This window comes from Schistocerca nitens, chromosome 4, assembly GCF_023898315.1.
Source record: "Schistocerca nitens isolate TAMUIC-IGC-003100 chromosome 4, iqSchNite1.1, whole genome shotgun sequence".
NCBI lineage: Eukaryota > Metazoa > Arthropoda > Insecta > Orthoptera > Acrididae > Schistocerca > Schistocerca nitens.
The window spans coordinates 889419603-889489537 of record NC_064617.1 but is presented as its reverse complement, the minus strand read 5'-3'; the positions used below and the strand labels follow the sequence as shown (position 1 = coordinate 889489537).

The 69935-nt window shown below is 50.5% G+C and overlaps 1 protein-coding gene, 17 non-coding genes and 2 pseudogenes across 18 annotated transcripts; all 20 read left to right on the top strand.

Annotated features, from left to right (window-relative positions):
• The first annotated feature begins 3740 nt into the window (after positions 1-3740).
• On the top strand, positions 3741-3858 carry LOC126254144 (5S ribosomal RNA; annotated as a pseudogene).
• Positions 3859-21915: 18057 nt separating this feature from the next.
• On the top strand, positions 21916-22034 carry LOC126254016 (5S ribosomal RNA). The gene has a single exon (XR_007546030.1). It is a non-coding gene; the product is annotated as a 5S ribosomal RNA (ribosomal RNA).
• A 1270-nt stretch (positions 22035-23304) lies between these two features.
• Positions 23305-23422, top strand: LOC126254085 (5S ribosomal RNA; annotated as a pseudogene).
• A 6993-nt stretch (positions 23423-30415) lies between these two features.
• On the top strand, positions 30416-30534 carry LOC126254004 (5S ribosomal RNA). The gene has a single exon (XR_007546028.1). It is a non-coding gene; the product is annotated as a 5S ribosomal RNA (ribosomal RNA).
• Positions 30535-31805: 1271 nt separating this feature from the next.
• On the top strand, positions 31806-31924 carry LOC126253993 (5S ribosomal RNA). The gene has a single exon (XR_007546027.1). It is a non-coding gene; the product is annotated as a 5S ribosomal RNA (ribosomal RNA).
• A 1270-nt stretch (positions 31925-33194) lies between these two features.
• LOC126253981 (5S ribosomal RNA) lies at positions 33195-33313 on the top strand. The gene has a single exon (XR_007546026.1). It is a non-coding gene; the product is annotated as a 5S ribosomal RNA (ribosomal RNA).
• Positions 33314-34584: 1271 nt separating this feature from the next.
• On the top strand, positions 34585-34703 carry LOC126253969 (5S ribosomal RNA). Its single transcript, XR_007546025.1, has one exon. It is a non-coding gene; the product is annotated as a 5S ribosomal RNA (ribosomal RNA).
• Positions 34704-35975: 1272 nt separating this feature from the next.
• LOC126253958 (5S ribosomal RNA) lies at positions 35976-36094 on the top strand. The gene has a single exon (XR_007546024.1). It is a non-coding gene; the product is annotated as a 5S ribosomal RNA (ribosomal RNA).
• Positions 36095-37365: 1271 nt separating this feature from the next.
• LOC126253947 (5S ribosomal RNA) lies at positions 37366-37484 on the top strand. Its single transcript, XR_007546023.1, has one exon. It is a non-coding gene; the product is annotated as a 5S ribosomal RNA (ribosomal RNA).
• A 1271-nt stretch (positions 37485-38755) lies between these two features.
• Positions 38756-38874, top strand: LOC126253935 (5S ribosomal RNA). Its single transcript, XR_007546022.1, has one exon. It is a non-coding gene; the product is annotated as a 5S ribosomal RNA (ribosomal RNA).
• A 1270-nt stretch (positions 38875-40144) lies between these two features.
• On the top strand, positions 40145-40263 carry LOC126253924 (5S ribosomal RNA). The gene has a single exon (XR_007546021.1). It is a non-coding gene; the product is annotated as a 5S ribosomal RNA (ribosomal RNA).
• Positions 40264-41534: 1271 nt separating this feature from the next.
• LOC126253884 (5S ribosomal RNA) lies at positions 41535-41653 on the top strand. Its single transcript, XR_007546020.1, has one exon. It is a non-coding gene; the product is annotated as a 5S ribosomal RNA (ribosomal RNA).
• Positions 41654-42925: 1272 nt separating this feature from the next.
• LOC126253770 (5S ribosomal RNA) lies at positions 42926-43044 on the top strand. The gene has a single exon (XR_007546019.1). It is a non-coding gene; the product is annotated as a 5S ribosomal RNA (ribosomal RNA).
• A 1271-nt stretch (positions 43045-44315) lies between these two features.
• On the top strand, positions 44316-44434 carry LOC126254655 (5S ribosomal RNA). The gene has a single exon (XR_007546312.1). It is a non-coding gene; the product is annotated as a 5S ribosomal RNA (ribosomal RNA).
• Positions 44435-45705: 1271 nt separating this feature from the next.
• LOC126254239 (5S ribosomal RNA) lies at positions 45706-45824 on the top strand. The gene has a single exon (XR_007546036.1). It is a non-coding gene; the product is annotated as a 5S ribosomal RNA (ribosomal RNA).
• Positions 45825-47095: 1271 nt separating this feature from the next.
• On the top strand, positions 47096-47214 carry LOC126254127 (5S ribosomal RNA). Its single transcript, XR_007546034.1, has one exon. It is a non-coding gene; the product is annotated as a 5S ribosomal RNA (ribosomal RNA).
• A 1270-nt stretch (positions 47215-48484) lies between these two features.
• Positions 48485-48603, top strand: LOC126254010 (5S ribosomal RNA). Its single transcript, XR_007546029.1, has one exon. It is a non-coding gene; the product is annotated as a 5S ribosomal RNA (ribosomal RNA).
• Positions 48604-49875: 1272 nt separating this feature from the next.
• Positions 49876-49992, top strand: LOC126254027 (5S ribosomal RNA). The gene has a single exon (XR_007546031.1). It is a non-coding gene; the product is annotated as a 5S ribosomal RNA (ribosomal RNA).
• Positions 49993-51264: 1272 nt separating this feature from the next.
• LOC126254050 (5S ribosomal RNA) lies at positions 51265-51382 on the top strand. Its single transcript, XR_007546033.1, has one exon. It is a non-coding gene; the product is annotated as a 5S ribosomal RNA (ribosomal RNA).
• A 795-nt stretch (positions 51383-52177) lies between these two features.
• On the top strand, positions 52178-52564 carry LOC126252645 (uncharacterized). The gene has a single exon (XM_049953547.1). The coding sequence runs from the start codon at positions 52178-52180 to the stop codon at positions 52562-52564; it is 387 nt and encodes a 128-aa protein (XP_049809504.1).
• Positions 52565-69935: the final 17371 nt, after the last annotated feature.

Here is a 69935-nt window from a genome sequence, read left to right as displayed (position 1 = left end):
ATTTTTTTGACATTCTATCTTTGCCTTTTTTTCCTGTCATAGAACACTTTTTGTTTTCTGAGATGTAACTCATGGGCTATTTCATTGGATCGAAGTTCGGAATGAAGCCTTACTTTATTTTCAACAGATGTTGTTAAAGTCAGTTCTTTCTTCTTGGCTAGATACTCATCGCAGGAGCCACAAGTATGAGATCGTGGATATGCAAGACTTACATTGAAATCTGAATTGAATATAGTGCGGTATGTTTCATACGACACGTTCTGATCGTGAAACTTCTCCTTGAACATATAGAAAATTTTTTTTAATGTTAAAGACTCTGGTAGGTAAATTTTTTCTGACTTCGTCAAACTGTAGTGGCTGCTGCGACCTTCAATGATTTAATGTGCCGTCTTATAATTGCACGTGTTTCATCTTTCAAAGCCTGTGGGCGGGATCTGTTTTTCCCTCAGCTGTTTCGTAGAGGTTGGTCTCCAGATTTAAGTTTCTTCAGTAAATCATCTACCTTGCCCTTCTTTATTCCATGTAACGACATAAATGCTCGCTTGCACACATGTACTTCTTGGACACTTCCATTAATGGCAATACAAACAGTGAATTTATATGATGCATCACGAAATTTTGCTTCCTGCTCTTCTCTTCTAGGACGCCTGCGCTGTACAGGGACCACTGTGATTAAACCACTTAAACAGAGGTTTATTTCATCATGATTTTGAAAGTGGTTCATGTTATTAATAATATTCCTTTTATTTTCATCACTGACAATATCAAAACAATTGTTTTTGCACTTACATGGTTCTCCTGTTTCATGTGACTGCAATCTTCAACGTTTGGAGGCAAATCTAAAGCGACCATTCTTCTTCCTTTTCTTTGTCAGCTTCTTTGATGACATTCTATAGTTTTCTTCGCAAGTAGATGAGTCACTGTCTTCTTTATTGATTTTACACTGACACAATACAATGCTAGATCTAACTTCCTTCACAATCTCCACAAAGCTAACAACAATGGTCAACTTATACACAACTATGACTGTGGCAACAACGATATCACTAGTGAAAACAATACCTGCGTGAGCTGGGAATCATTAAGTTATAAAATTTTATGGTTGCATTCTCTGGACTTGTCGGGATATTCCCCTGTTTTGCGTGGACATACAATGTTTTGCACCTGCACATGCTTACAAGATATCAGAATATCTCTTGACTCCTCTGGTTTTTGACCAGTTCTGTAAAACCAGCTAAAACTACACGTACTGCTCTATTAAATTATGAAAAAAAAAACAGAAATTTTGGACTTACAAGCGCACAATTTCGGAAGGTTTCTTTTAGTGTTGTTAAAACAATAGTAAACATGAGAGAGAAATTAATCATAGATGATATATGCGAGTGGTAACTTTTCAGGTATGTCATTTATTGTAATAAATGTGAGCTTCCAATTCTTAAGGACAGTCATATCTGTGATAAGGTGTTCCCTGATATTTGTAGTATTGTGCTATAACTTGACAACTTGAGTTATTGCGATACAGAGCAGTGTCTTCTAGTGGTGAGTTGTTGGAACCATTTTCAATAGTCAAACGACTGTACCAAGGAGCGATTAGAGGACCTGCTAGACAGTTGCGTTATGAGGGTTGCATGCGAAACAGGCGAAATGCAATTCGGGTCGTTCGGATACTTTTGAGCACGACTGTACAACTGCAAATTTGTAAACAAAAATTTATCTTTCGTCGCTAGAAGAGATGGATGCTTTGTCGAACAGCCTGTCTCTTCTGTCCTTGTTTTCGCACCTTTCCACGGCACAGCGCTGCTGTAGTAGCTCCGAACGGCCGCACACGGCGTGTCAGACCAGCACCCCCTAAATAAAGCAAGCCTCCTCACGTTGTTCGTGACGTCACAACATGGCGACAGCAGTAGTCTGTGAAGCTTGTTAACATCGCGCTACACGTTATTGTATCGTAATTTAGCTCGTTGGTGAGTGGAGTTACCGTGTGTTAAACATGAATTCTTTTTGTTTCCTTGATACTAGTCTGGTCGATTTAAGTGTTCTGTGAAGTCTCTCTATTGATATAATGCTGTTTCATTGTTGTGTGCCGAAATGTAGAGGCAACTACGATGCCGGCCCTAAGGTTTCTGTATTTAAATTTCTGGTGAATGAAGCAACGATGAAGAAATGGTTATCAAGAATTCACAGGAATAACTTTACTCCTTCTGCAAGTTCAAGGGTAAGTGTTTTGTGTAAGTTTTTAAGAGTGTTTATTTCTAGTGAGGAAGAGTGCTGTTCATTGTGATTCATTTTCTTGAAATGACTGCCTGTCCTGACATTAGCTTTCTGATATTACGTAAATTCTTTATTCTGTTCACATTATTATTTCTAAAAGATACTTGATTTCTTGCCCATCTCTAGTGGAATAGGTGTTTCAATAATGAAGAAGACAGTTAATGAAAACTGTTTGCGCCTAATATTACGTGCAAGCTAACTATACAACTACAATGAAGACAATATAAGTTTATTCATTATTTCTCTTACTTTTGTCAATGCGACCATCAAGAGAATGAAACCATTCTCTCTTCATAACTATTAAGGCTAAGAAAGTGAAATTTTTAATGATAATCGGTTATTTGATGCTATCTATAATTTGAAAATATTTACTGCAATACAGCCAGCCTATGGAAAAAAGCGAATTCTGCAAAAATTTACAAAGTAGGCCTGTCATAACTTTGTGGCAATAATAAACATACTCATCTTGAACAAGTGGGACATTTGATTGGAGACGTGTTTTTGTAGTGGAAGCTGTGAAGAACAATAACTTTAACATCTGTACTACTACTTCTCTTTACTGCCTTAAGATTATTGCAATTTAAAATAAGTTTCTCCCCAGACGTGTTTTGCTTGGATTTAAAAAGCATCGTCTGTGTTCACAGCTGTTTCCTCTTGTTTGCATGTTTTAAAGTCCACTGCTTTTTTTCTACGTTGTTAGCGGAAGATAGACGCGGAAAAAAAGAACCGTGGCTGCACATTTATCTTGAGCGATTTCTCTTTCACGAACTCTCTTTCCCTTATGTGGTGAGTTTTTGCACTTAACTTTCTTAAATTCCGCAGAAAAAACAGTGCATATTAAAACATGTAGACCAGAGGAAGAGGCACCGATGACCACTTCACGCGAAAGTCTCCTGCCGAAAAACGTCTTTTAAACTGCAATAAACTTCCTGCAAATAAAACCAAAACGAGTGTGATGAAAACCTTCTCTTAAATTGCGATAAGCTTAAGACGAGAAGAAAAAAGAATAATTTGTATATAATACCTGCTACGGAAGATTCCTAGGCACATAAACGTACTACTCCATTTCGAAACCATGCAGACGTACTGAGCAATGAGTCACATCGCTAACCGGCCTTGGTGCTCGGACTCGGACTACGTGCGTGACGTCACAGATTGGCGCACAGCCTTTCTTTCCAGGGGGTGCTGGTCGGAAACGCCGGTTAGGCCCGCGCCCGTCTCGCAGATGTTTCTCGTGCTTCTGCGGTCATATGGACCACGACCCGAGCGGCAGTGAAGTGTGTCTCGCCTACGTGGTGGCAAGCCCGACAGTTCGGCAGTCGCCAATGAGACTCCGAGCGCGCGCTTCGCGCTGCCTTTTAGAGGTGGAAGGACGTGCTTTGCGTCAAATGTGCCACTGAAAACGGCTATTGCGTGTGTTGGGAGAAGAGGCGAATGCGTCTTGTGTCGTGCAGCTACATTATAAGGACGCCAGCGGCCATACCATGTTGAATACACCGGTTCTCGTCCGATCACCGAAGTTCAGCGACATCGCGCCCAGTTAGTACTTGGATGGGTGACCACCTGTGAACACGTGTGCCGCTGCCCACTGTGCGTCGTAGGTAGAAGAGGACTTCCCGGCCGGCCAACGGACCGTCCCCGCAATGCGCCCGCCTGCTGAGGTGGACGCCGAGCGAGGTGCAGCACGGCGCCCTGGCGAGTACAAACTTTTGTTCTTGATTCTGTTTTTGTGTTAATTTGGATTTAAAATTTAGCACAGTATCATGCAAGTTCGACCGAAACTTTGAAAGATCATCCGCTTTTGACGTTCATAACTGGATTATATACGATGTTGGTGTGCCTCTGGAAAATATCATTGGTGTTCAGCTAGACTTTGTCACGATACCTAAGACAAACTGCGGGGAACGGAAGTTCCGACATCGGGACGAAACAATTAGTAATATTCTGTTTCAACATTCAGGTTACGGCATCATGTTATTAAAGTGTACAATCTACCCTTTGAGGTGCCGGATGAAGAGATCATCAAGACGATCAGAATGTATGGGAACGTTTTCGGCCTCACCAGGGAAAAATGGGGGAGTGCTTACAGCATTCAGGTGTGCGGACGGTTAAAGAAGACCTCCGTAAGCACATTCCATCGTTTATCACTGTATGTGAACACCGGGGATTCGTCACTTACAGAGGACAACCGCAAACGTACTCAATCTGTCGCGCTGAGGATCACATGAGAAACAACTGTCCGAGGAAACGGCCAACACAACTGCCAAGGGAAAACCCCTACTCAGGGGCAATGATGAATGTGAATGCAGAATTCCCCGCGCTTTCTCTGAGAGAAAAAGACGCGCCACCCCAGGACGAACAGCTCAACGAAAACGCCATGGAAATCCAGCAGATACAGGGTGGCGCACGAAACGTGTTACCATTTTGTTTTTGAATATAAACTTTATTGCCAATACAATCTGAAAGGAACATATACTACAATGAAGAGCCGTCCATGGAGATTTGTTTTAACTCAGCACATGCTCAATATGTCCACCATTTCGTTTCCTAACTTCCTTCAAACGAACACTGAAGTTAGTGATTAACCTACGGCACATGTCTTTCGTAATTTCACTGCAAGCTTGAAGAATAAGTCTTATGAGCTCCATTAAATCACGTGGACGTTTGGGAGAATTTTTTTTCCTTTCGGTACCCCCAAAGAAAAAAGTCACATGGATTGAGGTCTCGACTATTGGGGGGCCAATTTTGTCCGTCATTGAAGCGACCTGGAAACCTGAATGGAATGATCCGCATATCGAAATGCTCGTGTAAAAACTCCAACACAGTATTTGCATTATGTGGCCTTGCTCAATCTTGCATGAACCATTACGTGTTGAAGGGCAAGGCAGTAGCAAGAAGCTGTGGAATGAAGCTATTGCCACAACAAGGCTTTTCGTTCCATGAAAAAGTAACACAATTTCCGATCGTTGCTGTGTCGTCAGTCTTCCGTTGTCAGCCATTGCTGCTTACTAGTCCCCTAGCGGCAGTATCGTGAATTACACGTCATTTCGTAACTCATTTGTTTTTCCAAGCTCTGCTGGTACTGCTGTAGAGATCCCAGCGGGATATCTAATGTACGTCGTAAATTGTGAAAGAAACAATTGGTAACACCGTAGATGTTAAGTCCCATAGTGCTCAGAACCATTTGAAACAATTGATAACACATTTCGTGCGCCACTCTGTAGAACAGGCTCAACTTGGCGGCAGCAGAGACTCCCGCGCCGGCCGCAGCCGCGGTAGCGCCCGAGCCCTCCCCAGCGGAGGACATAACGGCACCCGCGGCGGAAGCGGCCAGCGCTGACAAAAGGCCACTTAGCGAGGACAGCGCCGAGGAAAGTGAAAGCCAGCAGCGGCCGGCCCGCACGCAGCCGAAGCACACGAAAACCGCAGGAACTCAAGGAAAGAAGAAAGGCGAGAGCGAGACGGAAAGCACTGGAAAAATGACACAGGAGGCAACCCGTGAGCAAATAATTAAAGAGAGAACAAACCAATTGAAAAAGATCTTAAAACCAAGCCAAGACAATGAACAGGACACAAAAAACATCCAGAAAAATAAGTGGCGAAAAATCGAAATCGAAAAAGGACACCGAAAAGAACACGAACCAAAACGGCACCGACGAACCAAGCACAATCAAAAAAGGAGAAAGTAGAAATGAAAAGAGGAGAAACGACTCTCGCTCAATAGAAACAGGTGCAAGCGGAAGCAGAGAAAACTGGTCACCCGCACCAACCATGGATGCCGAATCTAGCTCCGAGGACTGACCCTGCAATGCGCACGTACACGATCGCAACATTAAATGTGAAAAAAAATCTCATCTACCGGAAAAACAAAAATGTTAACTGTCTTTATTCGCTACAACACAGTGGATGTAGCGCTAATACAAGAAATTACCAAAACTACAATGGAAGACATTAATGGGTACAATATCATCACAAACGTAAACCCTGAAGCAAAATGCGGAACAGCTATATTCGTAAAAGGAAACATCGAACTTGATGACGTACGCACAACACCAAACGGCCGAGGCATAGCTATCAAAATACAAGGCACGCTGTTCAACAACATATACGCCCCTTCAGGATCGGAAAATAAAACAACTAGAGCGAGATTTTTCAAACAAGACGTTTGTACGCTAATTAACGAAAACTTCGACAACATTGTACTCGGAGGTAACTTCAAATGCGTAGTGGCGAAGGAAGATCAGATACCAACAGCCAATATGTGCGTAGAATTAGAGGAAATAATCAGAAAAACGAAACTCAACGTGTGGAGAATCAAATACCCAGACGCAACTGAATTTACCTTTTTCTACAGGAACGGAAAGAGTAGGCTCGACAGGATATACGGTTCCAAAAACTTAGAAAAAGCTATAGAAACAGTAGAAATTAAGCCCATAGCGTTTTCGGACCATAACTGCCAAATTACAAAAATACTTCTCCCAGAATGGAAGAAAGATCATCGCATAAGCTTCTGGAAAATGTCCACCAACGATTTAAAAGACACAACACTGCGCAAAGAAATCTTCGACATGTGGACAGAATGTTTAAGAAAAAAATCAAACATACAATTACCCATAGAATGGTGGGTAAAACATGCAAAACCGTCGCTACGAAAAAGGTCATAAAGTACAGTGCGGAAAAAGCAATGTGGAAGAAATGGACCGCTGACTTCTACACACAGTGCATGAAAGACATAATAAACACCCAGACGAACGATCACCCTGCCCTCCTCTCAAAATTAAGGCGCATAAAAACAAAACTAGTAAACATGCAGAAAGAACAAACTGAAGCAATAAAAAGAAGCAGCCAGCCCTTATGGACTGTGGTAGAAGAACCGGCCACATTTCACCACATACACAGAATAATCCGAAGGACACAACAAAAGCAGATCAAACACCTGCAGAAAGAAGACGGAACCACCACAGAAACGCCAGCAGAGATCCTAAAGCTTGTACACATGTATTTCAGCCAACTCTTCAAGCGAGAAGAAACGAGCGAAGCAGCAACAGACACTCTACTCCACGTCCTGCCGGACGTCCAGACAGACGCAGAAAAGGCGGAGCTGGTGGCAAACATGGAGCTGGTGGCAAACATGGAAAAAGACGACGTACACAACATTGTCAAATCCAGTGCGATTGGAAAAGCCCGAGGAATTGACGGAATTCCAACCGAATTCTACATCCAATACTGGGACATAATCGGCGACCCGATCGCCGAAGTCGTCAACGATATAATACAGGGAGAGAGACTGCCAGAAGACTTCACAATGGGAAACATAATATTAATCCCGAAAAAAGAAGCGCCCCGGAATGTGGAAGATTGCCGCCCCATCACGCTGCTAAACGCAGAGTATAAAACAGCTGCGAGATGCGTGGCGGACAAACTAAAAACAGTCATGGCAAAAATAATAAGCCCTCACCAGACATGTGCCGTACCGGGGCGGACAACATTCGAGGTCATAGGCGAATACAGAGACTGCATCGGGATTACAGCAGTCGCCACTGAGACGCCGAGCGCGCAGGTTGCTCCGGTCCGAGGGTCTAGCCGCCCCATTGTGTGTCGCAGGTAGACGGGAATACCGGCCGCCGAGCCGCCACCGCACGATATTCAACCGCGCTCGCCGGCTTCCGCGCCGCGCCAGCCGCAGCTGTTTCGCCGTCGGCGATCGTTTATTCGTGTGAAACGGTTTTGTGAGTCTTCAACGGAATAATGAGAACGTCAACCGCTTCAGTACCACGATACAGTGCGCGTTCGATCGTGAATACGAGAGGCCATCCTCCTTCGATATAGAGGAATGGATGTTCAACGATCTAAAAGTACAGAACGACGAAATAGAGAGGCTGCAGCTAGACTTTACGCTGCTAAGCCTCTTTCTGAAACTAAAATCTTAAGTGAGATGCGAGACGCTCGTGAACGTAAGCGGGGGTATTAGAAAATTCAAACACAGGGACGGGCGTGTGAGCGATGTAAAAATCACGTACGCCGGACACGGCGTGAGAAACATCAAAGTCTATAACCTCCCCTTCGAGGTGCCAAACGAGGAAGTTGCACGCTACCTCAAGCTGTACGGTGAAGTTCTTTCTGTAACGAGAGACTTTTGGGGTGCCGGGCACCGGTATAAAGTGGACTCTGGTGTTAGGTCCGTCAGGATGGTCCTAAGAAAACACGTGCCGTCGTTCATAGGGATAGGGGGACACAGAGGTGTGGTCCAATACAGCGGACAACCACCGACGTGCTCCATTTGTAGCTCCACGGAGCACATGAGGAGCAGCTGCCCCAGAAATAAAAGAGTGGCTCAGCTGCTGCGTGAAAACGCGGAAAACGCAGCGGAGCAGGCAGCAAGTTACGCCGGAATTTTGTCGGGCCAACGACGAGCCTGCCGTAGCGGAAGCGGCGCCAGCCGAGGCCGCCCAGCCGGCAACACCGGCCCGGCAGCGGCCGCCGCGGTCAGCGCAGGGGAGAAGCGGCAGTAGACCACAATGGAGGCCGAGCCGACGGCCGCCCCCTCACCCACCGGCCATCGGGTGAAGGTGCCGCGCGCCGCCGCGCACGCCCAGCCGTCAGCTGAGGCTGTCATTCAGAGCAGCCGGCAGGCCGGGCCGAGTGCCGAGTCCACGCCCACCGCGTCGGACATACCGTCCGCAAATGCGGGGAAACAACTCTCCGAACCGGAGGACGTCGTTCTCCGGCCGGACCGGCCACAGCAAGCACAACTCCCGCCTCCACACAGCGCTTAAATGCAGACACGCTCATGCTATAACGTCATCACGTGCAACGTAAATAGGATGAATTCGGTTGACAAGATAGAAGCCCTCACGGAGTTCCTGCAGCACCGAGCTGCTGATGTAGCAATGCTACAAGAAGTAGTAACCACCGACATAGAAGGAATACCGGGATTCGACGTCTTTACGAACATCGACGCAGAAGCGAGAACTGGTACTGCGATAATGGTGAGAAATGAGATCGACGTGGAGAACATCAAGACCCTGACTGACGGCCGCGGAATAGCGATCAAAATAGCAGGGACCTACTTTGTCAACATCTACGCGCCGTCAGGCACAGAAAACAAGAGGGCCAGAAGCCAGTTCTTCAATGAAGATATTTGTGCGCTCCTTCCACGCAACAACAGCAATGTTGTGCTGGGAGGCGATTTCAACTGCGTGTCTGCTCCGGAAGACCGAATCCCGGTACCAAATCTGTGCACAGAGCTGCAGGAACTCGTAAGAAAACTGAATCTACGTGACTCTTGGCGTCTATTAAACCCCAACACAACAGAATTCACGTACTTCCACAACCGCGGAAGAAGCAGGCTTGACAGGATTTTTGTGACCAGAGAGTTGGCCGCCTCTGTATCCTATGTGGAAGTCTGCCCTGTAATCTTCTCCGACCACTGTGCCTTCACTTGCAAGCTCCAGCTGGAAACGAATAAAATACCAGGAGGAAGATCAACGTGGAAACTTAACACACACCATCTAAGTGACGCTAAACTACAGCAGGAGATAGCGCTCACCCTTGAAGAAAGTTTACAGACGCGACAACAATATCCGTCCACCACTCAATGGTGGGTCGCATGTGGGAAACCACAAATAAGGAAGACGTTGATAAGGCACAGTGCGGAGAAGGCTTTCTGGAAGAAGAGCACGGCAGACTTTTACACGCAGTGTCTGAAGGACGCGCTCAACTGTCCTCCAGACGACGACCTGCTTCTCACGCGAGTCAGAGGAATAAAGGCGCGAATACTCAACATCAGGCGTCAACAAATGAAAGGCGTCGTCGTCCGCAGCCAGACACACGGCGCCACTGAAGATGAACCTGCCACACTGCACCACCTGCATAGAGAGAGGGAGAGGGCACAAAACAGAACTATAAAGGAGCTTAGCGACGCAGCTGGCCGCAAGATAACAACTAGGAGGGACATGATGCGTCACGTAGAAGAGCACTTCTCTGAACTCTTCAAGGGCGAGGTACCAGATGACGCAGAAACAGCAAAAATACTACAAGAAACGCGCAGACGGCTGAACGACACCGATCGCGCTTTGCTGACGGAGGCCGTGTCAGAGGATGAAGTCAGAGCCGTCCTCAAAACCTGCGCCAACGGCAAAGCTCCAGGAGCGGACGGATTACCGTCAGAATTCTACGCCACCTGCTGGGACAAAGTAGGTGAAATTATAACTGAAACTGTCAACGAAATTCTGGACGGGAAGGAGATACCACCTCCGTGTTCCTGGAAGGGACCATCACTCTGATACCGAAAACTAAGGCGCCAAAAACGTTAACAGACTTCCGCCCAATTACCCTCCTAAATGCGGACTACAAGCTAGTAGCAAAATGCGTCGCGGAAAATATGAAGCTCGCCCTCAAAAAAGCAATCAGCCCGTGGCAGACATGTGCAGTGTTGGGCAGAAACATCTTCGACGCCGTCTGCACGTACAGAGACGTTATAGCACACGCCGCATCCAACAGAGCGACTGCAGCGATCATTTCTGTAGACTTCCAAAAGGCCTTCGACAGGATCGGTCACCGGTACCTACTGAAGACTTTGAGGAGACTAGGTTTTGGCCCCAAATTCGCTCAAGTCATCGAAAACATGCTAACAAATGCCACGTCACGAGTTACTGTAAATGGCTGGACATCTACGCCAATAAAACTGGGGAAATCTGTGAGGCAAGGGTGCCCACTGTCGATGGCACTATTCACAGTAGCCCTCGACCCAGTCCTCAGGAAACTCGCTGCCTCCGTCAACGGCTACAAGCTGCAAGATATAAAAGTGACGTGTATGGCATATGCCGATGACTTGAGCATTTTCGTGGACGGTAAAGAGGATATCGACAAAGTCCTCCCAATAATAGAGTCTTTTGGGAAGGCATCTGGGGCGAAAACCAACCCCAAAAAAACTGTGCTACTCCCGATAGGAAACGTGAAACTGAGAGAGGCCAGACCATGGTACCAGGTGACCGACAGATATAAGGTGCTAGGTGTTCAGCTGCAGGCCTGCCCACTCAAAATGGCCGCAGAAAACTGGCGGATCATCCTCAACACCACGAGAGGGCTCGTCAGGACACACGCCAACAGAAACCTAACGTTGGATCAGAAAACGCAGCTGATCAACGAATCGATCCTGGCGAAGGCTTGGTACATGGCACAAGTCATAAACGTACCAACAGAAATAGGGAAGTCTATAGGAAGCGCTGTGTACTACCTGCTGTGGAGGCGGGAAATATTCAAAGTGTCGCAAGCCACCAGCACCCTCCCTAGAGAAGAAGGGGGGCTGGGCCTGATAGATGTCACGACAAAATGCGCTGCACTGTTGCTACATCGAGCTCTACAACTGGAGGACAGAAGTGTAGACAGTACCACGTCGTCTCTACTGAAGGAACACAGGCCAGACTCCGGGGAAGCGCCGGTAGACATCAGTAGAATACCCTACAAGATGCGCTACTTGAAGCAGATAATAATGGACAGTAGTTACATCACATCCACCCTAGCAGTCAAGGAAATGAGAACTGCAGCGAAAATCTACCGCGCACTGAGAGGCAAACAACGCAGAAACAGAACAGAGACGAATCTTCCAGACCACGACTGGCCACAAGTCTGGAAGAATCTCTCCGAAAAAGCCATTCCTCCAGAAGCTAGAGACACGTGGTACAAAGTCGCACACAACAAGTTACCGACGAACGAGCGTCTAGCGCGCATCGGCATGCGCGAGTCGCCGCACTGCGAAGCGTGCAACGAGATCGACACCGTGGAACACCGCTTCACATGTCCGACAAGTCAGGCGATATGGGAGACATGCAGGAAAATGTGATTTGAGACTTTCTCGGCGTATTCCATTCGTGAAATCTTCTCGGGTGATCAGCCGAGTAAAGGCGTCGTCTTCTCGCAACGTTTCGAAGCGAAGATGATGGGTACGAAACCCTTCGAAACGTTGCGAGAAGACGACGCCTTTACTCGGCTGATCACCCGAGAAGATTTCACGCATGCAGGAAAATGGTGGCACTCATGAACAGGGCGGACCACCGAACTATAGAAGCCACAGCCCTCACGATCCCGGCTGCAAAATGTTTCCCAAGACCCAAACGCGTCGCGACCATGTGGACGTTCGCGATGACAGCGCACGCCATAATCGCAAAAAAATAAACACTGATCTCTGGGAGGAACACAAGCGAGCCAAGCGGAAAAACAACTACAGGCAGACGTTCCAGAACTACCTACAGATAGCGCTGGACGCCGCCTTCAAGGACGCCCTCCGTCCCCACACGCCACGATCGCCTCCGACGTCTCCGCCGCCGCCTCCACACCACGCCCCCCCCCCCCCCCCCCCTAGTCCTCCACGCCACCGTCGTCGCCGACGCAGAGACCCTCCAACGCCCCCAAAGTGTTGTGTGTTGAAAGTGCAATCACAGTGTCCGCAACGCAAAAAAAAAAGTGTAAATATTAGTAGATGAGTGCTACGGCTACACATATAGCGCATATCCAGGTATAAAAATGTGCGAAACATCACTCGCTACGCCGAAGATGACTATGTGAGTAGACTAACAAAAGAAACATCTATACTCAAATTCCCATCTAATCATGTTAAGCTTACCTAGAATATATTTATTAAAAACAGCCGACCTAGGTAAAGATCACTTTATCCTTTGCAACTGGTCGGCTGTTTTTAATCTTATCACGTGGAACCGTTGCTGTAGCGCAGCTATGTTTAAAATACTAGAATATATTTGTCCACTTATAGAGTTTTCTTTAATTATATCTCACATGTGTTCCATATCGCCCTCTCACTATCTCTCTCTCTCTCGCTCTCTTCCCCTCAATCACCATCTCGTGGACACCTTCGCTATATATTTATACAATATTCATTCATACATATTTGTCATTGTCCTTTGTCTCCTAGATGTAAGCCTTAGCCAATAAGACAACTCTAACAATAGTTACATGCCACATAATGGCACAGGACCAATAACTCTACCTAAAGTCAAGAACTTAGAAGTGTTTCAATCATCAACCCATAAAATTTAACAAAAATGCAAACAAAACTGAAAAAATGAAATATTTTGCTCCTCTGACTTACAAGTCAGTGCAACTGTGTAAATCAACCTGCAAACGCACAACATATAACGAAACAGACAATTGCAACAAACTTACATACCAGAAAAGAAAAGAAAAAGACTCGATAACGAACAGAAATAGAAATTGAAAGTACCTTCGAATCTCATAACTGTACTTGTTATTTTGTAAATAAAAGTTTATTACGTTTATAAAAAGGTGCTGTTGGCTCTATCTCATTTTTTTAATTTGTACGTCGCTACACCTGCCAGGCCTCTTTTTCGTACTAACTTTCAGGTGTGACAAAGATGCTTCGACGAGCATTTTAAAGTACTGTACTAAACGTAAGACACGAAATTACAGTAATGAACTCAGTTTGAGCAAGAATGCGCGGAGGAAGAGTGCTAGGAACTCGTTGGAAATAACGAAACACTACGAATCGACAGATGTGTCCTTGAAATGCGTCAGAGCCAACTGTTTTGTAGCAGTGCTAAATTCCAAAAACTAACTAAATACATAAATTTAAAAAAAAAAAAAAAAATCAGCCGTTCTCGTCCGATCACCGAAGATAATCAACAACGTTAGTATTCGGATCGGCGACCGCCTGGGAACTCTGGCTCTCTTCATATTTTTGCTTTTTTGTCGCTACCCCTGCCAGCCCTCTTTTCATGCTACCTTTCTCGTGTGACAAAGATGCTCCCATACTGATTTTAAACAATCGTAAGATGCGATATTAAGGAACTCCGTTCGAAGAAGAGTGTGCCAAGGAAGATTAGCAAAGTGTCTGTGCAAATAACGAAACAGTATGAAACGACAGAAATGTTGTGAAATACGTCAGGGCATATTGTTTTGTAGCAAATTTGTAAACAAAAATGTATCTTTCGCCTCTAGAGGAGATGGGTGCTTTGTTGAACCTCCTGTGTCCTGTGTCCGTGTTTTCGCACCTTTCCACGGCACCTTCCCAGCGCAGCGCTGCTCTAGTAGCTCCGAACGGCCGCACACGGCGTCTCGGACACGCCGGTTCGGCCCGCGCCCATCTCGCAGATGTTTCTCGTGCTTGTGCGGTCATATGGACCGCGACCCGAGCGGCAGCGAGCGGCAGTCGGGACAAGTCGGGACGGAAGGGGAGGGGACAGGCGAGAACGCACCGCGCAAATTACACAAATATCTGAAAAGCGCGGCGCGTGTCAGGCAGGTGAGAAAGCTTCCGTCGGTCCAGCAGGACACTGCCACGCCCCGCGCGGTCCCCCCGCCGCCCGGCCGCGCGCAAGCCCCACAATATGCGTCGCCCGCGAGTGTCGGAGGCCGCATGATAGGCGGTGCAACGAGCAGCTGTGTTGTGCGTCTCACCCACGTGGCGGCGCGCCGCACTGCGCGTCGCCTTCGAGGCGGAAGGACGTGCTTTGCGTCAAATGTGCCACGGAAAACGGCGATTGCGTGTGTTGGGAGAAGGGGCGAACGCTTCTTCTGCCGTGCGGCTACGTAATAAGGACGCCAACGGCCATACCATGTTGAGTGCACGGCTAGCGGCCGCTCTGTTGGCATCTCCGCGTTGCGTTCCGCTGTCGAGTTTCTCATTTTCGCGCGTTTTTTGCGTAGCTCTTAAGTAACGGTTTGAAAATGGAAAATGTAAACAGATCTAACACATTGAACGTTATTTTCGACAAAGAAGCTGTACGCCCTACGGCATACGAAGCTCACGACTGGGTTATTGACGAACTCGGTCTTACCGATACCGAAACGTACGGAGTCCAGTGGGACTTTATTACCGGAACTCTGTTCATGAAATTCAATGATGCGGAAATGTGCGAAAAAATCGTAAATGGAAACGGTGGAAAACGCAAATTCAAATATCGTGACGGAAGCGTTTGCGACGTGACCGTGTGCCACGCGGGTTACGGTATTCGTCAAGTGCGTATTTTTAATCTTCCTTTCGAAATACCGACTCAAATGATCGCTCGTGGTCTCATGCCGTACGGCAATGTGCTTTCAGTGACGAACGAAAAATGGGGCAGTGGTTTCCGCCTACAAGTATACAACGGAGTAAGAAGTGTGCTTATCGAACTGAAACAGCACATCTCGTCTTTTCTTGTCATAGGCGGTTACAGGGCTTTTATATCGTACAACGGACAGCCACAGACTTGCTCGTACTGCAATGCAACTGACCACTTCCGACAAAATTGTCCGAACAGACGTCGCCCTGTGCAGCTCCCGCTCGGCGGTGATAGCGCACAAACGCAGAAACTTTCGTATGCGTCTGTAACGTTGGGTGTGGCTCCGATTCGGCCCTCGTCACTCCCTGTGACAGAGGCTGCGTGCGAATCGTCTGAGCCCCCAGCGAACACGGACAATGTCATGGAAGTAACAGAAACTGATGAAAAAGCCGCCATTCCAGAAAATTCTCTCGGCAATGATGCGACAAACGTCACGGTCGTGGCTGACGTTCACCCCGAACCGCCAAACAGTGACGATACTGCATCAGATATTTTTGCAAACAACACGCAAAATTCAGAGAGTGGGCGCAGCCCTGCTGCTGTCCCCTCAGAAAAGCGTGTTTCACGTAAAGACCCCAGTCCATCCCCGAGCAGGAGATAGATGAGCCATTCGCCGAATAAATCTTCAAAAAGGAAACATAGACGCGGCCGTGGAAACGCAAATTCGGATGCAACTTCTAAATCCGATCAACAATGCCCCGTGACAGTCGTCCCTGTTGCGTCGCCTGAAACAGAAGCAGAACGCCGGCGCGATGCAACTGTTCGACATCTAAGGGAATTTCTAAATAAGCAAGAGAAAGAAATCAGCGTACAACCGCCCGTAACTGAGGCTGTATTATCAGCGCCAATTAAAAGAAAAGCAGAGGAAATGCACGAGTGTCGTGCCCGGCACACAGCCCACGTCCCGACGGACGACATTCGTGCCGTCCATGCCATGCAAATCGATTCGCCACATATGCACGTACCGATGGAAACTAACAATGATCCCCCCCGTTCAGATCAACAACGCAGTACTGTTTGGTCCGAAGATGTTTGAGTATAAACTCGGCTGAAAATTAGTTGCAATACTCGTCACATAACAAAACAAACCATTCGCAGAATGAAATTATCGCCATTTATACCCCGTCTCCCTTAGTTAATAATTCTCTGTTTCTTTCTCCACTTCCAATGCCTGTCTGTTATACGCAAATAAAAGATTTATCTATTCTTACCTTAAATATAAACGGGATTTCTGCAGTCCACAAAATTTTATCCCTAGTGGACTTTGTACATTACAGTCGCTTTGACATAATATTCCTTCAGGAAGTTACCGCAAACATCCTCAATAACATAAATGGATATGATGTTATTTATAACATTAACAATAATATAAAATGCGGTACTGCCATTTTATACAAAAATTCCCTAGAGCCAGACAATGTCCAAACGTTGCCAAGCGGACGCGCAATTGCGTGCAATATACAAAGCATGAGATTTATCAATATTTACGCCCCCTCAGGGACAGATAATAGACGAAATCGCGCAGCATTTTTCAGTCACGAAATAGTTCCCTTGTTTGATACCACACGTCCAATAATTCTCGGTGGCGATTTTAACTGTGTAACAGACTCATCCGACCAGCACCCTACGGCCACTATGTGTCCTGAATTAGTGAAACTGTTGACCGCCAAAGATCTGCGAGACACGTGGCGCCTCCTCCACCCACACACAACGCAGTATACGCACATATACAATAGTGGAGCAAGCAGAATAGACCGCATATACGTCTCTCAACAGATTACAAACAATCTAAATAGCGTAGACATCATCCCTGTCGCGTTTAGCGACCATTGCGGTTGTGTCGCTGCCATCCACCTACAGCGTACAAATGAAACACCTACTCCCAGGTTGTGGAAGCTTAATACGAAACATCTTGCCGCGACAGACTTCCGCTCGAAAATGCAATCTGTATGGCAGCATTGCCTGCAGAAAGAGAAAAACTACAGCTCAGCACTAGAGTGGTGGACTTTCTACGCAAAGCCGCAAATTAGGATGATTGCTCAATGTTATAGCCAGGAGGTATCTTTCTGGACGCAGCGCACAACAGAATTTTACCAACAATGCCTTAAAGACGCGTTAAACGCCCCCGTCGGACCAAACGAAAATCTCCGCCTCCGCTTAAACCGTATTAAAGCAAAGATTCTCCGTATACATAACGAAAAGGCAAAAGGAATTTTGGTCCGAAGTCGCGCCTTGTGTGCTTTGGACGACGAAGAACCGTCGTCCTATCATCTCGCGCGTGAAAAAACACGGGCAAGACGCAAACACGTAGAATCGATAACGACTGCGTCAGGCGAGCGCCTTACGCGGAAAACAGACATTCTCCAACATATTACAGGCCACTACACGGACTTATTTCGAGACGTTGCGACAGACGACGTAGCGCTAAATTATTTGTTATGCGACCTGCAGACTGACGTTTCGAACGCGGACCGAGAACAGTTGATAGCAGAGATGACAGTACAGAACACACAACCTATTGTACAATCGTGCTCTAAAGGAAAGTCGCCGGGACCTGATGGCCTGCCAATCGAATTCTATCAGGTCTACTGGGACATCTTTGGGCCAAAACTCACCGACATAGTAAATGAAGTAATTCGTGGCACGGAAATTCCCGCAAAATTTCTGGAAGGTCGAGTTGTGCTCGTCCCCAAAACGCAACATACATGTCGTGTCCAAGATTTCCGGCCCATCACGTTACTCAATACTGATTACAAAATCGTTGCAAGGTGCCTTGCAGCGAAGATGAAGTCAGTCATGAACAAAGCTATCAGCTCCTACCAAACGTGCGGAGTAACACACCACAATATTTTCCACGCAGCGTCTTTATACCGAGACATAGTAGCCCACACGGCACTCCATAAATTGTCGACAGCTATTCTATCCATTGACTTTGCGAACGCTTTCGATCGCATAAGCCACAAATACTTGCTACAGGTCATGACAAAAATGGGATTCGGCCGAAAATTTATCAAAATTATTGAAAATATTCTCACGGGAGCAAGATCAATAGTCACATTAAATGGATGGCAAACTAAACCGATCCCTATTTGCCGCTCTGTCAGGCAAGGATGTCCGCTGTCAATGTTCTTATTCGTGATCGCCATAGACCCGCTTCTCAGAACAATAGCCAGGACGTCAAAAGGTGTACAAATACACAATGCTTCCATTAAATGTGTGGCATACGCAGATGACGTAGGCGCTTTCATTGATCACACAGCAGACATAGACTCGATACGCGCCTCCCTTCACCAGTATGAACGTGCGTCTGGAGCAGCAATAAACTGTCCTACTTCCACTGGGTCTGCTAGCCACCGATATTGTCCGCCCATGGTACAGAGTCGTGAGAGAACATCAAGTATTGGGTCTAGACATAACTGCGTGCCCGCAGCATATGCAAGCACGAAATTGGCGAAGGATTCTCAACTCCATTAAGGGCCTCTGCAAAAGCCACGCAACCCGACACCTTAACTTGCACCAGAGAGTCAAACTAATCAATTCCTTTATTCTCTCTAAGGCGTGGTATATGGCGCAGTTGCTTAGCGTGCCAAAACAAATAGGACGCGCTATATCTCAAGCAGTATACTGGTTACTCTGGCGTCACGAAATTTTTAAAGTGCGAGCAACAGTTTGTGTCTTGGACCCGTCACATGGAGGACTCGGGCTAGTAGACTTTAATCGCAAATGTGCAGCGTTGCTCGTCAACCGCACCGCTGAAATGCAGACCGGCTTTCCCGATGGATCGACAGCATCCCTGCTGGAAATCTATCGGCCAGAATCTGAAAGTGCCCCAGTATCGGTGGCCAACATCCCTTACCGTATGGCCTATGTACGAGAGTATATCTTAAATAAAAGCTACGTCCTCCGCACGGCCACGGATCCACATAGGACAGCACGGCAGCTCTATATTGAATTGATGGGACAACCTCCCCTTAGTAAATTGCAAGTCCGCTTACCTACTGTAAACTGGAAGCAAGTGTGGTCAAATGTTAATAGCAGTATTCTGCCGTCCGATGTGTCTGCGTTGTGGTACAAACTAGTCAACAACACACTGCCCACCAATCAGCGTTTAGCCGACATTCAGCTTCTCGCCTCCCCCAACTGTGGCAGGTGTGGCGTGCCTGACACTAGAGAACACCGCCTGCAATGTCAAGCCGTTTCCGACGTGTGGAGTACTTGCCAGTTAATGGTGGCTCTCATCACGCGAACTACGCCGGCGCACGTCTCAGTTGATTATATCATTGTACCGGATTTTAAATATTTCCCACGCGCAAAACACAACACTGCTGTATGGTTGTTGGGCCACACTGTTTACGCTCTTATCGAACGGCAAATCCACGATGCATTCACTTTTTTGACTTACCTATGGGAAGAATATGCTAAGATCAAAAACAATGAAAAACATCATCAATACTTTGCCAATTTCTTATCAGCTGCATTGCATCATGCGTATGCGAAACAACTGTAAGATGTGTCCGAGCCCATCTTATTTGCATCATTTGTCCTTCAGTCTCGCAATTGAGTTTTGATGTTACGTTCACTGATCTCTTTCTTGCCTCTTACATGCACTTCTATCAATAATTAGTTTAGATATATAGTTAGTGTCAGCTGGTGAAAGATAACCAGTGTCTATTCATTTGTCTAATATTTGTTATGTGCCGGTCTGTAAACTAGTATACATGAGACCATTTTTGGATAAAAAGTAATGAAATGGAGAAAGTTACAGAATGAGAGTAACTGAGTAATAGGATGCGGTTCCAGTCTTAGTCAACTTTAAAAAAAAAAAATAATAAAAAAGAAAAAAAACAAAGAAGAAATAAAAAAGGAACAAAAAAAAAGAAAAAAATAAAAAACAAAAAAAAACAAAAAAAATAAAAAAAAGAAAAAAATAAATAAAAAATAAATAAAAAAAATAAAAAACCAAAAAAAGAAAAAAAGAAAGAAAAAAACAAAAAAAAACAAAAAAAAAGAAAAAGAAAAAAAATAAAAAAATAAATAAAAAAAAATAAAAGAAATAAAAAAGAGAAAGAAAAAAAATAAAAAAAGAAAAAAAAATAAAAAGAAATAAAAAACAAAAAAAATAAAAAAAGAAAAAAAAATAAAAAAAATAAAATAAAAAAAAGAAAAAAGAAAAAAATAAAATAAAAAAAAGTAAAAAAAAAATACACCGGTTCTCGTCCGATCACCGAAGTTAAGCAACATCGGGCCCGGTTAGTACTTGGATGGGTGACCGCCTGGGAACACCGGGTGCTGTTGGCTCTATCTCATTTTTTTAATTTTTACGTCGCTACACCTGCCAGGCCTCTTTTTCGTACTAACTTTCAGGTGTGACAAAGATGCTTCGACGAGCATTTTAAAGTACTGTACTAAACGTAAGACACGAAATTACAGTAATGAACTCAGTTTGAGCAAGAATGCGCGGAGGAAGAGTGCTAGGAACTCGTTGGAAATAACGAAACACTACGAATCGACAGATGTGTCCTTGAAATGCGTCAGAGCCAACTGTTTTGTAGCAGTGCTAAATTCCAAAAACTAACTAAATACATAAATTTAAAAAAAAAAAAAAATCAGCCGTTCTCGTCCGATCACCGAAGATAATCAACAACGTTAGTATTCGGATCGGCGACCGCCTGGGAACTCTGGCTCTCTTCATATTTTTGCTTTTTTGTCGCTACCCCTGCCAGCCCTCTTTTCATGCTACCTTTCTCGTGTGACAAAGATGCTCCCATACTGATTTTAAACAATCGTAAGATGCGATATTAAGGAACTCCGTTCGAAGAAGAGTGTGCCAAGGAAGATTAGCAAAGTGTCTGTGCAAATAACGAAACAGTATGAAACGACAGAAATGTTGTGAAATACGTCAGGGCATATTGTTTTGTAGCAAATTTGTAAACAAAAATGTATCTTTCGCCTCTAGAGGAGATGGGTGCTTTGTTGAACCTCCTGTGTCCTGTGTCCGTGTTTTCGCACCTTTCCACGGCACCTTCCCAGCGCAGCGCTGCTCTAGTAGCTCCGAACGGCCGCACACGGCGTCTCGGACACGCCGGTTCGGCCCGCGCCCATCTCGCAGATGTTTCTCGTGCTTGTGCGGTCATATGGACCGCGACCCGAGCGGCAGCGAGCGGCAGTCGAGCAAAGTCGGGTCAAGTCGGGACGGAAGGGGAGGGGACAGGCGAGAACGCACCGCGCAAATTACACAAATATCTGAAAAGCGCGGCGCGTGTCAGGCAGGTGAGAAAGCTTCCGTCGGTCCAGCAGGACACTGCCACGCCCCGCGCGGTCCCCCCGCCGCCCGGCCGCGCGCAAGCCCCACAAGATGCGTCGCCCGCGAGTGTCGGAGGCCGCATGATAGGCGGTGCAACGAGCAGCTGTGTTGTGCGTCTCACCCACGTGGCGGCGCGCCGCACTGCGCGTCGCCTTCGAGGCGGAAGGACGTGCTTTGCGTCAAATGTGCCACGGAAAACGGCGATTGCGTGTGTTGGGAGAAGGGGCGAAGGCTTCCTCTGCCGTGCGGCTACGTTATAAGGACGCCAACGGCCATACCATGTTGAATACACCGGTTCTCGTCCGATCACCGAAGTTAAGCAACATCGGGCCCGGTTAGTACTTGGATGGGTGACCGCCTGGGAACACCGGGTGCTGTTGGCTCTATCTCATTTTTTTAATTTTTACGTCGCTACACCTGCCAGGCCTCTTTTTCGTACTAACTTTCAGGTGTGACAAAGATGCTTCGACGAGCATTTTAAAGTACTGTACTAAACGTAAGACACGAAATTACAGTAATGAACTCAGTTTGAGCAAGAATGCGCGGAGGAAGAGTGCTAGGAACTCGTTGGAAATAACGAAACACTACGAATCGACAGATGTGTCCTTGAAATGCGTCAGAGCCAACTGTTTTGTAGCAGTGCTAAATTCCAAAAACTAACTAAATACATAAATTTAAAAAAAAAAAAAAATCAGCCGTTCTCGTCCGATCACCGAAGATAATCAACAACGTTAGTATTCGGATCGGCGACCGCCTGGGAACTCTGGCTCTCTTCATATTTTTGCTTTTTTGTCGCTACCCCTGCCAGCCCTCTTTTCATGCTACCTTTCTCGTGTGACAAAGATGCTCCCATACTGATTTTAAACAATCGTAAGATGCGATATTAAGGAACTCCGTTCGAAGAAGAGTGTGCCAAGGAAGATTAGCAAAGTGTCTGTGCAAATAACGAAACTGTATGAAACGACAGAAATGTTGTGAAATACGTCAGGGCATATTGTTTTGTAGCAAATTTGTAAACAAAAATGTATCTTTCGCCTCTAGAGGAGATGGGTGCTTTGTTGAACCTCCTGTGTCCTGTGTCCGTGTTTTCGCACCTTTCCACGGCACCTTCCCAGCGCAGCGCTGCTCTAGTAGCTCCGAACGGCCGCACACGGCGTCTCGGACACGCCGGTTCGGCCCGCGCCCATCTCGCAGATGTTTCTCGTGCTTGTGCGGTCATATGGACCGCGACCCGAGCGGCAGCGAGCGGCAGTCGAGCAAAGTCGGGTCAAGTCGGGACGGAAGGGGAGGGGACAGGCGAGAACGCACCGCGCAAATTACACAAATATCTGAAAAGCGCGGCGCGTGTCAGGCAGGTGAGAAAGCTTCCGTCGGTCCAGCAGGACACTGCCACGCCCCGCGCGGTCCCCCCGCCGCCCGGCCGCGCGCAAGCCCCACAAGATGCGTCGCCCGCGAGTGTCGGAGGCCGCATGATAGGCGGTGCAACGAGCAGCTGTGTTGTGCGTCTCACCCACGTGGCGGCGCGCCGCACTGCGCGTCGCCTTCGAGGCGGAAGGACGTGCTTTGCGTCAAATGTGCCACGGAAAACGGCGATTGCGTGTGTTGGGAGAAGGGGCGAAGGCTTCCTCTGCCGTGCGGCTACGTTATAAGGACGCCAACGGCCATACCATGTTGAATACACCGGTTCTCGTCCGATCACCGAAGTTAAGCAACATCGGGCCCGGTTAGTACTTGGCTGGCTGCCCGCCTGTGAACACGTGTGCCGCTCGCTATTGTGCGTCGCAGGTAGCAGAGGATTTCCCGGCCGTCCCGCCGTCGCCGGCCGGCCACGAGACCGTCCCCGCACCGCGCCCGCTGCCCGCTGCCCGAGGTGGACAGCGTGCCGTCGTCGCTGCTTTGGCGAGTATAAGTTCTTTATTTTATTGACCGGTTATTTTTGGAAAACATGGCATCAACGGCAAACAGGAGGGACACTATCCAGTGTACTTTCGATAAGAATGGTGAAAGACCGAACGCGTTTGAAATTCACAATTGGATCATTGACGATGTGAAAGTACCAGCAGAGGAAATCGAGGGACTACAACTGGACTTTATTTTGAACACACTGTTTGTGAAAATCGGAAATGCCGCGGAAATTGATAGAGTAGTAAATCTAAACAGGGGCATCTGGAAGTTCAAAAATAGGGACGGAACCACAAGTGACGTCACGATCCAGCATTCTGGTTACGGGATCAGGAACATAAAAATATACAATCTGCCTTTCGAAGTCCCTGACGAAGAAATTGTAAAAACCTGCAGACTATACGGAAACGTTTTCGGGATATCTAGAGACAAGTGGTCGAGTGCATACCGCATTCAGGTTGACTCGGGTGTGCGCACCGTAAAAATGGACCTAAGGAAACACATTCCGTCGTTCATCAACGTATGCGGGCACAGAGGCTTCGTCTCGTACACAGGCCAACCTCAGACGTGTTCCATTTGTCACGCCACGGATCACATGAGGAACGACTGCCCACGAAAACGGCCGGTACAGCTTCCTAGAGAGAATACGTACGCAGGCGCGATGATGAATCTCAACGCAGATTTTCCGTCGCTGAGAATAGCGGACGCTGCCCCACAGCCACAGGGAGAGGACAGTAACGGTAACGAGCCTGCCACGGCGGGCCCAGCTGCCGATACAGCCGAACTGGACACAATGGAGGAGGAGGAGGAGGCCACAGAACCCGCGCCCCAGCCCGCTGCCCCGGCCACCCCCGGCCCCGAGCCGGCCGCCGGCCCAGCACCCGGAAGCGCCGACAAAAGGAAGATTAGCGACGGCAGCTCGGACGAGGCCGAACAGCAAGTACAGCCCAAGACGGCGCGTACACAGAAAACGCTGGCGAAGCAAGCGAGAAAGGAAAAAGAACCAGAACGAGAAATAGAAATGATGGAAACTGAAAAAGCAGAAAATGAAAGTGGAACTCCAGCCACACACGAACAGGCACGAGAGAAGAAGATAAGAGAAAACGTGAATCAACTTAAAAAGATACTGAAATTAAACCAAGAAGATGACGTCGCCGCAACCACCTCCAAGAAGAGGAGCGGAGAAAAAGCCAAGGGGAAACAACGGAACACAGAAGAAGACACAGAAACGACAAACAAAACGGCAAACAAAACAGGAAACAAAAAGGAAAGGAAAAGGCAAAATTCCAGTTCCTCACAGGAGAGGAGGCAAAGCGGGCCAGATCGGCCACAGCTGCAGCACACGGACTCTGACGATAGCTCTGACGGGCAATAGAAATGGCTAGGCTGGCAATAAACTCATACCGGATAATCACTTGTAATGTAAATAAAATGACTACAGCAGTAAAGATAGACGCCCTCGCACAGTTCTTAAGACACAGAGCCGCAGACGTAGCGCTTTTGCAAGAAGTGACATCGACGGCGATAGAACGGATACCGGGGTTCGACATCTACACAAATATAGACCCAGAAACGAGGTGCGGCACCGCGATAATGGTCAGACATGGAATAGAAACTGACGAACCCAAGATGTTATCAAACGGCCGAGGAATTGCGATCAAAATAGAGGGCACGTTAGTTGTGAACGTATACGCACCGTCAGGCACAAACAACAAGAGAGCCAGGAGCAACTTCTTTAATGAAGAAATATGTGAACTTATCCTACACAACAACAACAATATCATAATCGGTGGTGACTTCAATTGTGTGATCGCAAAAGAGGATCAGATCCCAGTGGCAAACGTGTGCGCCGAATTACAAGAACTTATTAAACGTTTAAAACTGGAGGATTCGTGGAGAGTGAAAAATCCCACAATCACAGAGTTCACATACTTCTACAGAAACGGAAGAAGCAGACTTGATAGAATTTACGTAAGCAGAGACTTGGCAGACAAAATATCGCGAGTGGAGGTGTGCCCAGTCATGTTTTCCGACCACTCCTGCTACGAGTGCAGCATCCGTTTGGAAACAGAGAAGACGGCGGCGGGAAGAAGCTCCTGGAAGCTAAACACAGACCACCTGCAAGACGTCGCTCTGAGAAAGGAGATAGCAGCCACGTGGCAGGAATGCTTGGCGCAGAGAGCAGAGCACAGCACCACAATAGACTGGTGGATTATGCGCACTAAACCAGCGCTGAGAAGACTGCTAATTCGGTTCTGCGCCGATAAAGCGTTCTGGAGAAGGAACACTGCCGACTTTTATCAACAGTGCCTGAAAGACGCCCTAAATGCGCCGTTAGACGACCAATCTTTCCTGCCTAGGGTGAGGAGGATCAAAGCAAAAATGCTACTGATCAAACAACAGCAACTGAGGGGAGTAATCACAAGAAGTAAAACGTACGGCGAAGTGGAGGACGAGCCCGCTACCCTGCACCACATCAACAGGGAGAGGGAAAGGGCGGCGAGCAAGACCATTAAGGAACTGCGCGACGGCGAAGGGCGATCTCTCAAAACAAAACCAGAAATTAAAAGACACATAGAGACGTACTTTGAACAACTCTTCCAAAAAGAAGAAATAAAGCAACGAGCAGTAACAAAAATCCTGCAAACCACAACACGGATGCTGACGGAGGCAGACAGAACAAAACTGACGGAGACCTTCGACGAAGATGAAGTTAGAGCAGTCCTCAAGAGCAGTGCCAAAGGAAGATCACCGGGCACCGACGGCATCCCGACCGAGTTTTACATCGAGTACTGGGACATAATCGGAGGGAAAGTGACGGAGATGGTAAATGAGATCTTAGGCGGAGAAGAGATACCAGCCAAGCTCACGGATGGGACCATCATACTCATACCGAAACAGAAAAAAGTCCAACGAATAGAAGACTACCGTCCCGTCACGCTCCTGAATGCCGATTATAAATTAATAGCCAAATGCCTCGCAAGCAACTTGAAGACTGCAATGACCAAAACAATAAGTCCGTGGCAGACGTGTGCAGTGCCAGGTAGAAGTATATTTAACGCTACCTCCACCTATAGAGACGTGATAGCACATGCAGCTACCAACAGGAATACAGCAGCAATAATATCCGTAGACTTCAACAAGGCTTTCGATAGGATCGATCACAGCTACTTAATGAAGACGTTAAGAAGACTAGGATTCGGACCAAAATTCAACAGCATCGTCGAAAAACTACTAAAGAATGGCAAATCCAGAATAGCCATAAACGGCTGGACAACAAAATACCTAGCGCTTAACAGGTCAGTGAGGCAAGGCTGCCCCCTGTCAATGGCCCTTTTTGCAGTAGCACTAGATCCGCTATTGAAGAAGATCGCCAATAGCATAGCAGGCTACACGGTCGAAGACAAAGCAGTGGCTTGCGTAGCATACGCAGATGACATGGGAATCTTCATCCAACAACGTGAAGAAATAAAAACGGTGGAAGAAATACTGCACACTTTTGAAGAAGCGTCAGGTGCAAAAATAAACAAAAAGAAAACAGTGCTACTGCCAATTGGGAATAAGCAGATAAATGAAGCGAGTCAGTGGTATGAAGTAGTCGAGAACCACAAAGTACTCGGCATCTTCATGCAGCCTTGCCCACAAAAAATGGCAACATACAACTGGAGGAACGCACTACATGTAATACGAGGCCTCACGAGAGTGCATTCAAACAGGAAACTAACCCTCCATCAAAGAATAGACCTCATAAACACAACGATCCTATCGAAAGCCTACTACCTGGCACAGAACCTGACCTTACCCAAAGAAATAGCTAGGGCAATCACGGGAGCCGTATACTACCTCCTGTGGCGAAGAGAAATCTTCAAAGTGGCGCAGGAAACATGCTCGTTACCGATAGAGGAAGGAGGACTCGGTCTTGTGGAAGTAAGAACGAAATGTGCGGCGCTTCTACTAAAAAGGACGCTGGAAATCAAGGAGAAGAACCCAGAAAGCATCACAGCAGCACTGATAAGAAGAATGAAACCTGCATCTGAAGAACCGCCAATAAACACGAGCCACATCCCGTATAAGATTTGCCACGTAAGACAATACTACATAGACAAGAGCTATGCATTGACAACCGTGGCAAATCCCAGTCACAGGACAGCGAGGAAAATATACAGGGCGCTGAGGGGAAGGCCTGCCAGAAACAAAATAGAAAACAAGTTCCCCAATCACAACTGGCCACAGATATGGAAAAACATCACGGAACCCACGCTACCAAAGCACGTGAAGGCGAGCTGGTACCGAATAGTAAACAAGACGGTAGCAACAAACGAAAAATTAGCCAGAATCAAACTGAGAGATTCAGATAAATGTGAAGCATGCAACTGTGTCGACACATTAGAGCACCGCTTCACATGTAAAAACGGGGTGAGCATATGGGAAACGTGCCAGAGAATGGTGGCAAAAATAAATAGAACGGACCAGCGAGCTATAACACCTACAGTCATCACTGCGCCCGACATCAAACCATTTCCCAGGCCGAAAAGGCTGGCAACCCTGTGGATTCTCGGCATGACAGGCCACGCCATCGTGACGAAGCGGCAGACGGACCACGTCGACTTCCTGATGGACCTCTGGGAGGAACATAAGGAAGCCCAGCAGAAAAGGCGGTACGACGAGAACTTCCAGAACTTCCTCCGGATACCCCTGCAGGCAGCCATCGACGACGTCTTCCCCGGCGGCACGTGACCACCAGCGAGCCTCCCCACAGCACCGCAGCAACCTCGACAGTGCAGTGCAGTGCAGTGATAGTACAAATCCAAAAAGAAAGTGAAAGTAGAAGTGCGCCAAAGTGTTTAAGAAATGCAGCAAAAAGAAAAAGAAAGTGTTTTATCTGTGTGAACACCCTAGGGTGTAGTGTTTCAGTGCTATAACCTCCCAATCACCACCGGAGAACAGGTACATATTAAAGTGTTCTTTCTCTTTCTAAGTGCCACAAAGTCATAAGATGTACTAATAAACCTTTGCACTCATATCTATTTTCACCTTCGTCCTTCAACTGTCAGATCTGTCTTTCCATGTAAGTAATATGTGATGCATGCTTAAACGCCGAACTAAAACCGGACCTCCTTTGTTTCTACCATCTTTTTATGCCTTAAATGCAATATGTAATTTAAATGTATATAACTTAATGTAATTAGTATCTAAATAACTATGCTCATTTTTTTTTATTTTGTTTGTTTGTATGCACATTGCAAGTGAATAACTCTGTGACATCAGAGAAATGCCAGTCATGTCATTATTTGCCACAACAAACTTGGACATAAACATATAGCAATGACAATGGACTACTCTTAGTAACGAAGATAGGGAAAACTGATCGAAGTGCTTAAAAACGAAAAGAATGAAAGGAAAATTACCAAATGGACAACATGTCTTACAAAATAAATAAGGGTAACAAATACCATAAAAAGATGAACAAAAAAAAAATTAATTAGAAAACTGTAGCGCACAAACATGCAGATGATTTATTTTGTTGTTTCTTTCTTATATTTCTGAAATAAAGATTTGGTTACAAAAAAAAAAAAAAAAAAAGGTGCTGTTGGCTCTATCTCATTTTTTTAATTTTTACGTCGCTACACCTGCCAGGCCTCTTTTTCGTACTAACTTTCAGGTGTGACAAAGATGCTTCGACGAGCATTTTAAAGTACTGTACTAAACGTAAGACACGAAATTACAGTAATGAACTCAGTTTGAGCAAGAATGCGCGGAGGAAGAGTGCTAGGAACTCGTTGGAAATAACGAAACACTACGAATCGACAGATGTGTCCTTGAAATGCGTCAGAGCCAACTGTTTTGTAGCAGTGCTAAATTCGAAAAACTAACTAAATACATAAATTAAAAAAAAAAAATCAGCCGTTCTCGTCCGATCACCGAAGATAATCAACAACGTTAGTATTCGGATCGGCGACCGCCTGGGAACTCTGGCTCTCTTCATATTTTTGCTTTTTTGTCGCTACCCCTGCCAGCCCTCTTTTCATGCTACCTTTCTCGTGTGACAAAGATGCTCCCATACTGATTTTAAACAATCGTAAGATGCGATATTAAGGAACTCCGTTCGAAGAAGAGTGTGCCAAGGAAGATTAGCAAAGTGTCTGTGCAAATAACGAAACAGTATGAAACGACAGAAATGTTGTGAAATACGTCAGGGCATATTGTTTTGTAGCAAATTTGTAAACAAAAATGTATCTTTCGCCTCTAGAGGAGATGGGTGCTTTGTTGAACCTCCTGTGTCCTGTGTCCGTGTTTTCGCACCTTTCCACGGCACCTTCCCAGCGCAGCGCTGCTCTAGTAGCTCCGAACGGCCGCACACGGCGTCTCGGACACGCCGGTTCGGCCCGCGCCCATCTCGCAGATGTTTCTCGTGCTTGTGCGGTCATATGGACCGCGACCCGAGCGGCAGCGAGCGGCAGTCGAGCAAAGTCGGGTCAAGTCGGGACGGAAGGGGAGGGGACAGGCGAGAACGCACCGCGCAAATTACACAAATATCTGAAAAGCGCGGCGCGTGTCAGGCAGGTGAGAAAGCTTCCGTCGGTCCAGCAGGACACTGCCACGCCCCGCGCGGTCCCCCCGCCGCCCGGCCGCGCGCAAGCCCCACAAGATGCGTCGCCCGCGAGTGTCGGAGGCCGCATGATAGGCGGTGCAACGAGCAGCTGTGTTGTGCGTCTCACCCACGTGGCGGCGCGCCGCACTGCGCGTCGCCTTCGAGGCGGAAGGACGTGCTTTGCGTCAAATGTGCCACGGAAAACGGCGATTGCGTGTGTTGGGAGAAGGGGCGAAGGCTTCCTCTGCCGTGCGGCTACGTTATAAGGACGCCAACGGCCATACCATGTTGAATACACCGGTTCTCGTCCGATCACCGAAGTTAAGCAACATCGGGCCCGGTTAGTACTTGGATGGGTGACCGCCTGGGAACACCGGGTGCTGTTGGCTCTATCTCATTTTTTTAATTTTTACGTCGCTACACCTGCCAGGCCTCTTTTTCGTACTAACTTTCAGGTGTGACAAAGATGCTTCGACGAGCATTTTAAAGTACTGTACTAAACGTAAGACACGAAATTACAGTAATGAACTCAGTTTGAGCAAGAATGCGCGGAGGAAGAGTGCTAGGAACTCGTTGGAAATAACGAAACACTACGAATCGACAGATGTGTCCTTGAAATGCGTCAGAGCCAACTGTTTTGTAGCAGTGCTAAATTCCAAAAACTAACTAAATACATAAATTTAAAAAAAAAAAAAAAATCAGCCGTTCTCGTCCGATCACCGAAGATAATCAACAACGTTAGTATTCGGATCGGCGACCGCCTGGGAACTCTGGCTCTCTTCATATTTTTGCTTTTTTGTCGCTACCCCTGCCAGCCCTCTTTTCATGCTACCTTTCTCGTGTGACAAAGATGCTCCCATACTGATTTTAAACAATCGTAAGATGCGATATTAAGGAACTCCGTTCGAAGAAGAGTGTGCCAAGGAAGATTAGCAAAGTGTCTGTGCAAATAACGAAACAGTATGAAACGACAGAAATGTTGTGAAATACGTCAGGGCATATTGTTTTGTAGCAAATTTGTAAACAAAAATGTATCTTTCGCCTCTAGAGGAGATGGGTGCTTTGTTGAACCTCCTGTGTCCTGTGTCCGTGTTTTCGCACCTTTCCACGGCACCTTCCCAGCGCAGCGCTGCTCTAGTAGCTCCGAACGGCCGCACACGGCGTCTCGGACACGCCGGTTCGGCCCGCGCCCATCTCGCAGATGTTTCTCGTGCTTGTGCGGTCATATGGACCGCGACCCGAGCGGCAGCGAGCGGCAGTCGAGCAAAGTCGGGTCAAGTCGGGACGGAAGGGGAGGGGACAGGCGAGAACGCACCGCGCAAATTACACAAATATCTGAAAAGCGCGGCGCGTGTCAGGCAGGTGAGAAAGCTTCCGTCGGTCCAGCAGGACACTGCCACGCCCCGCGCGGTCCCCCCGCCGCCCGGCCGCGCGCAAGCCCCACAAGATGCGTCGCCCGCGAGTGTCGGAGGCCGCATGATAGGCGGTGCAACGAGCAGCTGTGTTGTGCGTCTCACCCACGTGGCGGCGCGCCGCACTGCGCGTCGCCTTCGAGGCGGAAGGACGTGCTTTGCGTCAAATGTGCCACGGAAAACGGCGATTGCGTGTGTTGGGAGAAGGGGCGAAGGCTTCCTCTGCCGTGCGGCTACGTTATAAGGACGCCAACGGCCATACCATGTTGAATACACCGGTTCTCGTCCGATCACCGAAGTTAAGCAACATCGGGCCCGGTTAGTACTTGGATGGGTGACCGCCTGGGAACACCGGGTGCTGTTGGCTCTATCTCATTTTTTTAATTTTTACGTCGCTACACCTGCCAGGCCTCTTTTTCGTACTAACTTTCAGGTGTGACAAAGATGCTTCGACGAGCATTTTAAAGTACTGTACTAAACGTAAGACACGAAATTACAGTAATGAACTCAGTTTGAGCAAGAATGCGCGGAGGAAGAGTGCTAGGAACTCGTTGGAAATAACGAAACACTACGAATCGACAGATGTGTCCTTGAAATGCGTCAGAGCCAACTGTTTTGTAGCAGTGCTAAATTCCAAAAACTAACTAAATACATAAATTTAAAAAAAAAAAAAAATCAGCCGTTCTCGTCCGATCACCGAAGATAATCAACAACGTTAGTATTCGGATCGGCGACCGCCTGGGAACTCTGGCTCTCTTCATATTTTTGCTTTTTTGTCGCTACCCCTGCCAGCCCTCTTTTCATGCTACCTTTCTCGTGTGACAAAGATGCTCCCATACTGATTTTAAACAATCGTAAGATGCGATATTAAGGAACTCCGTTCGAAGAAGAGTGTGCCAAGGAAGATTAGCAAAGTGTCTGTGCAAATAACGAAACAGTATGAAACGACAGAAATGTTGTGAAATACGTCAGGGCATATTGTTTTGTAGCAAATTTGTAAACAAAAATGTATCTTTCGCCTCTAGAGGAGATGGGTGCTTTGTTGAACCTCCTGTGTCCTGTGTCCGTGTTTTCGCACCTTTCCACGGCACCTTCCCAGCGCAGCGCTGCTCTAGTAGCTCCGAACGGCCGCACACGGCGTCTCGGACACGCCGGTTCGGCCCGCGCCCATCTCGCAGATGTTTCTCGTGCTTGTGCGGTCATATGGACCGCGACCCGAGCGGCAGCGAGCGGCAGTCGAGCAAAGTCGGGTCAAGTCGGGACGGAAGGGGAGGGGACAGGCGAGAACGCACCGCGCAAATTACACAAATATCTGAAAAGCGCGGCGCGTGTCAGGCAGGTGAGAAAGCTTCCGTCGGTCCAGCAGGACACTGCCACGCCCCGCGCGGTCCCCCCGCCGCCCGGCCGCGCGCAAGCCCCACAAGATGCGTCGCCCGCGAGTGTCGGAGGCCGCATGATAGGCGGTGCAACGAGCAGCTGTGTTGTGCGTCTCACCCACGTGGCGGCGCGCCGCACTGCGCGTCGCCTTCGAGGCGGAAGGACGTGCTTTGCGTCAAATGTGCCACGGAAAACGGCGATTGCGTGTGTTGGGAGAAGGGGCGAAGGCTTCCTCTGCCGTGCGGCTACGTTATAAGGACGCCAACGGCCATACCATGTTGAATACACCGGTTCTCGTCCGATCACCGAAGTTAAGCAACATCGGGCCCGGTTAGTACTTGGATGGGTGACCGCCTGGGAACACCGGGTGCTGTTGGCTCTATCTCATTTTTTTAATTTTTACGTCGCTACACCTGCCAGGCCTCTTTTTCGTACTAACTTTCAGGTGTGACAAAGATGCTTCGACGAGCATTTTAAAGTACTGTACTAAACGTAAGACACGAAATTACAGTAATGAACTCAGTTTGAGCAAGAATGCGCGGAGGAAGAGTGCTAGGAACTCGTTGGAAATAACGAAACACTACGAATCGACAGATGTGTCCTTGAAATGCGTCAGAGCCAACTGTTTTGTAGCAGTGCTAAATTCCAAAAACTAACTAAATACATAAATTTAAAAAAAAAAAAAAAATCAGCCGTTCTCGTCCGATCACCGAAGATAATCAACAACGTTAGTATTCGGATCGGCGACCGCCTGGGAACTCTGGCTCTCTTCATATTTTTGCTTTTTTGTCGCTACCCCTGCCAGCCCTCTTTTCATGCTACCTTTCTCGTGTGACAAAGATGCTCCCATACTGATTTTAAACAATCGTAAGATGCGATATTAAGGAACTCCGTTCGAAGAAGAGTGTGCCAAGGAAGATTAGCAAAGTGTCTGTGCAAATAACGAAACAGTATGAAACGACAGAAATGTTGTGAAATACGTCAGGGCATATTGTTTTGTAGCAAATTTGTAAACAAAAATGTATCTTTCGCCTCTAGAGGAGATGGGTGCTTTGTTGAACCTCCTGTGTCCTGTGTCCGTGTTTTCGCACCTTTCCACGGCACCTTCCCAGCGCAGCGCTGCTCTAGTAGCTCCGAACGGCCGCACACGGCGTCTCGGACACGCCGGTTCGGCCCGCGCCCATCTCGCAGATGTTTCTCGTGCTTGTGCGGTCATATGGACCGCGACCCGAGCGGCAGCGAGCGGCAGTCGAGCAAAGTCGGGTCAAGTCGGGACGGAAGGGGAGGGGACAGGCGAGAACGCACCGCGCAAATTACACAAATATCTGAAAAGCGCGGCGCGTGTCAGGCAGGTGAGAAAGCTTCCGTCGGTCCAGCAGGACACTGCCACGCCCCGCGCGGTCCCCCCGCCGCCCGGCCGCGCGCAAGCCCCACAAGATGCGTCGCCCGCGAGTGTCGGAGGCCGCATGATAGGCGGTGCAACGAGCAGCTGTGTTGTGCGTCTCACCCACGTGGCGGCGCGCCGCACTGCGCGTCGCCTTCGAGGCGGAAGGACGTGCTTTGCGTCAAATGTGCCACGGAAAACGGCGATTGCGTGTGTTGGGAGAAGGGGCGAAGGCTTCCTCTGCCGTGCGGCTACGTTATAAGGACGCCAACGGCCATACCATGTTGAATACACCGGTTCTCGTCCGATCACCGAAGTTAAGCAACATCGGGCCCGGTTAGTACTTGGATGGGTGACCGCCTGGGAACACCGGGTGCTGTTGGCTCTATCTCATTTTTTTAATTTTTACGTCGCTACACCTGCCAGGCCTCTTTTTCGTACTAACTTTCAGGTGTGACAAAGATGCTTCGACGAGCATTTTAAAGTACTGTACTAAACGTAAGACACGAAATTACAGTAATGAACTCAGTTTGAGCAAGAATGCGCGGAGGAAGAGTGCTAGGAACTCGTTGGAAATAACGAAACACTACGAATCGACAGATGTGTCCTTGAAATGCGTCAGAGCCAACTGTTTTGTAGCAGTGCTAAATTCCAAAAACTAACTAAATACATAAATTTAAAAAAAAAAAAAAAAATCAGCCGTTCTCGTCCGATCACCGAAGATAATCAACAACGTTAGTATTCGGATCGGCGACCGCCTGGGAACTCTGGCTCTCTTCATATTTTTGCTTTTTTGTCGCTACCCCTGCCAGCCCTCTTTTCATGCTACCTTTCTCGTGTGACAAAGATGCTCCCATACTGATTTTAAACAATCGTAAGATGCGATATTAAGGAACTCCGTTCGAAGAAGAGTGTGCCAAGGAAGATTAGCAAAGTGTCTCTGCAAATAACGAAACAGTATGAAACGACAGAAATGTTGTGAAATACGTCAGGGCATATTGTTTTGTAGCAAATTTGTAAACAAAAATGTATCTTTCGCCTCTAGAGGAGATGGGTGCTTTGTTGAACCTCCTGTGTCCTGTGTCCGTGTTTTCGCACCTTTCCACGGCACCTTCCCAGCGCAGCGCTGCTCTAGTAGCTCCGAACGGCCGCACACGGCGTCTCGGACACGCCGGTTCGGCCCGCGCCCATCTCGCAGATGTTTCTCGTGCTTGTGCGGTCATATGGACCGCGACCCGAGCGGCAGCGAGCGGCAGTCGAGCAAAGTCGGGACAAGTCGGGACGGAAGGGGAGGGGACAGGCGAGAACGCACCGCGCAAATTACACAAATATCTGAAAAGCGCGGCGCGTGTCAGGCAGGTGAGAAAGCTTCCGTCGGTCCAGCAGGACACTGCCACGCCCCGCGCGGTCCCCCCGCCGCCCGGCCGCGCGCAAGCCCCACAAGATGCGTCGCCCGCGAGTGTCGGAGGCCGCATGATAGGCGGTGCAACGAGCAGCTGTGTTGTGCGTCTCACCCACGTGGCGGCGCGCCGCACTGCGCGTCGCCTTCGAGGCGGAAGGACGTGCTTTGCGTCAAATGTGCCACGGAAAACGGCGATTGCGTGTGTTGGGAGAAGGGGCGAAGGCTTCCTCTGCCGTGCGGCTACGTTATAAGGACGCCAACGGCCATACCATGTTGAATACACCGGTTCTCGTCCGATCACCGAAGTTAAGCAACATCGGGCCCGGTTAGTACTTGGATGGGTGACCGCCTGGGAACACCGGGTGCTGTTGGCTCTATCTCATTTTTTTAATTTTTACGTCGCTACACCTGCCAGGCCTCTTTTTCGTACTAACTTTCAGGTGTGACAAAGATGCTTCGACGAGCATTTTAAAGTACTGTACTAAACGTAAGACACGAAATTACAGTAATGAACTCAGTTTGAGCAAGAATGCGCGGAGGAAGAGTGCTAGGAACTCGTTGGAAATAACGAAACACTACGAATCGACAGATGTGTCCTTGAAATGCGTCAGAGCCAACTGTTTTGTAGCAGTGCTAAATTCCAAAAACTAACTAAATACATAAATTTAAAAAAAAAAAAAAAATCAGCCGTTCTCGTCCGATCACCGAAGATAATCAACAACGTTAGTATTCGGATCGGCGACCGCCTGGGAACTCTGGCTCTCTTCATATTTTTGCTTTTTTGTCGCTACCCCTGCCAGCCCTCTTTTCATGCTACCTTTCTCGTGTGACAAAGATGCTCCCATACTGATTTTAAACAATCGTAAGATGCGATATTAAGGAACTCCGTTCGAAGAAGAGTGTGCCAAGGAAGATTAGCAAAGTGTCTCTGCAAATAACGAAACAGTATGAAACGACAGAAATGTTGTGAAATACGTCAGGGCATATTGTTTTGTAGCAAATTTGTAAACAAAAATGTATCTTTCGCCTCTAGAGGAGATGGGTGCTTTGTTGAACCTCCTGTGTCCTGTGTCCGTGTTTTCGCACCTTTCCACGGCACCTTCCCAGCGCAGCGCTGCTCTAGTAGCTCCGAACGGCCGCACACGGCGTCTCGGACACGCCGGTTCGGCCCGCGCCCATCTCGCAGATGTTTCTCGTGCTTGTGCGGTCATATGGACCGCGACCCGAGCGGCAGCGAGCGGCAGTCGAGCAAAGTCGGGTCAAGTCGGGACGGAAGGGGAGGGGACAGGCGAGAACGCACCGCGCAAATTACACAAATATCTGAAAAGCGCGGCGCGTGTCAGGCAGGTGAGAAAGCTTCCGTCGGTCCAGCAGGACACTGCCACGCCCCGCGCGGTCCCCCCGCCGCCCGGCCGCGCGCAAGCCCCACAAGATGCGTCGCCCGCGAGTGTCGGAGGCCGCATGATAGGCGGTGCAACGAGCAGCTGTGTTGTGCGTCTCACCCACGTGGCGGCGCGCCGCACTGCGCGTCGCCTTCGAGGCGGAAGGACGTGCTTTGCGTCAAATGTGCCACGGAAAACGGCGATTGCGTGTGTTGGGAGAAGGGGCGAAGGCTTCCTCTGCCGTGCGGCTACGTTATAAGGACGCCAACGGCCATACCATGTTGAATACACCGGTTCTCGTCCGATCACCGAAGTTAAGCAACATCGGGCCCGGTTAGTACTTGGATGGGTGACCGCCTGGGAACACCGGGTGCTGTTGGCTCTATCTCATTTTTTTAATTTTTACGTCGCTACACCTGCCAGGCCTCTTTTTCGTACTAACTTTCAGGTGTGACAAAGATGCTTCGACGAGCATTTTAAAGTACTGTACTAAACGTAAGACACGAAATTACAGTAATGAACTCAGTTTGAGCAAGAATGCGCGGAGGAAGAGTGCTAGGAACTCGTTGGAAATAACGAAACACTACGAATCGACAGATGTGTCCTTGAAATGCGTCAGAGCCAACTGTTTTGTAGCAGTGCTAAATTCCAAAAACTAACTAAATACATAAATTTAAAAAAAAAAAAAAAATCAGCCGTTCTCGTCCGATCACCGAAGATAATCAACAACGTTAGTATTCGGATCGGCGACCGCCTGGGAACTCTGGCTCTCTTCATATTTTTGCTTTTTTGTCGCTACCCCTGCCAGCCCTCTTTTCATGCTACCTTTCTCGTGTGACAAAGATGCTCCCATACTGATTTTAAACAATCGTAAGATGCGATATTAAGGAACTCCGTTCGAAGAAGAGTGTGCCAAGGAAGATTAGCAAAGTGTCTGTGCAAATAACGAAACAGTATGAAACGACAGAAATGTTGTGAAATACGTCAGGGCATATTGTTTTGTAGCAAATTTGTAAACAAAAATGTATCTTTCGCCTCTAGAGGAGATGGGTGCTTTGTTGAACCTCCTGTGTCCTGTGTCCGTGTTTTCGCACCTTTCCACGGCACCTTCCCAGCGCAGCGCTGCTCTAGTAGCTCCGAACGGCCGCACACGGCGTCTCGGACACGCCGGTTCGGCCCGCGCCCATCTCGCAGATGTTTCTCGTGCTTGTGCGGTCATATGGACCGCGACCCGAGCGGCAGCGAGCGGCAGTCGAGCAAAGTCGGGTCAAGTCGGGACGGAAGGGGAGGGGACAGGCGAGAACGCACCGCGCAAATTACACAAATATCTGAAAAGCGCGGCGCGTGTCAGGCAGGTGAGAAAGCTTCCGTCGGTCCAGCAGGACACTGCCACGCCCCGCGCGGTCCCCCCGCCGCCCGGCCGCGCGCAAGCCCCACAAGATGCGTCGCCCGCGAGTGTCGGAGGCCGCATGATAGGCGGTGCAACGAGCAGCTGTGTTGTGCGTCTCACCCACGTGGCGGCGCGCCGCACTGCGCGTCGCCTTCGAGGCGGAAGGACGTGCTTTGCGTCAAATGTGCCACGGAAAACGGCGATTGCGTGTGTTGGGAGAAGGGGCGAAGGCTTCCTCTGCCGTGCGGCTACGTTATAAGGACGCCAACGGCCATACCATGTTGAATACACCGGTTCTCGTCCGATCACCGAAGTTAAGCAACATCGGGCCCGGTTAGTACTTGGATGGGTGACCGCCTGGGAACACCGGGTGCTGTTGGCTCTATCTCATTTTTTTAATTTTTACGTCGCTACACCTGCCAGGCCTCTTTTTCGTACTAACTTTCAGGTGTGACAAAGATGCTTCGACGAGCATTTTAAAGTACTGTACTAAACGTAAGACACGAAATTACAGTAATGAACTCAGTTTGAGCAAGAATGCGCGGAGGAAGAGTGCTAGGAACTCGTTGGAAATAACGAAACACTACGAATCGACAGATGTGTCCTTGAAATGCGTCAGAGCCAACTGTTTTGTAGCAGTGCTAAATTCCAAAAACTAACTAAATACATAAATTTAAAAAAAAAAAAAAATCAGCCGTTCTCGTCCGATCACCGAAGATAATCAACAACGTTAGTATTCGGATCGGCGACCGCCTGGGAACTCTGGCTCTCTTCATATTTTTGCTTTTTTGTCGCTACCCCTGCCAGCCCTCTTTTCATGCTACCTTTCTCGTGTGACAAAGATGCTCCCATACTGATTTTAAACAATCGTAAGATGCGATATTAAGGAACTCCGTTCGAAGAAGAGTGTGCCAAGGAAGATTAGCAAAGTGTCTGTGCAAATAACGAAACAGTATGAAACGACAGAAATGTTGTGAAATACGTCAGGGCATATTGTTTTGTAGCAAATTTGTAAACAAAAATGTATCTTTCGCCTCTAGAGGAGATGGGTGCTTTGTTGAACCTCCTGTGTCCTGTGTCCGTGTTTTCGCACCTTTCCACGGCACCTTCCCAGCGCAGCGCTGCTCTAGTAGCTCCGAACGGCCGCACACGGCGTCTCGGACACGCCGGTTCGGCCCGCGCCCATCTCGCAGATGTTTCTCGTGCTTGTGCGGTCATATGGACCGCGACCCGAGCGGCAGCGAGCGGCAGTCGAGCAAAGTCGGGTCAAGTCGGGACGGAAGGGGAGGGGACAGGCGAGAACGCACCGCGCAAATTACACAAATATCTGAAAAGCGCGGCGCGTGTCAGGCAGGTGAGAAAGCTTCCGTCGGTCCAGCAGGACACTGCCACGCCCCGCGCGGTCCCCCCGCCGCCCGGCCGCGCGCAAGCCCCACAAGATGCGTCGCCCGCGAGTGTCGGAGGCCGCATGATAGGCGGTGCAACGAGCAGCTGTGTTGTGCGTCTCACCCACGTGGCGGCGCGCCGCACTGCGCGTCGCCTTCGAGGCGGAAGGACGTGCTTTGCGTCAAATGTGCCACGGAAAACGGCGATTGCGTGTGTTGGGAGAAGGGGCGAAGGCTTCCTCTGCCGTGCGGCTACGTTATAAGGACGCCAACGGCCATACCATGTTGAATACACCGGTTCTCGTCCGATCACCGAAGTTAAGCAACATCGGGCCCGGTTAGTACTTGGATGGGTGACCGCCTGGGAACACCGGGTGCTGTTGGCTCTATCTCATTTTTTTAATTTTTACGTCGCTACACCTGCCAGGCCTCTTTTTCGTACTAACTTTCAGGTGTGACAAAGATGCTTCGACGAGCATTTTAAAGTACTGTACTAAACGTAAGACACGAAATTACAGTAATGAACTCAGTTTGAGCAAGAATGCGCGGAGGAAGAGTGCTAGGAACTCGTTGGAAATAACGAAACACTACGAATCGACAGATGTGTCCTTGAAATGCGTCAGAGCCAACTGTTTTGTAGCAGTGCTAAATTCCAAAAACTAACTAAATACATAAATTTAAAAAAAAAAAAAAAATCAGCCGTTCTCGTCCGATCACCGAAGATAATCAACAACGTTAGTATTCGGATCGGCGACCGCCTGGGAACTCTGGCTCTCTTCATATTTTTGCTTTTTTGTCGCTACCCCTGCCAGCCCTCTTTTCATGCTACCTTTCTCGTGTGACAAAGATGCTCCCATACTGATTTTAAACAATCGTAAGATGCGATATTAAGGAACTCCGTTCGAAGAAGAGTGTGCCAAGGAAGATTAGCAAAGTGTCTGTGCAAATAACGAAACAGTATGAAACGACAGAAATGTTGTGAAATACGTCAGGGCATATTGTTTTGTAGCAAATTTGTAAACAAAAATGTATCTTTCGCCTCTAGAGGAGATGGGTGCTTTGTTGAACCTCCTGTGTCCTGTGTCCGTGTTTTCGCACCTTTCCACGGCACCTTCCCAGCGCAGCGCTGCTCTAGTAGCTCCGAACGGCCGCACACGGCGTCTCGGACACGCCGGTTCGGCCCGCGCCCATCTCGCAGATGTTTCTCGTGCTTGTGCGGTCATATGGACCGCGACCCGAGCGGCAGCGAGCGGCAGTCGAGCAAAGTCGGGTCAAGTCGGGACGGAAGGGGAGGGGACAGGCGAGAACGCACCGCGCAAATTACACAAATATCTGAAAAGCGCGGCGCGTGTCAGGCAGGTGAGAAAGCTTCCGTCGGTCCAGCAGGACACTGCCACGCCCCGCGCGGTCCCCCCGCCGCCCGGCCGCGCGCAAGCCCCACAAGATGCGTCGCCCGCGAGTGTCGGAGGCCGCATGATAGGCGGTGCAACGAGCAGCTGTGTTGTGCGTCTCACCCACGTGGCGGCGCGCCGCACTGCGCGTCGCCTTCGAGGCGGAAGGACGTGCTTTGCGTCAAATGTGCCACGGAAAACGGCGATTGCGTGTGTTGGGAGAAGGGGCGAAGGCTTCCTCTGCCGTGCGGCTACGTTATAAGGACGCCAACGGCCATACCATGTTGAATACACCGGTTCTCGTCCGATCACCGAAGTTAAGCAACATCGGGCCCGGTTAGTACTTGGATGGGTGACCGCCTGGGAACACCGGGTGCTGTTGGCTCTATCTCATTTTTTTAATTTTTACGTCGCTACACCTGCCAGGCCTCTTTTTCGTACTAACTTTCAGGTGTGACAAAGATGCTTCGACGAGCATTTTAAAGTACTGTACTAAACGTAAGACACGAAATTACAGTAATGAACTCAGTTTGAGCAAGAATGCGCGGAGGAAGAGTGCTAGGAACTCGTTGGAAATAACGAAACACTACGAATCGACAGATGTGTCCTTGAAATGCGTCAGAGCCAACTGTTTTGTAGCAGTGCTAAATTCCAAAAACTAACTAAATACATAAATTTAAAAAAAAAAAAAAAAATCAGCCGTTCTCGTCCGATCACCGAAGATAATCAACAACGTTAGTATTCGGATCGGCGACCGCCTGGGAACTCTGGCTCTCTTCATATTTTTGCTTTTTTGTCGCTACCCCTGCCAGCCCTCTTTTCATGCTACCTTTCTCGTGTGACAAAGATGCTCCCATACTGATTTTAAACAATCGTAAGATGCGATATTAAGGAACTCCGTTCGAAGAAGAGTGTGCCAAGGAAGATTAGCAAAGTGTCTCTGCAAATAACGAAACAGTATGAAACGACAGAAATGTTGTGAAATACGTCAGGGCATATTGTTTTGTAGCAAATTTGTAAACAAAAATGTATCTTTCGCCTCTAGAGGAGATGGGTGCTTTGTTGAACCTCCTGTGTCCTGTGTCCGTGTTTTCGCACCTTTCCACGGCACCTTCCCAGCGCAGCGCTGCTCTAGTAGCTCCGAACGGCCGCACACGGCGTCTCGGACACGCCGGTTCGGCCCGCGCCCATCTCGCAGATGTTTCTCGTGCTTGTGCGGTCATATGGACCGCGACCCGAGCGGCAGCGAGCGGCAGTCGAGCAAAGTCGGGACAAGTCGGGACGGAAGGGGAGGGGACAGGCGAGAACGCACCGCGCAAATTACACAAATATCTGAAAAGCGCGGCGCGTGTCAGGCAGGTGAGAAAGCTTCCGTCGGTCCAGCAGGACACTGCCACGCCCCGCGCGGTCCCCCCGCCGCCCGGCCGCGCGCAAGCCCCACAAGATGCGTCGCCCGCGAGTGTCGGAGGCCGCATGATAGGCGGTGCAACGAGCAGCTGTGTTGTGCGTCTCACCCACGTGGCGGCGCGCCGCACTGCGCGTCGCCTTCGAGGCGGAAGGACGTGCTTTGCGTCAAATGTGCCACGGAAAACGGCGATTGCGTGTGTTGGGAGAAGGGGCGAAGGCTTCCTCTGCCGTGCGGCTACGTTATAAGGACGCCAACGGCCATACCATGTTGAATACACCGGTTCTCGTCCGATCACCGAAGTTAAGCAACATCGGGCCCGGTTAGTACTTGGATGGGTGACCGCCTGGGAACACCGGGTGCTGTTGGCTCTATCTCATTTTTTTAATTTTTACGTCGCTACACCTGCCAGGCCTCTTTTTCGTACTAACTTTCAGGTGTGACAAAGATGCTTCGACGAGCATTTTAAAGTACTGTACTAAACGTAAGACACGAAATTACAGTAATGAACTCAGTTTGAGCAAGAATGCGCGGAGGAAGAGTGCTAGGAACTCGTTGGAAATAACGAAACACTACGAATCGACAGATGTGTCCTTGAAATGCGTCAGAGCCAACTGTTTTGTAGCAGTGCTAAATTCCAAAAACTAACTAAATACATAAATTTAAAAAAAAAAAAAAAATCAGCCGTTCTCGTCCGATCACCGAAGATAATCAACAACGTTAGTATTCGGATCGGCGACCGCCTGGGAACTCTGGCTCTCTTCATATTTTTGCTTTTTTGTCGCTACCCCTGCCAGCCCTCTTTTCATGCTACCTTTCTCGTGTGACAAAGATGCTCCCATACTGATTTTAAACAATCGTAAGATGCGATATTAAGGAACTCCGTTCGAAGAAGAGTGTGCCAAGGAAGATTAGCAAAGTGTCTCTGCAAATAACGAAACAGTATGAAACGACAGAAATGTTGTGAAATACGTCAGGGCATATTGTTTTGTAGCAAATTTGTAAACAAAAATGTATCTTTCGCCTCTAGAGGAGATGGGTGCTTTGTTGAACCTCCTGTGTCCTGTGTCCGTGTTTTCGCACCTTTCCACGGCACCTTCCCAGCGCAGCGCTGCTCTAGTAGCTCCGAACGGCCGCACACGGCGTCTCGGACACGCCGGTTCGGCCCGCGCCCATCTCGCAGATGTTTCTCGTGCTTGTGCGGTCATATGGACCGCGACCCGAGCGGCAGCGAGCGGCAGTCGAGCAAAGTCGGGACAAGTCGGGACGGAAGGGGAGGGGACAGGCGAGAACGCACCGCGCAAATTACACAAATATCTGAAAAGCGCGGCGCGTGTCAGGCAGGTGAGAAAGCTTCCGTCGGTCCAGCAGGACACTGCCACGCCCCGCGCGGTCCCCCCGCCGCCCGGCCGCGCGCAAGCCCCACAAGATGCGTCGCCCGCGAGTGTCGGAGGCCGCATGATAGGCGGTGCAACGAGCAGCTGTGTTGTGCGTCTCACCCACGTGGCGGCGCGCCGCACTGCGCGTCGCCTTCGAGGCGGAAGGACGTGCTTTGCGTCAAATGTGCCACGGAAAACGGCGATTGCGTGTGTTGGGAGAAGGGGCGAAGGCTTCCTCTGCCGTGCGGCTACGTTATAAGGACGCCAACGGCCATACCATGTTGAATACACCGGTTCTCGTCCGATCACCGAAGTTAAGCAACATCGGGCCCGGTTAGTACTTGGATGGGTGACCGCCTGGGAACACCGGGTGCTGTTGGCTCTATCTCATTTTTTTAATTTTTACGTCGCTACACCTGCCAGGCCTCTTTTTCGTACTAACTTTCAGGTGTGACAAAGATGCTTCGACGAGCATTTTAAAGTACTGTACTAAACGTAAGACACGAAATTACAGTAATGAACTCAGTTTGAGCAAGAATGCGCGGAGGAAGAGTGCTAGGAACTCGTTGGAAATAACGAAACACTACGAATCGACAGATGTGTCCTTGAAATGCGTCAGAGCCAACTGTTTTGTAGCAGTGCTAAATTCCAAAAACTAACTAAATACATAAATTTAAAAAAAAAAAAAAAATCAGCCGTTCTCGTCCGATCACCGAAGATAATCAACAACGTTAGTATTCGGATCGGCGACCGCCTGGGAACTCTGGCTCTCTTCATATTTTTGCTTTTTTGTCGCTACCCCTGCCAGCCCTCTTTTCATGCTACCTTTCTCGTGTGACAAAGATGCTCCCATACTGATTTTAAACAATCGTAAGATGCGATATTAAGGAACTCCGTTCGAAGAAGAGTGTGCCAAGGAAGATTAGCAAAGTGTCTCTGCAAATAACGAAACAGTATGAAACGACAGAAATGTTGTGAAATACGTCAGGGCATATTGTTTTGTAGCAAATTTGTAAACAAAAATGTATCTTTCGCCTCTAGAGGAGATGGGTGCTTTGTTGAACCTCCTGTGTCCTGTGTCCGTGTTTTCGCACCTTTCCACGGCACCTTCCCAGCGCAGCGCTGCTCTAGTAGCTCCGAACGGCCGCACACGGCGTCTCGGACACGCCGGTTCGGCCCGCGCCCATCTCGCAGATGTTTCTCGTGCTTGTGCGGTCATATGGACCGCGACCCGAGCGGCAGCGAGCGGCAGTCGAGCAAAGTCGGGACAAGTCGGGACGGAAGGGGAGGGGACAGGCGAGAACGCACCGCGCAAATTACACAAATATCTGAAAAGCGCGGCGCGTGTCAGGCAGGTGAGAAAGCTTCCGTCGGTCCAGCAGGACACTGCCACGCCCCGCGCGGTCCCCCCGCCGCCCGGCCGCGCGCAAGCCCCACAAGATGCGTCGCCCGCGAGTGTCGGAGGCCGCATGATAGGCGGTGCAACGAGCAGCTGTGTTGTGCGTCTCACCCACGTGGCGGCGCGCCGCACTGCGCGTCGCCTTCGAGGCGGAAGGACGTGCTTTGCGTCAAATGTGCCACGGAAAACGGCGATTGCGTGTGTTGGGAGAAGGGGCGAAGGCTTCCTCTGCCGTGCGGCTACGTTATAAGGACGCCAACGGCCATACCATGTTGAATACACCGGTTCTCGTCCGATCACCGAAGTTAAGCAACATCGGGCCCGGTTAGTACTTGGATGGGTGACCGCCTGGGAACACCGGGTGCTGTTGGCTCTATCTCATTTTTTTAATTTTTACGTCGCTACACCTGCCAGGCCTCTTTTTCGTACTAACTTTCAGGTGTGACAAAGATGCTTCGACGAGCATTTTAAAGTACTGTACTAAACGTAAGACACGAAATTACAGTAATGAACTCAGTTTGAGCAAGAATGCGCGGAGGAAGAGTGCTAGGAACTCGTTGGAAATAACGAAACACTACGAATCGACAGATGTGTCCTTGAAATGCGTCAGAGCCAACTGTTTTGTAGCAGTGCTAAATTCCAAAAACTAACTAAATACATAAATTTAAAAAAAAAAAAAAAATCAGCCGTTCTCGTCCGATCACCGAAGATAATCAACAACGTTAGTATTCGGATCGGCGACCGCCTGGGAACTCTGGCTCTCTTCATATTTTTGCTTTTTTGTCGCTACCCCTGCCAGCCCTCTTTTCATGCTACCTTTCTCGTGTGACAAAGATGCTCCCATACTGATTTTAAACAATCGTAAGATGCGATATTAAGGAACTCCGTTCGAAGAAGAGTGTGCCAAGGAAGATTAGCAAAGTGTCTCTGCAAATAACGAAACAGTATGAAACGACAGAAATGTTGTGAAATACGTCAGGGCATATTGTTTTGTAGCAAATTTGTAAACAAAAATGTATCTTTCGCCTCTAGAGGAGATGGGTGCTTTGTTGAACCTCCTGTGTCCTGTGTCCGTGTTTTCGCACCTTTCCACGGCACCTTCCCAGCGCAGCGCTGCTCTAGTAGCTCCGAACGGCCGCACACGGCGTCTCGGACACGCCGGTTCGGCCCGCGCCCATCTCGCAGATGTTTCTCGTGCTTGTGCGGTCATATGGACCGCGACCCGAGCGGCAGCGAGCGGCAGTCGAGCAAAGTCGGGACAAGTCGGGACGGAAGGGGAGGGGACAGGCGAGAACGCACCGCGCAAATTACACAAATATCTGAAAAGCGCGGCGCGTGTCAGGCAGGTGAGAAAGCTTCCGTCGGTCCAGCAGGACACTGCCACGCCCCGCGCGGTCCCCCCGCCGCCCGGCCGCGCGCAAGCCCCACAAGATGCGTCGCCCGCGAGTGTCGGAGGCCGCATGATAGGCGGTGCAACGAGCAGCTGTGTTGTGCGTCTCACCCACGTGGCGGCGCGCCGCACTGCGCGTCGCCTTCGAGGCGGAAGGACGTGCTTTGCGTCAAATGTGCCACGGAAAACGGCGATTGCGTGTGTTGGGAGAAGGGGCGAAGGCTTCCTCTGCCGTGCGGCTACGTTATAAGGACGCCAACGGCCATACCATGTTGAATACACCGGTTCTCGTCCGATCACCGAAGTTAAGCAACATCGGGCCCGGTTAGTACTTGGATGGGTGACCGCCTGGGAACACCGGGTGCTGTTGGCTCTATCTCATTTTTTTAATTTTTACGTCGCTACACCTGCCAGGCCTCTTTTTCGTACTAACTTTCAGGTGTGACAAAGATGCTTCGACGAGCATTTTAAAGTACTGTACTAAACGTAAGACACGAAATTACAGTAATGAACTCAGTTTGAGCAAGAATGCGCGGAGGAAGAGTGCTAGGAACTCGTTGGAAATAACGAAACACTACGAATCGACAGATGTGTCCTTGAAATGCGTCAGAGCCAACTGTTTTGTAGCAGTGCTAAATTCCAAAAACTAACTAAATACATAAATTTAAAAAAAAAAAAAAATCAGCCGTTCTCGTCCGATCACCGAAGATAATCAACAACGTTAGTATTCGGATCGGCGACCGCCTGGGAACTCTGGCTCTCTTCATATTTTTGCTTTTTTGTCGCTACCCCTGCCAGCCCTCTTTTCATGCTACCTTTCTCGTGTGACAAAGATGCTCCCATACTGATTTTAAACAATCGTAAGATGCGATATTAAGGAACTCCGTTCGAAGAAGAGTGTGCCAAGGAAGATTAGCAAAGTGTCTCTGCAAATAACGAAACAGTATGAAACGACAGAAATGTTGTGAAATACGTCAGGGCATATTGTTTTGTAGCAAATTTGTAAACAAAAATGTATCTTTCGCCTCTAGAGGAGATGGGTGCTTTGTTGAACCTCCTGTGTCCTGTGTCCGTGTTTTCGCACCTTTCCACGGCACCTTCCCAGCGCAGCGCTGCTCTAGTAGCTCCGAACGGCCGCACACGGCGTCTCGGACACGCCGGTTCGGCCCGCGCCCATCTCGCAGATGTTTCTCGTGCTTGTGCGGTCATATGGACCGCGACCCGAGCGGCAGCGAGCGGCAGTCGAGCAAAGTCGGGACAAGTCGGGACGGAAGGGGAGGGGACAGGCGAGAACGCACCGCGCAAATTACACAAATATCTGAAAAGCGCGGCGCGTGTCAGGCAGGTGAGAAAGCTTCCGTCGGTCCAGCAGGACACTGCCACGCCCCGCGCGGTCCCCCCGCCGCCCGGCCGCGCGCAAGCCCCACAAGATGCGTCGCCCGCGAGTGTCGGAGGCCGCATGATAGGCGGTGCAACGAGCAGCTGTGTTGTGCGTCTCACCCACGTGGCGGCGCGCCGCACTGCGCGTCGCCTTCGAGGCGGAAGGACGTGCTTTGCGTCAAATGTGCCACGGAAAACGGCGATTGCGTGTGTTGGGAGAAGGGGCGAAGGCTTCCTCTGCCGTGCGGCTACGTTATAAGGACGCCAACGGCCATACCATGTTGAATACACCGGTTCTCGTCCGATCACCGAAGTTAAGCAACATCGGGCCCGGTTAGTACTTGGATGGGTGACCGCCTGGGAACACCGGGTGCTGTTGGCTCTATCTCATTTTTTTAATTTTTACGTCGCTACACCTGCCAGGCCTCTTTTTCGTACTAACTTTCAGGTGTGACAAAGATGCTTCGACGAGCATTTTAAAGTACTGTACTAAACGTAAGACACGAAATTACAGTAATGAACTCAGTTTGAGCAAGAATGCGCGGAGGAAGAGTGCTAGGAACTCGTTGGAAATAACGAAACACTACGAATCGACAGATGTGTCCTTGAAATGCGTCAGAGCCAACTGTTTTGTAGCAGTGCTAAATTCCAAAAACTAACTAAATACATAAATTTAAAAAAAAAAAAAAAAATCAGCCGTTCTCGTCCGATCACCGAAGATAATCAACAACGTTAGTATTCGGATCGGCGACCGCCTGGGAACTCTGGCTCTCTTCATATTTTTGCTTTTTTGTCGCTACCCCTGCCAGCCCTCTTTTCATGCTACCTTTCTCGTGTGACAAAGATGCTCCCATACTGATTTTAAACAATCGTAAGATGCGATATTAAGGAACTCCGTTCGAAGAAGAGTGTGCCAAGGAAGATTAGCAAAGTGTCTCTGCAAATAACGAAACAGTATGAAACGACAGAAATGTTGTGAAATACGTCAGGGCATATTGTTTTGTAGCAAATTTGTAAACAAAAATGTATCTTTCGCCTCTAGAGGAGATGGGTGCTTTGTTGAACCTCCTGTGTCCTGTGTCCGTGTTTTCGCACCTTTCCACGGCACCTTCCCAGCGCAGCGCTGCTCTAGTAGCTCCGAACGGCCGCACACGGCGTCTCGGACACGCCGGTTCGGCCCGCGCCCATCTCGCAGATGTTTCTCGTGCTTGTGCGGTCATATGGACCGCGACCCGAGCGGCAGCGAGCGGCAGTCGAGCAAAGTCGGGACAAGTCGGGACGGAAGGGGAGGGGACAGGCGAGAACGCACCGCGCAAATTACACAAATATCTGAAAAGCGCGGCGCGTGTCAGGCAGGTGAGAAAGCTTCCGTCGGTCCAGCAGGACACTGCCACGCCCCGCGCGGTCCCCCCGCCGCCCGGCCGCGCGCAAGCCCCACAAGATGCGTCGCCCGCGAGTGTCGGAGGCCGCATGATAGGCGGTGCAACGAGCAGCTGTGTTGTGCGTCTCACCCACGTGGCGGCGCGCCGCACTGCGCGTCGCCTTCGAGGCGGAAGGACGTGCTTTGCGTCAAATGTGCCACGGAAAACGGCGATTGCGTGTGTTGGGAGAAGGGGCGAAGGCTTCCTCTGCCGTGCGGCTACGTTATAAGGACGCCAACGGCCATACCATGTTGAATACACCGGTTCTTCCGATCACCGAAGTTAAGCAACATCGGGCCCGGTTAGTACTTGGATGGGTGACCGCCTGGGAACACCGGGTGCTGTTGGCTCTATCTCATTTTTTTAATTTTTACGTCGCTACACCTGCCAGGCCTCTTTTTCGTACTAACTTTCAGGTGTGACAAAGATGCTTCGACGAGCATTTTAAAGTACTGTACTAAACGTAAGACACGAAATTACAGTAATGAACTCAGTTTGAGCAAGAATGCGCGGAGGAAGAGTGCTAGGAACTCGTTGGAAATAACGAAACACTACGAATCGACAGATGTGTCCTTGAAATGCGTCAGAGCCAACTGTTTTGTAGCAGTGCTAAATTCCAAAAACTAACTAAATACATAAATTTAAAAAAAAAAAAAAAAATCAGCCGTTCTCGTCCGATCACCGAAGATAATCAACAACGTTAGTATTCGGATCGGCGACCGCCTGGGAACTCTGGCTCTCTTCATATTTTTGCTTTTTTGTCGCTACCCCTGCCAGCCCTCTTTTCATGCTACCTTTCTCGTGTGACAAAGATGCTCCCATACTGATTTTAAACAATCGTAAGATGCGATATTAAGGAACTCCGTTCGAAGAAGAGTGTGCCAAGGAAGATTAGCAAAGTGTCTCTGCAAATAACGAAACAGTATGAAACGACAGAAATGTTGTGAAATACGTCAGGGCATATTGTTTTGTAGCAAATTTGTAAACAAAAATGTATCTTTCGCCTCTAGAGGAGATGGGTGCTTTGTTGAACCTCCTGTGTCCTGTGTCCGTGTTTTCGCACCTTTCCACGGCACCTTCCCAGCGCAGCGCTGCTCTAGTAGCTCCGAACGGCCGCACACGGCGTCTCGGACACGCCGGTTCGGCCCGCGCCCATCTCGCAGATGTTTCTCGTGCTTGTGCGGTCATATGGACCGCGACCCGAGCGGCAGCGAGCGGCAGTCGAGCAAAGTCGGGACAAGTCGGGACGGAAGGGGAGGGGACAGGCGAGAACGCACCGCGCAAATTACACAAATATCTGAAAAGCGCGGCGCGTGTCAGGCAGGTGAGAAAGCTTCCGTCGGTCCAGCAGGACACTGCCACGCCCCGCGCGGTCCCCCCGCCGCCCGGCCGCGCGCAAGCCCCACAAGATGCGTCGCCCGCGAGTGTCGGAGGCCGCATGATAGGCGGTGCAACGAGCAGCTGTGTTGTGCGTCTCACCCACGTGGCGGCGCGCCGCACTGCGCGTCGCCTTCGAGGCGGAAGGACGTGCTTTGCGTCAAATGTGCCACGGAAAACGGCGATTGCGTGTGTTGGGAGAAGGGGCGAAGGCTTCCTCTGCCGTGCGGCTACGTTATAAGGACGCCAACGGCCATACCATGTTGAATACACCGGTTCTCGTCCGATCACCGAAGTTAAGCAACATCGGGCCCGGTTAGTACTTGGATGGGTGACCGCCTGTGAACACGTGTGCCGCTCGCTATTGTGCGTCGCAGGTAGCAGAGGAATTCCCGGCCGTCCCGCCGTCGCCGGCCGGCCACGAGACCGTCCCCGCATCGCGCCCGCTGCCCGCTGCCCGAGGTGGACAGCGTGCCGCCACCGTCGCTGCTTTGGCGAGTATAAGTTCTTTATTTTATTGACCGGTTATTTTTGGAAAACATGGCATCAACGACAAACAGGAGGGACACTATTCAGTGTACTTTCGAGAAGAATGGTGAAAGACCGAACGCGTTTGAAATTCACAATTGGATCATTGACGATGTGAAAGTACCACCAGAGGAAATCGAGGGACTACAACTGGACTTTATTTTGAACACACTGTTTGTAAAAATCGGAAATGCCGCGGAAATTGATAGAGTAGTAAATCTAAACAGGGGCATCTGGAAGTTCAAAAATAGGGACGGAACCACAAGTGACGTCACGATCCAGCATTCTGGCCACGGGATCAGGAATATAAAAATTTACAATCTGCCTTTTGAAGTCCCTGACGAAGAAATTGTAAAAACCTGCAGACTATTCGGAAATGTTTTCGGGATATCGAGAGACAAGTGGTCGAGTGCATACCGCATTCAGGTAGACTCGGGTGTGCGCACCGTAAAAATGGAACTAAGGAAACACATTCCGTCGTTCATCAACGTATGCGGGCACAGAGGCTTCGTCTCGTACACAGGCCAACCTCAGACGTGTTCCATTTGTCACGCCACGGATCACATGAGGAACGAATGCCCACGAAAACGGCCGGTACAGCTTCCTAGAGAGAATACGTACGCAGGCGCGATGATGAATCTCAACGCAGATTTTCCGTCGCTGAGAATAGCGGACGCTGCCCCGCAGCCACAGGGAGAGGACAGTAACGGCAACGAGGCTGTCACGACGGGCCCAGCTGCCGATACAGCCGAACTGGACACAATGGAGGAGGAGGCCACAGAACCCGCGCCCCAGCCCGCGGCCCCGGCTACCCCCGGCCCCGAGCCGGCCGCCGGGCCAGCACCCGGAAGCGCCGACAAAAGGAAGATTAGCGACGGCAGCTCGGACGAGGCCGAACAGCATGTACAGCCCAAGACGGCGCGTACACAGAAAACGCAGGCGAAGCAAGCGAGAAAGGAAAAAGAGCCAGAACGAGAAATAGAAATGATGGAAACTGATGATGATGATGATTATTAGTGTTTTAGGGCGCACAACAGCGAGGTTATCAGCGCCCGTACCCAAAAGTTCAATACAGAGCCGAATTGTGAGAGAATTTGTAGTGTTCAAATTGCAAGATGGGACACAGCACATCAAAACAGGGAGATAAAACTAAAATTAAAAGAGTAGTACAAACAGGTAAAAAAGGAATTAACGGTGGCTGAGTGACCACTTACAAATAATGGGTGACCAAACCACCGGACAGCACATTAAGACTTCAATCCCAATAGTTTGGGAAGAAGGCCAGACATCACACAAAAACGTAAAACTCTAGCAACACTCGCCTCATTATTAGTTAAAAGAGAGGGTAGGTCTGGTGGGAAACTGAAATCGTCCCTCAAACCCGCATATAAAACACACTCAGTTAAAATATGTCGTATCGACAGCTGTGTCCCACATGTCTGACACGTTGGTGGCTCCTCACGACGTAACAGAAAACCATGTGTCAAAGGACAATGTCCGATTCGAAGCCGTGTAAGGGCTACTTCCTCAGCGCGTCGGTGGCGGAAGGAGGTGAGCCACGGTCGGACAGAATCCTTCACCGCTCGCAACTTATTATCCCTCACGTCCAGCCACTGAGCCTCCCACCAACGCATGACCTTCCGAGTCACGAAAGACGTAATGGCCTGCAGGGGGACGGAACAGCGAGCAGGAGGTGGGATGGAGCAAGCCTCCTTGGCAGCCGCATCTGCAAGTTCATTGCCAGGAATCCCTATGTGCCCTGGAACCCAGCAGAAAATTACATCCTTACCCTGCTGTTGCAAGAGCAGGAGTGCGTCCTGCACCTCTTGCACCATCCGATCTGCTGGGTACATCTGTTCAAGAGCGTGTAGAGCACTTTGGGAATCGGAGCAGATGATGAATTTCGTGCCACGATGTCGGCGCATATGCTCTAATGCTTGCAGAATGGCAAACAGTTCTGCATAGTAAACTGAGAACTGCTCCGGGAGCCCTATCCGATGGACAGTATCGGGAAACACAGCAGAGCAGCCCATAAAATCACCCTGTTTAGACCCATCCGTGTAAACAGTAATAAAATCGGAATGGCGTTCTAAAATCTCAGTAAGTTTAATTTTAAAAAGGTGGTCTGGGGTACAATACTTCCTGTAAGCAGCCAGATCAAGAAGTAATCTTGGCCTTTGTAGTCGCCAGGGAGATCCCCTACTCCATCCCTGGTGGAGTACCTTAATGCCCTCCAGGTGTACTAACTCGAGACTCTCCTTCGCACGGATGCCAAACGGCTTTGTTGCCTTCGGACGGTGGCGGAAGAGACGTTCCAGTGCCGGCTGGGAAAACGTGTTGGACGCCAATGAAAGAGGAGTGGACTTGGCCCTGTACGCGTGCCGTACCACGAGGAGAAGACGCCGAATGGACAGCGGAGGCTCTCCCGCCTCGACACACAGACTAGCAACCGGACTCGTGCGATAAGCCCCCGTTGAAAGCCTAATACCCTCATGGTGAATCACGTCCAACATTTTGAGGTAGGAAGGTCTGGCAGAGCCATAAGCTTGACATCCGTATTCCAGTCGAGGTCGCACAAAGGCCTTACAAAGTTGGAGCAGACGTGCCCTGTCAGCGCCCCAGGATCTATGACTGACGCATTTAAGGACGTTTAATGCCTTGAAACAGCGGACCTTTAGATCCTTTAAGTGTGGCAACCATGTGAGCTTCTCATCAAAAATAAGACCGAGATATTTCACTTTTCCCATAAAGGGGAGAACAGTGTCTCCTAGTTTTAAAACAGGGAGATTAAAAAGAGAACGGGAACGGTTAAAATCTACACAAACGGTCTTCTCCAAAGAGAATTTAAAGCCCGTGGTCTTAGACCATTCCTCCAATCGCACGAGTGTCAGCTGTAATTGTCGTGTAGCAGCTGTGAGGGAGGAAGACGCACAGAAAATGGAGAAATCGTCCACAAACAAGGAGCACTGCACGGGCCGTCGTACTGCGGACGCAATACTATTGATGGCAATTGCGAAAGCTGTCACACTGAGGACACTTCCTTGAGGGACACCGTTCTCCTGCTTAAAACGGTCAGACAGGACATTCCCAACCTTATACTTAAAATATCTGTCCGACAGAAAGGATCGGATGAGTGTGGGTAAACGCCCACGGAAACCCCACTCATAAAGCTGCCGCAAAATGGTATGCCTCCAGGTAGTATCGTACGCCTTTTCCAGGTCGAAGAAAACCCCGATAAGGTGTTGCTTACGGAGGAATGCATCTTGTATCGCTGTTTCGAGTAGGATCAGGTTATCGAGGGTGGAATGATACCTCCTGAACCCACACTGGCAGCGGGTAAGTAAGGATCTGGATTCGAGAACCCACACCAGGCGCCGATTGACCATACGCTCAAATGTCTTTCCGACGCAGCTCGTGAGACTAATGCTACGGTAGCTACAGGGTTCGGTCCGATCCTTCCCTGGTTTTAAAAGGGGAATTAAAATCGATTCTTTCCACGAACTAGGAAAGTCGCCTGTCTTCCAAATTTCATTAAAAAGTTGAAGGAGGACGTCCTTCGACCGCAGATCCAACTGCTGCAGCATGCTATACGATATCAGGTCTGGACCAGGTGCGGTATCCCGAGATACGGACAGAGCAGAGTCCAACTCCCTTGTATTCCTCAGCGTTCTTTGAACGGAAATCAAAACCAGCCCTCTCCTGTGTACCCCGATAGCGCAGAAATTCCGGGTCCTGGCTAGAATCGGCCGTAATAGTTTGAAAAGATTCTGCCAACGCCCGGGCGATGTCTCTTGGAGACGTTAGGAGACACCCCCGCTCACGTATAGCCGCTATTGGCGGTCGAGAGTATCGCCTTGAGATCCTCCTAATGGCTTCTCATACTTTGCTTGACGACGTGGACCTACTGATGGAGTTCAGGAACTCACGCCAAGACCTCCGTTTACTATCCCTAACGATTTTTCTCGCCCGCGCCCGTGCTATCCGGAAAGTTGTCAGATGCGCAGCAGTGGGGCACCGACGGAATCTTCTCAGAGCCGCCCGCCTGTCGTCATTCCACCAAGGGACAGGCTGCCTCACAGGTGTTCCCTTTGACTTTGGAATGGATACATCAGCGGCATGGTGCATCACCGCCGTAATGTGATCCACCCAATCCTGGACGCCTTCACACCGTTCAAAAACAGCCAACTGCCGGTAGAGCGTCCAGTTTCCCTTCCGGAACAACCATTTCGGCGGCTGTGCGACACGACCCATTTCAACTGGCAGATGAAGCCAGATAGGAAAATGGTCGCTGCCATGAAGGTCGTCGTCTACGACCCACTGAACAATGTCCGCAAGCACAGGCGAACAAATAGAGAGGTCTATGGCAGAAGACGAACCTGAAGCGGTGCTAAAATGCGTGGCCTGACCTGTGTTCAGCAGTATGACGTCGGAAGTCCTGATCAACTGCTCAATCACCTGGCCTCTGGGGCAGGTTGTGTTGGAACCCCATAATGCATTATGAGCATTAAAGTCTCCTAAAATGAGAAAGGGTCGGGGCAGCTGATCAAGGAGCCGTGCGAGGGCTTCGCTGTCAATGCGCTCAGCGGGTGGTAGATACAGGGAGCACACTGTGACATCAACCTGGGCCAGGATCCGAGCTGCAACCGCTTGCAGCGTTGTGGTTAAGGTCACAGGTGAGGAGTGGAACGTGTCCTTAATGAACACGGCCTCCCCACCCTGAGCCCTATTACCAGTCAGGTCGTCTTTCCTGTACACGCGATATCCTGGAAGTACAGGCGTATCAGTCTCTTTAAAATGTGTCTCTTGCAAGGAGATGCAAAAGGGGTTTGCCTGTACTAACAGCCGCAATTCTGCAAAGCGAGGTCTGACTCCATTCAGATTCCACTGAAGTATGGGAGCCATATCAGCGTTTCGGTTTAGATTTCCCCCTGTCTGTGCGCCGCGCTGGTGAGGCACTTGTAGAGCGAGTGGCAGCAGAGGGGCTGCCAGGTTCTGGGGAAGAGGTATCAAAATCCATGACGATTTCCTCCTCATCAGTCAGGGATGCCATGACGACATCCGATGGCGCCTTCGGCAGGTTTGACGTCAAACGCCGTGCCCCTTTCCCTGCTCCCGTTTTCTTTGTGGAAGTCGGGGATGGGGGAAGTGGAGAGGCACTCTGTTTCTGGAGGGCCTTCGAAGGCTTCACTGGAGCTTTCTCAGCAATAGCGGTTGGTGCAGGTGGAGCAGCCTGAATAGCTATATCGTTAGTGGGATTGCTCTGGCAGGTACAAACGCAGGTACAGGTATTGGTGGAAGATACTGCGACGCTGGACACGGTCTGCGTCGAAGCGTCTACTTGCGACGCACGGTTGTGCACCAAGGAGGCATAGGATGTGGCAAAGACAGGGGGTTTTGTAGCCCGATACTCTTTTTTGGCTTCCACATAAGGTAGCCTCTTTGTCACCTTGATCTCCTGAATTTTGCGTTCTTCCGCAAAGACGGGGCAGTCTCTGCTCCAGACGGGATGGCTCCCAGAGCAGTTGATACACAGCGCTGGAGATGTGCAGTTGGTCCCAGCTTCATGGGCTGCCTTGCCACATATACCGCAGGTCGGTTCACCCCCACAACTCATTGTCGTATGGCCAAATCGCTGACATTTGAAACAGCGCATAGGGTTAGGTATATAAGGCCGAACCCTAAGTCGGAGGAAACCAGCCAGAACGTATTCAGGTAAGACAGGCGAATTGAAAGTCACAATGAAGGTGGCAGATTTCTCAAGAACTCCATTATTCCTACGTGTCCTTTGTTCCACGTCTACAATCCCCTGTGTTGCCCATTCTTGCTTCAGCTCGTCGACATCGATATCCATTAAATCACGGCAGGTGACAACGCCTTTACTGGAGTTGAGGGAATTGTGCAACTCGACAGTAATATCATACTCGCCTAACTTGGTTGACTTTCGAAGTAGCTCCACTTGCTTTGCCCTAGTAGTCTCAACTAACAGGGTACCATTCCTCAGGCGTTTGATAGATTTCAGTGTACCTGCGAGTCCTTCTAAACCTTTATGTATGTAGAAAGGAGACACTTTTTCAAAGGAGCCCTCCGTCCTCTTAATCACGATGAAAACATTGTCATTGACGACTCCAAGAGCCCTGTTACTCTTTTTCATCTGCATATCTGGAGGACTAGCCTCCCTCATGCGCTTGACTGATTGCGAAGTTGGTGAAGGAAAATACGTGGTTGCCATGTGCGTCCCACGAGCAGCTAGGGAACGAAACGTCAGCCCAGACAGAGCCCCGCATGCCTGGGTAAGCCCGATACAACTGAGGTGCGGCAGGTTCCTCAGAGGTCGCCCGCTAGCGACTGTTCCACCTCAACAGCCATGCATCTTATCGGCGCGCAGCACACCTTAAGATTGAAGGGTTTTTTATAGAGGTATGTACCATCCTCGCGATCCAGGCAATCAAGCCAAGATCCCCGGTCCCTGCGACACACAACGTTCCACCGTTGCGCCACACGGTGGTCGCTGAAGCATGCCCAGAGCTTACGGTGTCAGAGGACTGGCGGCGCACACCAGTCCACAGCTCGGGGATTGGAAACTGAAAAAGCAGAAAATGAAAGTGGTACTCCAGCCACACAAGAACAGGCACGAGAGCAGAAGATAAGAGAAAACGTGAACCAACTTAAAAAGATACTGAAATTAAACCAAGAAGATGACGTCGCCGCAACCACCTCCAAGAAGAGGAGCGGAGAAAAAGCCAAGGGGAAACAACGGAACACAGAAGAAGACACAGTAACGACAAACAAAACGGCAAACAAAACAGGAACCAAAAAGGAAAGGAAAAGGAAAAATTCCAGTTCCTCACAGGAGAGGAGGCAAAGCGGGCCAGATCGGCCACAACTGCAGCACACGGACTCTGGTTGGTTGGTTGGTTGGTTTGGGGGAGCAAAGGGACCAGACTGCTACGGTCATCGGTCCCTTTTTCCAAATACAAAGAACACCCACAGAGAATAAAAACGAGGAACAGAATAGAACACAGACGATACAGAACAACAGAAACTGAGAAAGACGACAAAACGAACTAAAACCACACAGAGTGTGACGGTGGTTGGCTGACCAGAGAAATAAAAAAAAGGAAAAGCCAACCACTTAGAAACACGTTAAAAAACCAGTTTAAAAGCATAGGCCAAAGGCCAGAATCAACAAAACAATAACATAAAACAGAAACCCTCAGATTAAATGATAAAAGCCCCCTGCCCGAATAAAACGTAAAACTAAGTCAGCCATAGCCGAGTCATCTGTTAAAAGGGCAGGGAGCGTGTCAGGCAGTGCGAACGACCGCCTGAGCACAGCTAAAAGTGGACAGTCCAATAAGATGTGGACCGCCGTCAAAATGGAGCCGCAGCGACATAAAGGTGGGTCCTCCCGTCGCAGTAAATAACTGTGTGTCAGCCGGGAGTGGCCAATGCGGAGCCGACAAAGGACGACTGAGTCCCTGCGGTTGGCTCGCATGGATGACCGCCACACAGTCGTCGTCTCCTTAATGGCACGGAGTTTATTGTGCGTGATCCGATCGTGCCATTCAGCGTCCCAAATCGCAAAAACTTTTCGGCAGAGGACTGCCCGCAAATCAGTCTCTGGGAGGCCAACATCCAGAGACGGTTGTCCCGTGGCCTCCTTCGCCAGGCGGTCAGCATGTTCATTGCCCGGGATACCGACATGAGCGGGGGTCCATACAAAGACCACAGAGCGGCCGCAACGCGCAAGAGTATGCAGGGACTCGTGGATAGCCATCACCAGACGAGAACGAGGAAAACACTGGTCGAGAGCTCGTAAACCGCTCAGGGAATCGCTACAGATAACGAAGGACTCACCTGAGCAGGAGCGGATATACTCTAGGGCACGAAAGATGGCGACCAGCTCAGCAGTGTAAACGCTGCAGCCATCCGGCAAGGAACGTTGTTCGGAATGGTCCCCTAGAGTGAGCGCATACCCGACACGACCAGCAACCATCGAACCGTCGGTGTAAACAATTCCAGAGCCCTGATACGTGGCCAGGATGGAAAAAAAGCGGCGGCGGAAGGCCTCTGGAGGGACTGAGTCCTTCGGGCACTGTGCCAAGTCGAGCCGAAGGTTGGTTGGTTTGTGGGATGAAAGGGACCAGACTGCGATGGTCATCGGTCCCTTTTTCCAAAAAAAAAAAAAAAAAAAAAAAATTAAAACCGCCCAAAGAGAATAAAAAACAAACAGCAGGAAAGACGTCAGACGACACAGGACGAAAAAGACGCCGACAGAGATCAGACAAAACAAAGTAAAACACACAGAGTGTGACGGTGGTTGGCCGACCATAGAGAAAAAAAAAGAGGAGAAGCCAACCACCAAGAACACATTAAAAACTCAGATGAAAATCAGGGGCTAAAAGCCAGAATCAACGCTAAAAAACACTCAGATTAAACGATAAAAACCCCCTGCCCGAATAAAACGTAAAACCAAGCCAGCCATAACAGGGTCATCGGATAAAAGGGCAGGGAGCGTATCAGGCAGCGCAAATGTCTGCCTGACCACAGCTAAAAGGGGGCAGGCCAACAAAATGTGGGACACTGTCAAAGACGCCCCGCAGCGACATACTGGAGGGTCCTCCCGGCGCAGTAAATAACTGTGTGTCAGCCGGGAGTGGCCAATGCGGAGCCGACAAAGGACGACTGAGTCCCTGCGGTTGGCTCGCATGGATGACCGCCACACAGTCGTCGTCTCCTTAATGGCACGGAGTTTATTGTGCATGATCCGATCGCGCCATTCAGCGTCCCAAATCGCAAAAACTTTTCGGCAGAGGACTGCCCGCAAATCTGTCTCTGGGACGCCAACATCCAGAGACGGTTGTCTCGTGGCCTCCTTCGCCAGGCGGTCAGCATGTTCATTGCCCGGGATACCAACATGACCGGGGGTCCATACAAAGACCACAGAGCGGCCGCAACGCGCAAGAGTAGACAGGGACTCATGGATAGCCATCACCAGACGGGAACGAGGAAAACACTGGTCGAGAGCTCGTAAACTGCTCAGGGAATCGCTACAGATAACGAAGGACTCACCTGAGCAGGAGCGGATATACTCTAGGGCACGAAAGATGGCGACCAGCTCAGCAGTGTAAACGCTGCAGCCATCCGGCAAGGAACGTTGTTCGGAAAGGTCCCCTAGAGTGAGCGCATACCCGACACGACCAGCAACCATCGAACCGTCGGTGTAAACAATTCCAGAGCCCTGATACGTGGCCAGGATGGAAAAAAAGCGGCGGCGGAAGGCCTCTGGAGGGACTGAATCCTTCGGGCACTGTGCCAAGTCGAGCCGAAGGCAAGGGCGACGAACACACCATGGGGGTGTATGCAAAGTAGCCCGGAAAGGAGGTGGAACAGTGAAAACCTGAAGCCCAGAGAGAAGCTCTTTGACGCGGACCGCTATTGTACAACCAGACCGGGGCCGACGTTCTGGCAGACGGACGACCGATTGCGGGAACAGGAGACGATAGTTAGGATGCCCGGGCGAGCTGAGAACATGGGCAGTATAAGCGGCCAGCAAACGTTGGCGTCGGAACCGCAGTGGAGGTACACCTGCCTCCACTAGTACGCTGTCCACAGGGCTGGTGCGGAAAGCACCAGTGGCAAGGCGTATCCCGCTGTGGAGGATTGGGTCCAGCACCCGTAACGCAGATGGGGATGCTGAGCCATAAGCCAGGCTCCCATAATCCAGGCGGGACTGGATGAGCGCCTGGTAGAGCCGTAACAGGTGGTGGTGGTGGTTGTTGGGACGTTTAAGGGGGACCAAACAGCGAAGGTCATCAGTCCCCCATTCCAAAAACAGGCGAGACAAAGGCGCAGAGCAGATAAGACCCCAAGGGGAAGGAGACTCTCCCCCCCCCCCCCCAGGCACTAAAGAACACAAATGAGCCAACGAACACTACATAAAAGAAGAGTACAGACGAACACCAAACAGAAAGAAACAGAGGAAAAGAAAATGGCCGGAGACTGGTTGACTGACCACGAGAACAAAAAAGGGAAAGAGTCAACCATCTCACGGCACACCAGAACAGCAACAGGCACAAGGACAAAAGACACAGAAAGGGAAAGGTGCAGGACCTCCCTAAATCGAACCATAAAACGGACTACCACGGATAAAATTTAAAACTTTATCAGCCATGGAGGCATCGTCAGATAAAACCAAAGCCAAAGTGCCCGGGAGATTAAAAGATTGCCGGAGTGTGCGCAGTCGAGGACACTCCAGCAAAATGTGGCCGACCGTCAGCCGGGACCCACACTGACACAGGGGGGGATCCTCCTGACGCAAGAGATGGCCGTGCGTCAGGTACGTATGGCCGATGCGCAGCCGACACAGGACCACCGAGTCCCTGCGAGAAGCCCGCAGGGAGGAACGCCACACGGCGGTCGTCTCCTTGACAGCCCGCAGTTTATTCGGGGCTGTCATGCCACGCCACTCAGCAGCCCACATCCCAATCAGCTTACGGCGCAACACCATCTGCTGGTCGCGAGCCGTAAGGCCGACCTCCAAAGCCGGGGCGTCGATCGCCCCTTTAGCCAGCCTGTCGACACGTTCGTTCCCTGGGATGCCAACATGACCGGGCGTCCAAACCAAGACCACCGAACGACCAGAACGGGCAATGGCGGAAACAGACTCCTGTATGGAGGACACCAGAGGAGAGGAGGGATAGCAGCGGTCGATGGCCTGAAGGCTGCTCAGGGAGTCACTGCAGATGACGATGGACCCACCTGAGCAGGAACGCAGATGCTCAAGAGCGCGCATGATTGCCACCAGCTCTGCAGTAAAAATACGGCAGCCAGCCGGCAAGGAGCGTTGCTCAACATGGGCAGCGTGAGCAAAAGCGTAGGCAGTGCGACCATCAACCAGGGAACCATCCGTGTAGACAGGCTCACAGTCCGGAAATGATTCGAGGAGCGCAAGAAAACGGCGACGGAGGACCACAGGCGGAACCGAGTCCTTAGGTCCCTGTGCCAAATCCAGACGGACGGACGGCCGGGACAAACACCAGGGAGGCGTAGGTGTACGGACCCGGAAGGGAGGCAGAAGAGGGAATGACCCCAGGTCTGACAGCAGGGACTGGACACGGACAGCTATGGAAAGCCCAGACCTAGGTCGCCGTTCGGGCAGATAGAGGACCATAGCAGGGAAAAGCAGGCGACGATTGGGATGATCTGGCGAGCAATGAACGTGGACAGCATAGTCGACGAGCAGACGATGGCGGCGAATCCGCAGCGGGGGAACCCCAGCCTCCACCAGTAGACTATCCACGGGGCTGGTGCGAAAAGCGCCAGTGGCAAGCCTAACCCCACAGTGGTGTACGGGGTCTAACAACTTCAACACTGAGGGGGACGCAGACCCATAGGCCAGGCTCCCATAATCAAGCCGGGACTGCACAAGGGCTCTGTACAACCGCAGCAGCGTGCAGCGATCTGCACCCCAAGACGTGTGGCTAAGGCAGCGGAGGGCGTTGAGGTGCCGCCAGCATTTTTGCTTCAGCTGAGTAATATGAGGAACCCATGTGAGCCGGGCATCAAACACGAGTCCCAAGAAGCGGCAAGTGTCCACCACCTCAAGCAGGTGGCCGTCGAGGTAAAGTTCAGGATGAGGGTGGACCGTCCGACGCCTGCAGAAGTGCATAACTCGAGTCTTGGCTGCAGAGAACTGAAAACCGTGAGTCAGAGCCCACGAGGCTGCCTTGCGAATGGCGACTTGCAGCCGGCGTTCGGCGACTCCCGTAGTCGTGGAGCTAAATGAGATGCAGAAGTCGTCGGCATACAAAGAAGGAGACACCGACGACCCCACTGCTGCAGCCAGACCATTAATAGCCACCAGAAATAAGGAGACGCTCAACACTGAGCCCTGCGGGACCCCATTTTCCTGTATATAAGAGGAACTAGAGGTGGCACCGACTTGCACCCGGAAAGAGCGGCGCAATAAAAAGCTTTGAAGAAAAGCCGGGAGCTGACCACGAAGACCCCACTCATGCAACGTGGTGAGGATGTGATGCCTCCATGTGGTGTCATACGCTTTCCGCAGATCGAAAAATACAGCAACGAGATGCTGACGTCGGGCAAAGGCCGTACGGACAGCTGATTCCAGCCGCACCAAATTGTCCACTGCAGACCGGCCCCGACGGAAGCCACCCTGGGATGGAGTGAGGAGACCGCGCGACTCAAGGACCCAACACAAACGCCGCCCCACCATACGTTCGAGCAATTTGCACAAAACGTTGGTGAGGGTAATGGGACGATAGCTGTCCACCGCCAGTGGGTCCGCACCGGGCTTCAAGATGGGGACAATAACACCCTCTCGCCATGGCGACGGGAACACACCTTCGCTCCAAATGCGATTAAATATCGCGAGAATGTGTCTCTGGCAGTCCCTGGAGAGATGCTTCAGCATCTGCGCGTGGATGCAGTCTGGGCCTGGTGCTGTATCAGGGCAATCGGCGAGAGCAGCGAGGAATTCCCTCTCGCTGAAAGGGGCATTGTATGTTTCAGAACGACGCGTGTGAAATGAGAGCGGCGTCCGCTCGGCTCGCTCCTTTAGAGAGCGAAAGGCGGGGAGATAAGATGCAGTCGCAGAGCTCTGAGCAAAGTGCGCGGCAAGCCGTTCAGCAATGGCGGCAGCGGCCGTGCATACAGCGCCGTCCAAGGAGATCCCAGGGACACCGAAAGTGGTCTGGTGTCCATAAATCCGCCGTATCCGGGACCACACGAGCGAGGGGGAGACACGAGAGCCCAAGGATGAAACATACCGCTCCCAGCACTCCTGCTTACGCTGTGTAATAAGACGACGGGCGAAGGCACGGAGCCTCTTAAAGGCGATGAGGGTCTCGAGAGACGGGTGCCGCCGAAGACGCTGGAGGGTGGTGGTGGTGGTTGTTGGGATGTTTAAGGGGGACTAAACAGCTAAGGTCATCAGTCCCCCATTCCAAAAGCAGGCGAGCCAAAAAGCTACGAAGCAGGTAAAAACCAAAGGGGGAAGAGACGTCCCCCCAGGCGCTAAAAGAACACAAAAGCAGTAACAAACACTACAGACAAGAACACGACAGAGAAACACCAGACAGAAAGAACAGAAGAAAAGCAGACGGCCGGAGACTGGTTGACTGACCACGACAACAAAAAAGGGAAAGAGTCAACCATTTCACGGCACACCAGAACAGCAACAGGCACAAGGACAAAAGACACAGAAAGGGAAAGGTGCAGGACCTCCCTAAATCGAACCATAAAACGGACTACCACGGATAAAATTTAAAACTTTATCAGCCACGGAGGCATCGTCAGATAAAACCAAAGCCAAAGTGCCCGGGAGATTAAAAGATTGCCGGAGTGTGCGCAGTCGAGGACACTCCAGCAAAATGTGGCCGACCGTCAGCCGGGACCCACACTGACACAGGGGGGGATCCTCCTGACGCAAGAGATGGCCGTGCGTCAGGTACGTATGGCCGATGCGCAGCCGACACAGGACCACCGAGTCCCTGCGAGAAGCCCGCAGGGAGGAACGCCACACGGCGGTCGTCTCCTTGACAGCCCGCAGTTTATTCGGGGCTGTCATGCCACGCCACTCAGCAGCCCACATCCCAATCAGCTTACGGCGCAACACCATCTGCTGGTCGCGAGCCGTAAGGCCGACCTCCAAAGCCGGGGCGTCGATCGCCCCTTTAGCCAGCCTGTCGACACGTTCGTTCCCTGGGATGCCAACATGACCGGGCGTCCAAACCAAGACCACCGAACGACCAGAACGGGCAATGGCGGAAACAGACTCCTGTATGGAGGACACCAGAGGAGAGGAGGGATAGCAGCGGTCGATGGCCTGAAGGCTGCTCAGGGAGTCACTGCAGATGACGATGGACCCACCTGAGCAGGAACGCAGATGCTCAAGAGCGCGCATGATTGCCACCAGCTCTGCAGTAAAAATACTGCAGCCAGCCGGCAAGGAGCGTTGCTCAACATGGGCAGCGTGAGCAAAAGCGTAGGCAGTGCGACCATCAACCAGGGAACCATCCGTGTAGACAGGCTCACAGCCCGGAAATGATGCGAGGAGCGCAAGAAAACGGCGACGGAGGACCACAGGCGGAACCGAGTCCTTAGGTCCCTGTGCCAAATCCAGACGGACGGACGGCCGGGACAAACACCAGGGAGGCGTAGGTGTACGGACCCGGAAGGGAGGCAGAAGAGGGAATGACCCCAGGTCTGACAGCAGGGACTGGACACGGACAGCTATGGAAAGCCCAGACCTAGGTCGCCGTTCGGGCAGACGGAGGACCATAGCAGGGAAAAGCAGGCGACGATTGGGATGATCTGGCGAGCAATGAACGTGGACAGCATAGTCGACGAGCAGACGATGGCGGCGAATCCGCAGCGGGGGAACCCCGGCCTCCACCAGTAGACTATCCACGGGGCTGGTGCGAAAAGCGCCAGTGGCAAGCCGAACCCCACAGTGGTGTACGGGGTCTAACAACTTCAACACTGAGGGGGACGCAGACCCATAGGCCAGGCTCCCATAATCAAGCCGGGACTGCACAAGGGCTCTGTACAACCGCAGCAGCGTGCAGCGATCTGCACCCCAAGACGTGTGGCTAAGGCAGCGGAGGGCGTTGAGGTGCCGCCAGCATTTTTGCTTCAGCTGAGTAATATGAGGAACCCATGTGAGCCGGGCATCAAACACGAGTCCCAAGAAGCGGCAAGTGTCCACCACCTCAAGCAGGTGGCCGTCGAGGTAAAGTTCAGGATGAGGGTGGACCGTCCGACGCCTGCAGAAGTGCATAACTCGAGTCTTGGCTGCAGAGAACTGAAAACCGTGAGTCAGAGCCCACGAGGCTGCCTTGCGAATGGCGACTTGCAGCCGGCGTTCGGCGACTCCCGTAGTCGTGGAGCTAAATGAGATGCAGAAGTCGTCGGCATACAAAGAAGGAGACACCGACGACCCCACTGCTGCAGCCAGACCATTAATAGCCACCAGAAATAAGGAGACGCTCAACACTGAGCCCTGCGGGACCCCATTTTCCTGTATATAAGAGGAACTAGAGGTGGCACCGACTTGCACCCGGAAAGAGCGGCGCAATAAAAAGCTTTGAAGAAAAGCCGGGAGCTGACCACGAAGACCCCACTCATGCAACGTGGCGAGGATGTGATGCCTCCATGTGGTGTCATACGCTTTCCGCAGATCGAAAAATACAGCAACGAGATGCTGACGTCGGGCAAAGGCCGTACGGACAGCTGATTCCAGCCGCACCAAATTGTCCACTGCAGACCGGCCCCGACGGAAGCCACCCTGGGATGGAGCGAGGAGACCGCGCGATTCAAGGACCCAACACAAACGCCGCCCCACCATACGTTCGAGCAATTTGCACAAAACGTTGGTGAGGGTAATGGGACGATAGCTGTCCACCGCCAGTGGGTCCGCACCGGGCTTCAAGATGGGGACAATAACACCCTCTCGCCATTGCGATGGGAACACGCCTTCGCTCCAAAGGCGATTAAATATCGCGAGAATGTGTCTCTGGCAGTCCCTGGAGAGATGCTTCAGCATCTGCGCGTGGATGCAGTCTGGGCCTGGTGCTGTATCAGGGCAATCGGCGAGAGCAGCGAGGAATTCCCTCTCGCTGAAAGGGGCATTGTATGTTTCAGAACGACGCGTGTGAAATGAGAGCGGCGTCCGCTCGGCTCGCTCCTTTAGAGAGCGAAAGGCGGGGGGATAAGATGCAGTCGCAGCGCTCTGAGCAAAGTGCGCGGCAAGCCGTTCAGCAATGGCGGCAGCGTCCGTGCATACAGCGCCGTCCAAGGAGATCCCAGGGACACCGAAAGTGGTCTGGTGTCCATAAATCCGCCGTATCCGGGACCACACCAGCGAGGGGGAGACACGGGAGCCCAACGATGAGACATACTGCTCCCAGCACTCCTGCTTACACCGTGTAATCAGACGTCGGGCGAAGGCACGTAGCCTCTTAAAGGCGATGAGGGTCTCGAGAGACGGGTGCCGCCTATGACGCTGGAGGGCCCGCCTACGGTCGCGAATAGCCTCAGCAATCTCCGGCGACCACCAGGGTACAGCCTTCCTCCGAGGGAGTCCAGAAGAGCGGGGGATGGCAGCCTCGGCTGCCGAAATGATGGACGTGGTGAAGACACGGACCACCTCGTCAATGGCACCCTGCGGGGGACACTCAACGGTTGCCGCGGAAGTAAAACGCGGCCAGTCAGCTCTGTGGAGGGCCCAGCGTGGCAGACGCCCAGAAGAATGACACTGGGGCAGTGACAAATAGATGGGAAAATGGTCACTGCCACACAGGTCAGGATGCACTCTCCAGTGGAGGGATGGGACAAGTCCGGGGGTGCAAAGAGAGAGATCGATGGCGGAGAACGAGCCATGGGCCACACTGAAATGTGTGGGAGCACCGGTGTTCAAGAGGCTAAGGTCGAGCTGAGCCAATAAATGCTCCACGGCACGACCGCGGCCATCGGAGACAGTCCCACCCCATAGAGGGTTGTGGGCATTGAAATCGCCCAACAACATGAAAGGTGGCGGCAGTTGGGTTATCAGAGCAGCCAGGACATGCTGCGAGACAGCACCATCCGGTGGAAGGTAGATACTGCAGACGGTAATAGCCTGTGGCGTCCACACCCGTACAGCGACAGCCTCTAAAGGTGTTTGGAGAGGGACAGACTCGCTGTGCAGAGTGTGAGCGACATATATGCAGACGCCACCAGACACCCTTTCATAAGCTGCCCGGTTCTTAAAATAACCCCGATAGCCACGGAGGGCGGGGGTTCGCATTGCTGGAAACCAAGTTTCCTGCAGAGCAATGCAAAGGAAAGGATGAAGGCTGATAAGCTGGCGGAGCTCAGCTAGATGGTGGAAGAAACCGCTGCAGTTCCACTGGAGGATGGTATTAGCCATGGAGGGGAAAGGCGTGAAGGGACTGGGGAGGCAGATTACGCCTCCGAGGCCCCTGCTGCTACTGAGTCACCACCTGGACAACAGCCATCTATTGCGTCCGAGGGACTGGCGAGATCCATGTCCGCAGCGGACGCCAGAATCTCCACCTCGTCCTCCGAGGCGGAGCTGGTAGTAAGCGGTGGGACTGTTGCCACCGCAATGTTGGTATTCTTGGGGACTTTCTTCTGGTTCTGTTTCTGTTTCTCCCGTTGTGCCTTCGGTGGTTCAGGCTTGGAGGACTTAGAGGGCTTCACAGGGTCAGCCTCAGGGACGGAGGACGACCGGGAGGCCCTACGACCAGGGACTGGTGGTTGTTTGAGACTCTTGCCGGTGTCTGCTGTGCCGCCGGTCGGAACTTGCGAAGGGAGGTCCCCAAGAGACGCCTTCCTTGCGAGAGTAGCCGAAGAAGGCGGACGCTTCTCCGGCTGGGAAGGGGGAACTGAAGTCCCCGATCGGTGGGGGGGTGTTGCTCCCGAAGTAGATGGAGCAGGAGCAACAGGTTGTGAAGTGCCCCCCACAAGCAAGGGGGCTGGTGGATGCTGACCGATCTTAGAGCCGATTTGTGATGACGGGAGAACCTTCGTTGCAGCAGCGGCGTAGGTGGACGTCATCGCCACAGGATGGAGCCTCTCATATTTCCGTCTAGCCTCGGGGTAGGTCAGGCGGTCCAGGGTCTTATATTCCATTATCTTCCTTTCTTTCTGCAATATCCTACAGTCCGGCGAGCAGGGGGAATGGTGTTCTCCGCAGTTAACACAGATAGGAGGCGGGGCACACGGAGCATCGGGATGAGAAGGACGTCCACAATCCCGACACAAGATGCTGGAAGTACACCGAGATGACATGTGCCCGAACTTCCAGCATTTAAAACACCGCATCGGAGGAGGGATATATGGCTTCACATCACAACGGTAAACCATCACCTTGACCTTTTCGGGTAATACATCACCTTCGAAGGCCAAGATGAAGGCACCGGTGGCTACCTGATTATCCCTCGGACCCCGATGGACGCGCCGGACGAAGTGAACACCTCGTCGTTCGAGGTTGGCGCGCAATTCATCGTCGGACTGCAGAAGAAGATCCCTGTGGAATATAATACCCTGGACCATGTTGAGACTCTTATGCGGCGTAATGCTAACGGAAACATCCCCCAACTTATCACAACTGAGCAACCTCCGTGACTGGGCAGAGGATGCCGTTTTGATGAGCACAGAACCAGAGCGCATCTTGGACAAGCCCTCCACCTCCCCGAACTTGTCCTCTAAATGCTCCACAAAAAACTGGGGCTTTGTCGACATAAAAGATTCTCCATCAACCCGCGTACACACGAGGTACCGGGGTGAATATTCTCCACTGCCTGTTGTAGCAAGACGTTCCTCCCATGGAGTAGCGAGGGAGGGAAACGATCTCAGATCA

Excerpts from the sequence above, each read along its gene's own strand:
- LOC126252645 (XM_049953547.1), top strand. The coding sequence starts at position 52,178 with ATGATGAATCTCAACGCAGATTTTCCGTCGCTGAGAATAGCGGACGCT.